This window comes from Triticum aestivum, chromosome 3A, assembly GCF_018294505.1.
Source record: "Triticum aestivum cultivar Chinese Spring chromosome 3A, IWGSC CS RefSeq v2.1, whole genome shotgun sequence".
Lineage (NCBI taxonomy): Eukaryota > Viridiplantae > Streptophyta > Magnoliopsida > Poales > Poaceae > Triticum > Triticum aestivum.
The window spans coordinates 664,857,653-664,929,741 of record NC_057800.1 but is presented as its reverse complement, the minus strand read 5'-3'; the positions used below and the strand labels follow the sequence as shown (position 1 = coordinate 664,929,741).

Below are 72,089 nucleotides of genomic sequence, written 5' to 3'. Positions count from 1 at the left end.
TGTACCCTCGTAGACCGAAAGCGGAAGTGTTAGCACAACGCGGTTGATGTAGTCGCACGTCTTCACGATCCGACCAATCAAGTACCGAACGCACGGCACCTCCAAGTTCTGCACACGTTCAACTCGATGACGTCCCTCGAACTCCGATCCAGCCAAGCTTTGAGGGAGAGTTCCATCAGCACGACGGCGTGGTGACAATGTTGATGTTCTACCATCGCAGGGCTTCGCCTAAGCACCGCTATGATATTATCGAGGTGGACTATGGTGGAGAGGGGCACCGCACATGGCTAAAAGATCCAAGAGATCAATTGGTATGTCTCCAAGGGGTGCCTCCCTCCCCGTATATAAAGGAGTGAGGAGTAGGAGGGGGCCGGCCACCCTAGGCGTGCCCCATGAGGAGTCCTACTCCCACCGGGAGTAGGACTCCCCCTTTCCATGTGGGAGTAGGAGACGAGAGGGAAGGAGAGATAGGGGAAAGGAAAGGGGGGTGTCGCCCCCTCCCCCTCCTTGTCCAATTCAGACTTGGGGGAGGCGGCACACGGCAGCCCTTTGGCAGCCCCTCCTCTTCTCCATTAGGGCCCAAAAAGGCCCATTAGTCTCCCCGGGGGGTTCCGGTAACCCCCCGGAACTCCGGTATATGCCTGAAACTCTCTGAAACCATTCTTGTGTCCGAACATAGTCATCCAATATATCGATCTTTATGTCTCGACCATTTTGAGACTCCTCGTCATGTCTGTGATCACATCTGGGACTCCAAACTACCTTCGGTACATCAAAAACCATAAACCCATAATATAAACGTCATCAAACTTTAAGCGTGCGGACCCTACAGGTTCGAGAACTATGTAGACATCACCGAGACACGTCTCTGGTCAATAACCAATAGCGGAACCTGGATGCTCATATTGGCTCCTACATATTCTACGAAGATCTTTATCGGTCAACCCACATAACAACATACGTTGTTCCCTTTGTCATCGGTATGTTACTTGCCCGAGATTCGATCGTCGGTATCTCAATACCTGGTTCAATCTCGTTACCGGTAAGTCTCTTTTACTCGTTCCATAACACATCATCCCGCAACTAACTCATTAGTTGCAATGCTTGCAAGGCTTAAGTGATGTGTATTACTGAGTGGGCCCAGAAATACCTCTCCGACAATCGGAGTGACAAATCCTAATCTCGAAATACGCCAACCCAACAAGTACCTTCGGAGACACCTGTAGTGTTGGAAAAATGCCCTAGAGGCAATAATAAAATGGTTATTATTGTATTTCCTTGTTCATGATATTTGTCTATTGTTCATGCTATAATTGTATTAACTGGAAACCATAATACATGTGTGAATACCTAGACCACAACATGTCCCTTGTAAGCCTCTAGTTGAGTAGCTCGTTGATCAATAGATGGTTATGGTTTCCTGACCATGGACATTGGATGTCATTGATAACGGGATCACATCATTAGGAGAATGATGTGATGGACAAGACCCAATCCTAAGCATAGCACAAGATCTTGTAGTTCGTTTGCTAAGAGCTTTTCTAATGTCAAGTATCATTTCCTTAGACCATGAGATTGTGCAACTCCTGGATACTGTAGGAATGCTTTGGGTGTACCAAACGTCACAACGTAACTGGGTGGCTATAAAGGTGCACTATAGGTATCTCCGAAAGTGTCTGTTGGGTTGGCACGAATCGAGACTGGGATTTGTCACTCCGTATGACGGAGAGGTATCTCTGGGCCCACTCGGTAATGCATCATCATAATGAGCTCAATGTGACTAAGGAGTTAGCCACGGGATCATGCGTTACGAAACGAGTAAAGAGACTTGCCGGTAACGAGATTGAACGAGGTATGGGGATACCGACGATCGAATCTCGGGCAAGTAACATACCGATAGACAAAGGGAATTGTATACGGGATTGATTGAATTCCCAACATCGTGGTTCATCCGATGAGATCATCGTGGAACATGTGGGAGCCAATATGGGTATCCAGATCCCGCTATTGGTTATTGGACGGAGAGATGTCTCAGTCATGTCTGCATGGTTCCCGAACCCGTAAGGTCTACACACTTAAGGTTCAGTGACGCTAGAGTTGTAATGGGAAATAGTATGTGGTTACAGAAGGTTTTTCGGAGTCCCGGATGAGATCCCGGACATGACGAGGAACTTCGGAATGGTCCGGAGGTGAAGATCGATATATTGGACGAAGGGTATTGGAGTCCGGAATTGTTCCGGGGGTACCGGGTGACGACCAGCGTGTCCGAAAGGGGTTTCGGAGGGCCCGGCAAGCGTTGGGGGGGCCTTATGGGCCAAGGGGAGGGGCGCATCAGCGAACTAAGGGGCTGAGCGCCCCTCCCACCCCATCTCACGTAACTTGGAGAGGTGGGGGCGCCTCCCCTAGGGCAGCCACCCCTCCCGGCTTGGGGGGCAAGTTTCCTATGGGTGGGGGCGCCCAAACCCATCTAGGGTTTCCCCTATGGCCGCCGCCCCTCCCCTAGGGAACCCTAGGGCGCCTCCTCCACCCCCCCCCCCTTCCCCCAATATATAGTGAGGGAGAGAGAGGGCAGCCGCACCCCTTCCCTGGCGCAGCCCCTCCCTCCTCCAACTCTTCCTTCTCCTTCGTAGACCTTGGTGAAGCCCTGTAGGAATACCACGAGCTCCACCACCACGTCGTCGTGCTGCCGGAGTTCTCCATCAACTTCTCCTCTCCCCTTGCTGAATCAAGAAGGAGGAGACGTCCACGGGCTGTACGTGTGTTGAACACGGAGGCGACGTTGTTCGGCGCTTAGATCGGAATCGACCGCGATCTGAATCGCTGCGTGTACGACTCCACCAACTGTGTTCTTGTAACGCTTCCGCTTAGCGATCTTCAAGGGTATGAAGATGCACTCCCTCTCTCTCTCTCGTTGCTAGCATCTCCTAGATTGATCTTGGTGACACGTAGGAAAATTTTGAATTATTGCTACTTTCCCCAACAGTGGCATCATGAGCTAGGTCTATGCATAGATTCTATGCTCGAGTAGAACACAAATGAGTTGTGGGCGATGATTTGTTCAATTTTCTTACCGTTACTAGTATTATCTTGATCCGGCGGCATTGTGGGATGAAGCGGCCCAGACCGACTTTACACGTACTCTTACGTGCGACTGGTTGCACCGACTGACATGCACTTGATGCATAAGGTGGCTGGTGGGTGTCTGTCTCTCCCACTTTAGTCAGATCAGATTTGATGAAAAGGGTCCTTATGAAGGGTAAATAGCAATTGGCATATCACCGTTATGGCTTTTGCGTAGGTAAGAAACGTTCTTGCTAGAAACCCATAGCAGCCACGAAAAACATGTAACAACAATTAGAGGACGTCTAACTTGTTTTTGCAGGGTATGCTATGTGATGTGATATGGCCAAAAGGATGTGACGAATTATATATATGTGATGTATGAGATTCATCATGTTCTTGTAATAGGAATCACGACTTTCATGTTGATCAGTATGACAACCGGCAGGAGCCATAGGAGTTGTCTTAATTTATTGTATGACCTGCGTGTCAATGAAAAACGCCATAGTAGTAGAAGTAATAGTTGGCGAGACAACTTCATGAAGACACGATGATGGAGATCATGGTGTCATGCCGGTGATGAAGGTGATCATGCCGTGCCTCGAAGATGGAGATCAAAAGGCACAAGATGATATTGGCCATACCATGTCACTTTATGATTTGCATGTGATGTTTGTCATGTTTACATCTTATTTGCTTAGAACGACGGTAGCATAAATAAGATGATCCCTTGCTAAAATTTCAAGAAAGTGTTCCCCCTAACTGTGCACCATTGCGAAGGTTCGTTGTTTCGAAGCACCACGTGATGATCGGGTGTGATAGATTCTAACGTTCGCATACAACGGGTGTAAGCCAGATTTACACATGAGAAACACTTAGGTTGACTTGACGAGCCTAGCATGTATAGACATGGCCTCGGAACACAAGAGACCGAAAGGTCGAACATGAGTCGTATAGTAGATACGATCAACAGGAAGATGTTCACCGATGATGACTAGTCCGTCTCACGTGATGATCGGACACGGCCTAGTTGACTCGGATCATGTATCACTTAGATGACTAGAGGGATGTCTATCTAAGTGGGAGTTCATTAAATAATCAGATGAACTTAATTATCATGAACATGGTCAAAAGGTCTTTGCAAATTATGTCGTAGCTTACGCTTTAGTTCTACTGTTTAAGATATGTTCCTAGAGAAAATTTAGTTGAAAGTTGATAGTAGAAATTATGCGGACTGGGTCCGTAAACTGAGGATTATCCTCATTGCTGCGCAGAAGACTTATGTCCTTAATGCACCGCTCGGTGTGCTGAACCTCGAGCGTCGTCTGTAGATGTTGCAAAACATCTGACATACACGTTTTGATGACTACGTGATAGTTCAGTGTGTAATGCTAACGGTTTAGAATTGTGGCACCAAAGACGGTTTTGAAACATCGCAGAACATATGAGATGTTCCAAAGACTGAAATTGGGATTTCAGACTAGTGCCCACGTCAAGAGGTATGAGACCTCTGACAAGTTTCTTAAGCCTGCAAACTAAGGGAGAAAAGCTCAATTGTTGAGCATGTGCTCAGATTATCTGAGTAGTACAATCGCTTGAATCGAGTGGGAGTTAATCTTGCAGATGAGATAGTGATGGTTCTCCATAGTCACTGCCACCAAGCTATTAGAGCTTCGTGATGAACTATAACATATCAGGGATAGACATGATGATCCTTGAGCAACTCGCGATGTTTGACACCGCAAAAGTAGAAATCAAGTAGGAGCATCAATTGTTGATGGTTAAACCACTAGTTTCAAGAAGGGCAAGGGAAAGAAGGGATACTTCATGAAATGGCAAATCAGTTGCTGCTCTAGTGAAGAAACCCAAGGTTGAACCCAAACCCGAGACTAAGTGCTTCTGTAATGAGGGGAACGTTCACTGAAGCAGAACTACCCTAGATACTTGGTAGATGAGAAGGCTGGCAAGGTCGACAGAAGTATTTTGAATATACGTTATATTATTGTGTACTTTACTAGTACTCCTAGTAGCACCAGGGTAATAAATACCGGTTCGGTTGCTAGGTGTTAGTAACTCGAAATAAAAGGTTGTGGAGACTAGCTAAAGGTGAGATGACGATATGTGTTGGAAGTGTTTCCAAGGTTGATGTGATCAAACATCGCACGCTCCCTCTACCATCGGGATTGGTGTTAAACCTAAATAATTGTTATTTGGTGTTTGCGTTGAGCATAGACATGATTGGATTATGTTTATCGCAATACGGTTATTCATTAAAGGAGAATAATGGTTACTCTGTTTATTTGAATAATACCTTCAATGGTCTTGCACCTAAAATGAATGGTTTATTGAATCTCGATCGTAGTGATACACATGTTCATGCCAAAAGATATAAGATAGTAATGATAGTACCACGTACTTCTGGCACTGCCATTTGAGTCATGTTGGTATAAAACGCATGAAGAAGCTCCATGTTGATGGATCTTTGCACTCACTCATTTTTGAAAATATTGAGACATGTGAACCATGTCCATTGGTATATATGCATGAGGAAAATCCATACAGATGGATCGTTTGGACTCACTTGATTTTGAATCACTATGAGACATGCAAATCATACCACATGGGCAAGATGACTAAAAGGCCTCGTTCTCAATGAGATGGAACAAGAAAGCAACTTGTTGGAAGTAATACATTTCGATGTGTGCAGTCCAATGAGTGCTGAGGCACGCAGTGGATATCATTCTGTTCTTACTTCACATATGATTTGAAGTAGATGTTGAGTATATTTACTTGATGAAACACAAGTCTGAATTATTGAAAGGTTTAAGTAATTTCAGAGTGAAGTTGAAGATCGTTGTGACAAGAGGATAAAATGTCTATGATATGATCATAGAGATGAATATCTGAGTTCAAGTTTGGCACACAATTAAGACATTGTGGAAATTGTTTCGCAACTAATACCGCCTGGAACACCATAGTGTGATGGTGTGTCCGAACATCATAACTGCACCTTATTGGATATGGTGCATACCATGATGTCTCTTATCGAATTACCACTATCGTTTATGGGTTAGGAATTAGAGACAACCGCATTCACTTTAAATAGGGCACCACGCAATTCCGTTGAGATGACACCGTATGAACTATGGTTTAGAAAAACCTAAGCTGTCATTTCTTAAAAGTTTGGGCCTGCGACGCTTATGTGAAAAAGTTTCAGGCTGATAAGCTCGAACCCAGAGCGGATAAATGCATCTTCATAGAATACCCAAAGCAGTTGGGTATACCTCCTATTTCAGATCCAGAAGCAAAAGTGATTGTTTCTAGAAATGGGACCTTTCTCGAGGAAAAGTTTCTCTTGAAAGAATTGAGTGGGAGGATGATGGAGACTTGATGAGGTTATTGAACCATCACTTCAACTAGTGTGTAGCAGGGCACATGAAGTTGTTCCTGTGGCACCTACACCAATTGAAGTGGAAGCTTATGATAGTGATCATGAAACTTCGCATCAAGTCACTACCAAACCTCATAGGTCGACAAGGATGCGTACTACTTCAGAGCGGTACGTAATCCTGTCTTGGAAGTCATGTTGCTAGACAACAATGAACCTACGAGCTATGGAGAAGCGATGGTGGGCCCGGATTCCGATGAATGGCTCGAGGCCATAAAATCCGAGAGAGGATCCATGTATATAAAAAAACAAAGTATAGACTTTGGAAGAACTACTTGATGGTCGTAAGGCTGTTGGGTGTAGATGGATTTTAAAAGGAAGACGGACAATGATGGTAAGTGTCATCATTAAGAAAGCTCGACTTGTCATTAAGATGTTTTCCGACAAGTTCAAGGAGTTGACTACGATGAGACTTTCTCACTCGTAGCGATGCTAAGTGTCTGTTGGACTTATGTTAGCAGTTACTGCATTATTTATGAAATCTTGCAGATAGGATGTCAAAACATTGTTTCCTCGACATTTTTCTTGAGGAAAGGTTGTATGTGATACAACCAGAAGGTTTTGTCAATCCTAAAAGATGCTAACAAGTATGCAAAGCTCCAGCAATCCTTCTAAGGACTGGAGTAAGCATCTCGGAGTTGGAATGTACGCTTTGATGAGATGATCAAAGATTTTTGGTCTATACAAAGTTTATGAGAAACTTGTATTTCCAAAGAAGTGAGTGGGAGCACTATAGAATTTTTGATGAGTATATGTTGTTAGCATATTGTTGATCAGAAATGATGTAGAATTTCTGGAAAGCATACAGGGTTATTTGAAAAGTGTTTTCAATGGAAAACCTGGATTAAGCTACTTGAACATTGAGCATCAAGATCTATAAGGATAGATCAAAAAACGCTTAATAGTACTTTCAAATGAATACATACCGTGACAAGATTTTGAAGGAGTTCAAAATAGATCAGCAAAGGAGTTCTTGGTTGTGTTACAAGGTGTGAGTATTGAGTAAGACTCAAGACCTGACCGCGGCAGAAGAGAGAGAAAGGACGAAGGTCGTCCCCTATGCTTTAGACGTAGGCTCTACAGTATGCTATGCTGTGTACCGCACCTGAAGTGTGCTTGCCATGAGTAAGTCAAGGGGTACAAGAGTGATCCAGGAATAGATCACATGACAGCGGTTGAACTTATCCTAAGTAACTAGTGGACTAAAGAATTTTCTCTATTATGGAGGTGGTAATAGAGTTCGTCGTAAAGGGTTACGTCGATGCAAACTTTGACACTAATCCGGATGACTCTGAGTGGTAAACCAGATTCGTATAGTAGAGCAGTTGTTTGGAATAGCTCCAAGTAGCGTGTGGTAGCTGCATCTACAAGATGACATAGAGATTTGTAAAGCACACATGGATCTGAAAGGTTTGGACCCATTGACTAATAAACCTCTCTCACAAGCGAGATATGAACAAACCCCATGGGTGTTGGATTCATTACAATCACATAGTGATGTGAACTAGATTATTGACTCTAGTGCAAGCGGGAGACTGTTGGAAATATGCCCTAGAGGCAATAATAAAATGGTTATTATTGTATTTCCTTGTTCATGATATTTGTCTATTGTTCATGCTATAATTCTATTGACTGGAAACCGTAATACATGTGTGAATACCTAGACCACAACATGTCCCTAGTAAGACTCTAGTTGACTAGCTCGTTGATCAATAGATGTTTATGGTTTCCTGACCATGGACATTGGATGTCATTGATAACAGGATCACATCATTAGGAGAATGACTAGTCGTCAACCCGTGCATTCGCCCGGGCTAGGTTTTTAAATTTTTATTATTACTTGTGATCTTCCTTTAAATAATGGATATTGTAGTACATGTATAGAAATTATTGCTCTAACAACTATACCACCATCTATTACCAACTATAAATTATCAAGACAATATCACTTATTTCAATAATTTTCAAGTGAGATTGCATACTTTAAAAATTAATGGGAAGGAAAATTTGAACAATGGACGCCCACATGCAATCGAGATAAAATGAAATAATAACTTAATTAAGAACTCAATTAAGCAGATAGCAATGGTAGAATTGAACTACTTAATGAACCGGAAGGAAGACCATGCATCAAGATTATGTGGCAACCATATGCATGCTCATAAGTATTCCTTTTCGTAACTTCTCCTTGATTCTATCAACACTAAGGCTCCATGGAGAGATTGTTCACTGTTACACATACCTGAAAATGCATGTGCATACGGCACACCAAGTTATAAATCATTATCTATGTGAAATTAAGAGACGTTATAGCTGAAAAGTAGTCCGGCAGCACATTATAGCTAAACAATAAGGAAATGATAATTGCAATGAATGGGGTACAAACTACGATTTGACTCCTCGCACCGTCATGATGATACCACACAGTTAAAATACTAAAGACACTTTGATAGACAAAACAATCCAAGACACCAATGCGATACAAAGCTCCGCAAACAATGGTTAGAAGTCAAAATAACTGGAACAAAATGTACAAGCAACCAAAATACACTCACTCAGTGTCAGAAAGAACAAACAAATATCTTACCTCATTTCTGATATATAATTTGCATAAAATAGTGAAAAATATATACAAAAAATAGTTCTAAGATCAGTTTTTGTAAAAGCATTAGCACATTCACCCAATATGTTGGTACTTCTGCCAATAAAGAAATCTAGTACATATGGTCAATGCCATTAGTCCATTCGGCCCACAATAATGCTCGGAAGAAAAAATTTATTTAGAAAAAAGAAAATTATAGAAAAATTATCAAAAAGATTAGGGTTAACTTAGAAATTTTGGAAATATATTGATCCATGATCTCATATACAAATATTCATTCTAAATTAATCAAGTGGAATTGTTGGAGATTGTACACTCTGAACATCACAAACATAATGAATTTATTTTCACAAAATACATTATAAAAATATATTATACCAAATATAAACTTTGACAAATTTGGTAGCAGTACACTCCAGTATCATATCTTCCCTGTAACAAATTAAAGAAAAACAATTTCCTATACCTAGTAAAAAAAGATATTCTCTAAATCCACCAGTAGGAGCCACTTACTTATTTGTCCAATCTCATAAATCAAGTGCAAGTGCTATCAAATATTCAAATGTCTATACAGATGAGATGCATCTGTGTGGATCACTGATGACATGTGACGTACACCACTGTATTAGTACAAAATATAAAATATAAAAAGAACTGGACTGTGTATTAGCAAGAAAGAGAAATACGATGGCCTAAGATTAATATATTTAGTTTTGGGAAAGACATATATATATATTTGAACCGACAACCTAATTGGGAAAAAATGTTATTACCAACATGTACCAAAATTACATGTTGTTTTTAATTAGAAGGAGAAATAAAAATATTGCTTGTATGAAAAATATTCATATAAATATAAATGTGACATTTCTTTGTAACTGCAAGGAATAACAATCTACTGAGTTGAAGAACAGAGTCCTACTTCAAAAAAAGCCATATTAGGCACCTGCAAATGAGTCCGCGTTTTTTGCTGTGTCTTTCATCAATCACAGATGGTAAAAATAAGTGTTATTGGACAGCCAAAAGCATATCTTAAAATATATATATGACTATACCGAAGGTGAAATTGGTATCACGCATCTAATCTAGAGTTCTTCCAGTACAAAAGAATTACAATTGTCTTGACGAAAGCAAATGTATTTTCAACGACTAATTTTCTTTATGCTAAGGTGCAACAGAAGTTATGTCTGCTTTGCAGTATTTTTTGGGTCACAGACAATAGTACTATAATCTGGAGATGCTACAAAACATCGATTGAACTATCAGCATGCTTGTAGAAGTATGAAGCAGAAATTTCACCCAGAACTGGCACTTTTGGCGACATGGGATGAAGCCAGACTGCAAGATAGCCCCCGCAGTTTTTTCTGAGGGAAGATCCAGTTGATGTTAGCATGTATGAACGAACTTGTAAGTCTGCTGATCATGTTGTACACCTGTTGTGACCTATACTGACATTCAACTACCCCAGCCCTCCAACACCTTTTCCTGCAAGTAGTGAACATCTGACATTGAAGATAACAGTTTCGTAACAATTTGTACAGTATTCATGTTCAAGACTTGAGCAGTTGCCTAATTCAGAACAAACAAACAAAACCAAATGGTTGCAACAACCTGTGGCGGCATGAGCTACAACTATATTTAAACAAATTGCACTACTTAACTCGAACCATATATTACAGGGAGCTCACCGGAAATCATGAAAATCTGTGTGATGTCTGATTCGGAGATTAGAGACACGTGAAGGCATGTGTGGCTTCATTCGTTCGGTGGGCTGGGCACAATATATCATTTATCTCTGTATTCATACTTGAGAATCCAACCATCTATGTATGCATCTATTCTCTGTATTCATACTTGAGAATCCAACCATATATGTATGCATCTATTTTCTTCATCTATTCATCAGCAAGATATGACTATGCATCAATTAAGACTGCATACCCATGAACTCCATATATGTATCACCAATTACCTCTGAGATAAAGCATGGCACATTGAGAAGAGATCAGACCAAAATCCATATATGTATCGAGTGCCATCGAGATAAAGTATGAAACATTGAGAAGATATCAAACCGGCGATTTAAGGAGCTGGAGGATGACCACACATATATTCCAGTTCATAGGCATCAATCGTGCCGGTGAGGTGTGAAGTGGTCTGAAAGGTGACTGCATCTGGCCACCGGCGCATAAAGTGGCTTGATGCCTGATGGCGTGGGCGCTCAGAAAGGATTGGTGCAGCGGTACAACAAAGCAAGAGAAAGATGCGAGATGCTAGGGCTTTGGAACCTGGAGATCTTGTGCGGCTCGACAATACTCGACGGACGCAGCTATGAAGGAGCGAAGGCATGTGCGTAAAATAAAGAGAAACCACGTAAGATAAGGCATCCAACAACTTGGGATGGTTAGAAGGAGGAGACCACGCTCAAATTCTCTATCCTTTTTTCTTCCAGGGGAAGAGGCCAAGGTGAGTACGGCTCACACTGTCATAATGACTCCGTCACCATAAAAGATCAATTATTGCGTCACCATGGGTGGTCTCACCGGGTGACCCATCAATTAATAGTGGTTTAGTAACTCTTGAATCTGACATGAAAGAGAATAGCACATTGCTTACCAAGTGCCATCCAATTTTTCAACGGTTGTCCCGGATGGCCTGAAACTTTGGCCGTTGTCCAATGGTGTAGATCGAGGAGGTAGACGGCCTGCATGATACGTAGATGCCATAGGGAGCCACATCCAATTCTTTCGACTTGCAGTCTTGACAAGAATCAATCAGAGACGTAGTTCACTGATGGCATGATTGCAGAAAATCGTAGGTAAATAATCCTATGAGACCGGGTCTTTTTCTCCTTCTAATTAATTAGACTCTTCCCAGAATAAGAGTCCTCCCAAATCTTAAAGCGCTTCTTCCCTGTTCAGTTATATCCTCCCAATTTATCTACTCATGGCTGCTCTATCCGCAGGCTGTGTTGAGCTCGTCACACAGCACATGGTCTTCAACTCTTCGTCAAAATCAGCCGGACCAATTTAGCATGCACGTACACCTCACAGATCTGAATCGATTGTCACGGCCATTGCCCAGAGTGAGTATAATTGTATCACCCAGTACGTGTTGTTCTCTCCGTCGGCTGGCTGCAAGAAACACACAATTAGCAATAATACTTTCATGATCACGTAAACAGGTCTGCCAGCAGTCTGCTATAGTTATTTGGCCCGGCAGTCTCGTCCGCCGTCAGGGCCGTCTAGTCTGCCTCAAACTTCCATTGGTACAAATCCGCTGCATCAACTATGTTGGGACAAATTCATGTGCTAAACTGAAAATATATTCTAGATTACTCCATGGCATGAAATTGAAAACTGATTAGAATCAAGATTTCTAGGTTGGAGAGGAACATGATCACAGGCTGCAGGAGAGGATGGATCTGATCATACCCAATTCTTTAATAGCAACTCAAACTTGGATGGAGCACCAACGTCATTGACATCCCAAAGAAAAGATGCGGCGAGACGGAGGGTGAGGAAGAGAGGCAGTAGGAATCCGCTGAATCAACTATGCCGGGACAAATTCATGTGCTGAACTGAAAATATATGCTAGGTTACTCCGTGGCAAGAAATTGAAAACTAATTAGAATCGAGATTTCTAGGTTGGAGAGGAACATGATCACAGGCTGCAGGAGAGGACGGATCTGATCGTACCCAATTCTTTAAAAAAACTCAATCTTGGATGGAGCACCAACGTCATTGACATCCCAAAGAAAAGGTGCGGCGAGACGGAGGGTGAGGAAGACAGGCAGTAGGAGACGCATGATAATTCTCCTGGAGGGGTTGCAAACGGAACAACCTATGGGCATGATGGGGACGTAAAACTAAGTAGGAGAGTCTGGGCTGGAAACGTGTGGATGGGAGAACAATGGAGGGTTCTATTCATCCAACTAATATGCATAGATATTGAGATCTCAATGATGGGTTTTTTTCAGATATTGAGATCTCATTGACGTTTTTTTCTCTCTAATAGTCTATTAACATGCAGATTTCATGGACCGATCTACACCGTAATAACCTGGCCCCACCAGATTAACGGCCAGTAATTTCTGATTGACGTGGGAATTATTAGGGAATCTGTGATTAGTATAGGCATAGATAGATGTGCTGGACAAGACCCAATCCTAAGCATAGCACAAGATCATGTAGTTCATTTGCTAAGAGCTTTTCTAATGTCAAGTATCATTTCCTTAGACCATGAGATTGTGCAACTCCCGGATACCGTAGGAATGCTTTGGGTGTACCAAACGTCACAACATAATTGGGTGGCTATAAAGGTGCACTACAGGTATCTCCGAAAGTGTCTGTTGGGTTGGCACGAATCGAGACTGGGATTTGTCACTCCGTATGACGGAGAGGTATCTCTAGGCCCACTCGGTAATGCATCATCATAATGAGCTCAATGTGACTAAGGAGTTAGCCACGGGATCATGCGTTACGGAACGAGTAAAGAGACTTGCCGGTAATGAGATTGAACGAGGTATGGGGATACCGACGATCGAATCTCGGGCAAGTAACATAACGATAGACAAAGGGAATTGTATACGGGATTGATTGAATTACCGACATCGTGGTTCATCCGATGAGATCATCGTGGAACATGTGGGAGCCAATATGGGTATCCAGATCCCGCTATTGGTTATTGGACGGAGAGATGTCTCGGTCATGTCTGCATGGTTCCCGAACCCGTAGGCTCTACACACTTAAGGTTCAGTGACGCTAGAGTTGTAATGGGAAATAGTATGTGGTTACCGAAGGTTATTCGGAGTCCCGGATGAGATCCCGGACGTGACGAGGAACTCCGGAATGGTCTGGAGGTGAAGATCGATATATTGGACGAAGGGTATTGGAGTCCGGAATTGTTCTGGGGGTACCGGGTGATGACCAGCGTGTCCGAAAGGGGTTTCGGAGGCCCTGGCAAGCGTTGGGGGCCTTATGGGCCAAGGGGAGGGGGCACATCAGCCCACTAAGGGGCTGAGCGCCCCTCCCACCCCATCTCACGTAACTTGGAGAGGTGGGGGCGCCTCCCCTAGGGCAGCCACCCCTCCCGGCTTGGGGGGCAAGTTTCCTAGGGGTGGGGGGCACCCAAACCCATCCAGGGTTTCCCCTATGGCCGCCGCCCTCCCCTAGGGAACGATAGGGCGCCTCCTCCACCCCCCTTCCCCCTATATATAGTGAGGGAGAGAGAGGGAAGCCGCACCCCTTCCCTGGCGCAGCCCCTCCCTCATCCAACTCTTCCTTCTCCTTCGTAGAGCTTGGCGAAGCCCTGCAGGAATACCACGAGCTCCACCGCCACGTCGTCGTGCTGCCGGAGTTCTCCCTCAACTTCTCCTCTCCCCTTGCTCGATCAAGAAGGAGGAGACGTCCCCGGGCTGTACGTGTGTTGAACGCGGAGGCACCGTTGTTCGGCGCTTAGATCGGAATCGACCGCGATCTGAATCGCTGCGTGTACGACTCCACCAACCGCGTTCTTGTAATGCTTCCGCTTAACGATATTCAAGGGTATGAAGTTGCACTCCCTCTCTCTCGTTGCTAGCATCTCCTAGATTGATCTTGGTGACATGTAGGAAAATTTTGAATTATTGCTACGTTCCCCAACATGTAGAGCACCTTTATAATCACCCAGTTACGTTGTGATGTTTGGTAGCACACAAAGTGTTCCTACGGTAAACGGGAGTTGCATAATCTCATAGTCATAGGAACATGTATAAGTCATGAAGAAAGCAATAGTAACAAACTAAATGATCAAGTGCTAAGCTAACGGAATGGGTCAAGTCAATCACATCATTCTCCTAATGATGTGATCCCTTTAATCAAATGACAACTCTTTGTCTATGGCTAGGAAACATAACCATCTTTGATCAACGAGCTAGTCAAGTAGAGGCATACTAGTGACACTTTATTTGTCTATGTCTTCACACATGTATCATGTTTTCGGTTAATACAATTCTAGCATGAATAATAAATATTTATCATGATATAAGGAAATAAATAATAACTTTATTATTGCCTCTAGGGCATATTTCCTTCATGGCGCACCCCAGTTTTGCTCCTCCTTTGGGTGCGGCCCTCTTCCTCTTTCCACTGGCGGACCTGGATGGCGGCTCTGAATCGGAGACCTATCTCCCTCTCTTACTCCTCGTCTTGGCGATCAACGACGTGGGTACGGGAGCGAAGGGAACAAAGTGGCGGTGCAACAGAGGGCTTGGAATGAGCAAGGAGGTGAAATGGTCCAAAACAAGGTAGGGTTTTGGAACCCTCGGTTTCCCTCTCCTTATGAACATCTGGACCCGAGGCATCGGCCGCCCACAGTGGAATAGACAATTATTTTTGCCTTAGGAGAGTTTGTCTTTCCTTTTTTGTAGAAAATGAAGGTGGCGATCACGGTGACATCATCTCCTTAAAAACCCCGACATGGCTATCGTCCGCGTCGAGCCAGCATCCGAGCTAAAAACACTTGATTTTTTGGAAAAGCCGAACTCAGTAATTATCTGGACTCCGGGGAGGCAATTCTACAAAGGAGCCCACTGGTGGTCTCGCAGCCCGCTGCAACCTCCACCACACTCGGGGCTACTGATGGGGTCCTGTACCGGGGGTGGCTACTGCCAAGGAGCCTAGCCTCATCGACTACGAGGGGGCCAGCGGGCCCACGATGTGGCGCTGACCCTAGGAGGCCATACGACCTTCTTGACACCTAATACTAGAGGACGGTGACTCCCCAGATTGCATGTAGCATGTAAACTTTAGGCCTCTCCTGTCTATATAAAGGGAGGTCTAGGGTTCCTCCTGATCATCTATCTTCATATAGGAGAACTCACAGTAGCAACGCCATACACCATTATAACCTCTCACACGAGGTATCTCTCCACTATGAATAATCAAAACCAGCAGGACGTATCGTATTACTCTCCGGAGGCGCAAACCTGGATAAAACCCACATGTCGCCTCTGATCCATGACTTCCAGCTGCGCTCGAACCCCTACCGAGGGATCTAACGGGAATCTGCTCCGTTAGCCGCCCTCCGGTAGATCTTTTCACCAGTATTATATATATATATATATATATATATATATATATTTTACAAAAAAATCTCCGTAAAGTTTCATCCAATTACGAAAACTTTTATTTTTGCACAAAATAACACCAAGGTAGTTCTGCTGAAAATGGCACCAGCCCAGGTTAGTTTTATTCGAATCATACAAATTAGAGTCTAAAACAAGACCAAAAGTGTTTGGAAAAGTAGATATGTTGGAGACGTATCACTAGGGAATGTGAATTACCACAATAACTACTGCAACTAAACTAGAATTAATTCTAAAACTGAAGAACGATGCGCAAATGTGCATGCACACATATACACTACCTATATGACTGACTTTGAAACTAAGCCAATAGATCTTGGGATTGACAAAGTCACGACTGGCATCTTGTAGTTGATGGGCATGTTGTCTCTCACCCGCTGATGTAACAAGGCCGAAAAGTCATGTATAAACCCAGAACAAACGCCCGTGACAAGGTTAGAACTTGATTTGGGTATCTAGTTGAGTTATGCTTAGTTGGCACACTAATCCAAACTCAAATCAACGCAATCGCCTTTTGTTATCATGTCAGATAACACTTGTTTTATTGCATAAGGAGATGGGGTTCTCCCTTAGAACAAAATATGTGAGTGGAGTTTGGTTGGAGTGAACATTTGGGATATGTGGGACTATAAATAGGAGGGACTGAAAAATCTAGCCATTACTGACTTTATTATACATCTTGGAAGCTCCGAAGTGATCAAATCGGAAATTCTAACGCGAACAAAGGTAACAACTTTCAGACGCTTCAGACGGCCCCACCAGAAAGCATTTGGAAGCTTCAAGGTGTACAATTGGACAATGTCACACTCTATGTTGTTGCTTGATATGTCTCAAACATATTGACAATTTTTGTATGATTTGTGCTATACTACTATCAATTATAAACACTTTGGGTAAACTTTTATTGAATTTTATCAGACTAACATATTAATCCAGTGCCTAGTGCCAGTTCATGATGGATGGAACCCAGTTGTTGGTCATCCAAAAGACAGGATCAGTCGGATGACCTACTGTCGGCTGAGTCCCATGATACCCGACTGTTACTAGTGGTACTTATTGCATGTGTAAGGCTGGTCATAGTGGGAGTAACTTGGCAAGTAACATAACACACCCTAAGAAAACTTTGCTTACATGGCATGTATTTAATGAGGAGAGAGATCACTACTAGGGAAAAGCCTAGCAGTAGCACGGGTTTTAGGCCAATCAGTAGCGCGGGTGGGAGCGCTACTGGTACGGTGCTACAGCTAAAGGTTAGCAGTAGCGTGGGTCAACCCACGCTACTAATATATCGACTTAGTAGTAGCGCTTTCCCCAAGCAGTGCTACTGGTAATTAATAGTAGCACTTCTACCAGCCCGCGCTACTACTATTATTCCGTATTTTATTTCTTTTTTATTTCATGTTGTATTCATACACCTTTATACAAGTTTTCATACAACAATAATTTAGAGATTGCTTTTACATCATAATGAGTTATTACATCATGGGGTGAAAGAACCGTCCATCCACTTGAAACTAATCCGCGGTTCTTTCACCCAATGATATAATAAATATCATCATCATATCATTAACAACTTATCATCATAATACATCTTTGTCATATAACACCTCCTCATGATCATCGTTTTCATCAATGAGACATCACATAGCAAGTTGGTCACTAGTCATAATCACAACTACTCCTCATCATCAACTCTAACACATTGTACCACATAATAAACATTATACCTCATAGGACCTACTACATTCTCTTAAGACCTAATATATTCTCTTAGGTAAAATAGCATAAAACAAGATAGCCCCTGACAATAAGCACCTTTATAATCACCCAGTTACGTTGTGACGTTTGGTAGCATGCAAAGTGTTCCTCCGGTAATCGGGAGTTGCATAATCTCATAGTCATAGGAACATGTATAAGTCATGAAGAAAGCAATAGTAGTAAACTAAAATGATCAAGTGCTAAGTTAATGGAATGGGTCAAGTCAATCACATCATTCTCCTAATGATGTGATCTTGTTTATCAAATGAAAACTCATGTCTATGGTTAGGAAACATAACCATCTTTGATCAACGAGCTAGTCAAGTAGAGGCATACTAGTGACACTCCGTTTGTCTATGTATTCTCACATGTATTATGTTTCCGGTTAATACAATTCTAACATGAATAATAAACATTTATCATGAAATAAGGAAAAAATAATAACTTTGTTATTGCCTCTAGGGCATATTTCCTTCAGTCTCCCACTTACACTAGAGTCAATAATCTAGATTACACAGTAATGATTCTAACACCCATGGAGCCTTGGTGTTGATCATGTTTTGCTCGTGAGAGAGGCTTAGTCAACGGGTCTGCAACATTCAGATCCGTATGTATCTTGCAAATCTCTATGTCTCCCACCTGGACTTGATCGTGGATGGAATTGAAGCGTCTCTTGATGTGTTTGGTTCTCTTGTGAAATCTGGATTCCTTTGCCAAGGCAATTGCACCAGTATTGTCACAGAAAGATTTTCATTGGACCCGATGCACTAGGTATGACACCTAGATCGGATATGAACTCCTTCATCCAGACTCCATCATTTGCTGCTTCTGAAGGAGCTATGTACTCCGCTTCACACGTAGATCCCGCCACGACGCTTTGTTTAGAATTGCTCCAACTGACAGCTCCACCGTTCAATATAAACACGTATCCGGTTTGCGATTTAGAACCGTCCGGATCAGTGTCAAAGCTTGCATCGACGTAATCATTTACGACGAGCTCTTTGTCACCTCCATAAATGAGAAACATATCCTTAGTCCTTTTCAGGTATTTCAGGATGTTCTTGACCGTTGTCCAGTGATCCACTCCTGGATTACTTTGGTACCTCCCTGCTAACCTAATTGCAAGGCACACATCTAGTCTGGTACACAGCATTGCATACATGATAGAGCCTATGGCTGAAGCATAGGGAACATATTTCATTTTCTCTCTATCCTCTGCAGTGGTCAGGCATTGAGTCTTACTCAACTTCACACCTTGTAACACAGGCAAGAACCCTTTCTTAGCTTGATCCATTTTGAACTTCTTCAAAACTTTATCAAGGTATGTGCTTTGTGAAAGTCCAATTAAGCGTCTTGATATATCTCTATAGATCTTGATGCCCAATATATAAACAGCTTCACTGAGGTCTTTCATTGAAAAACTCTTATTCAATTGTCCTTTTATGCTATCCAAAAATTCTATATCATTTCCAATCAACAATATGTCATCCACATATAATATTAGAAATGCTACATAGCTCCCACTCACTTTCTTGTAAATACAGGCTTCTCCAAAAGTTTGTATAAAACCATATGCTTTGATCACCCTATCAAAATGTTTATTCCAACTCCGAGAGGCTTGCACCAGTCCATAAATGGATCGCTGGAGCTTGCACACTTTGTTAGCACCCTTTGGATCGATAAAACCTTTAGGTTGCATCATATACAACTCTTCTTCCAGAAATCCATTCAGGAATGCAGTCTTCACATCCATTTGCCAAATTTCATAATCATAAAATGCGGTAATTGCTAACATGATTCGGACGGACTTAAGCATCGCTACTGGTGAGAAGGTCTCACCGTAGTCAACTCCTTGAACTTGTCGAAAACCTTTCGCAACAAGTCGAGCTTTGTAGACAGTAACATTACCGTCAGCGTCAGTCTTCTTCTTGAAGATCCATTTATTCTCGATGGCTTGCTGATCATCGGGCAAGTCAACCAAAGTCCACACTTTGTTCTCATACATGGATCCCATCTCAGATTTCATGGCCTCAAGCCATTTTGCGGAATCTGGGCTCATCATCGCTTCCTCATAGTTCGTAGGTTCTTCATGGTCAAGTAACGTGACCTCCAGAACAGGATTACCGTACCACTCTGGTGCGGATCTTACTCTGGTTGACCTACGAGGTTCGGTAGTAACTTGACCTGAAGTTTCATGATCATCATCATTGGCTTCCTCACTAATTGGTGTAGGTGTCACACAAACCAGTTTCTGTGATGGACTACTTTCCAATAAGGGAGCAGGTACAGTTACCTCAAAAAGTTCTACTTTCCTCCCACTCACTTCTTTCGAGAGAAACTCCCTCTCTAGAAAGGATCCATTCATAGCAACAAATGTCTTGCCTTCGGATATGTGATAGAAGGTATACCCAACAGTCTCCTTTGGGTATCCTATGCAGACACATTTCTTCGATTTAGGTTCGAGCTTATCAGGTTGAAGCTTTTTCACATAAGCATCGCAGCCCCAAACTTTAAGAAACGACAACTTTGGTTTCTTGCCAAACCATAGTTCATAAGGCGTCATCTCAATGGATTTAGATGGTGCCCTATTTAACGTGAATGGAGTTGTCTCTAAAGCATAACCCCAAAACGATAGCGGTAAATCAGTAAGAGACATCATAGATCGCACCATATCTAATAAAGTACGATTATGACGTTCGGACACACCATTACGCTGTGGTGATCCGGGTGGCGTGAGTTGAGAAACTATTCCGCATTGTTTCAAATGAAGACCAAACTCGTAACTCAAATATTCTCCTCGATGATCAGATCATATAAACTTTATTTTCTTGCTACGATGATTTTCCACTTCACTCTGAAATCTTTGAACTTTTCAAATGTTTCAGACTTATGTTTCATCAAGTAGATATACCCATATCTGCTCAAATCATCTGTGAAGGTGAGAAAATAATGATACACGCTGCGAGCCTCAACATTCATTGGACCACATACATCAGTATGTATGATCTCCAACAAATCTGTTGCTCGCTCCATAGTTCCGGAGAACGGTGTTTTAGTCATCTTTCCCATGAAGCATGGTTCGCAAGTACCAAGTGATTCCAAAAGTCCATCAGAATGGATTTTCTTCATGCGCTTTACACCAATATGACCTAAACGTCAGTGCCACAAATAAGTTAAACTATCATTATCAACTCTGCATCTTTTGGCTTCAACATTATGAATATGTGTATCACTACTATCGAGATTCATTAAAAATAGACCACTCTTCTAGGGTGCATGACCATAAAAGATATTACTCATATAAATAGAACAACCATTATTCTCTGATTTAAATGAATAACCGTCTCGCATCAAACAAGATCCAGATATAATGTTCATGCTCAACGCTGGCACCAAATAACAATTATTCAGGTCTAAAACTAATCCCAAAGGTAGATGTAGAGGTAGCGCACCGACGGCGATCACATCGACTTTGGAACAATTTCCCACGCGCATTGTCACCTCGTCCTTAGCCAATCTTTGCTTAATCTGTAGTCCCTGTTTCGAGTTGCAAATATTAGCAACAGAACCAGTATCAAATACCTAGGTGCTACTGCGAGCTTTAGTAAGGTACACATCAATAACATGTATATCACATATACCTTTGTTCACCTTGCCATCCTTCTTATCCGCCAAATACTTGGGGCAGTTCCGCTTACAGTGACTAGTCCATTTGTAGTAGAAGCACTCAGTCTCAGGCTTAGGTCCAGACTTGGGTTTCTTCTCTTGAGCAGCAACTTGTTTGTCGTTCTTCTTGAAGTTCCCTTTCTTCTTCCCTTTACCCTTTTCTTTGAAACTGGTGGTCTTGTTGACCATCAACACTTGATGCTCCTTCTTGATTTCTACCTCCGTAGCCTTTACCATTGCGAAGAGCTCAGGAATTGTCTTATCCATCCCTTGCATGTTATAGTTCATCACGAAGCTCTTGTAGCTTGGTGGCAGTGATTGAAGAATTATGTCAATGACACTATCATCTGGAAGATTAACTCCCAGTTGAATCAAGTGATTGCAGTACCCAGACATTCTGAGTATATGTTCACTGACAGAACTATTCTCCTCCATTTTGCAGCTGTAGAACTTATTGGAGATCTCATATCTCTCAATCCGGGCATTTGCTTGAAATATTAACTTCAACTCCTGGAACATCTCATATGCTCCATGAAGTTCAAAATGCCGTTGAAGTCCCGGTTCTAAGCCGTAAAGCATGTCACACGGAACTATCGAGTAGTCATTAGCTTTGCTTTGCCAGACGTTCATAACATCTGGTTCAGCTCCTGCAGCAGGTTTGGCACCTAGTGGTGCTTCCATGATGTAATTCTTCTCTGCAGCAATGAGGATAATCCTCAAGTTACGAACTCAATCCGTGTAATTGCTACCATCATCTTTCAACTTTGCTTTCTCAAGGAACACATTAAAATTCAACGAAACAACAGCACGGGCCATCTATCTACAACAACATAGACAAGCAAAATACTATCAGGTACTAAGTTCATGATAAATTAAAGTTCAATTAATCATATTTCTTAAGAACTCCCACTTAGATAGACATCCCTCTAATCATCGAAGTGATCACGTGATCGAAATCTACTAAACCATGACCGATCATCACGTGAAAATGGAGTAGTTTTCAATGGTGAACATCACTATGTTGACCATATCTACTATATGATTCACGCTCGACCTTTCGGTCTCAATGTTCCGAGGCCATATCTGTATATGCTAGGCTCGTCAAGCTTAACCCGAGTATTTTTGCGTGTGCAAAACTGGCTTGCACCCGTTGTATGTGAACGTAGAGCTTATCACACCCGATCATCACGTGGTGTCTCGGCACGACGAACTTTGGCAATGGTGCATACTCAGGGAGAACACTTGTACCTTGAAATTTAGTGAGAGATCATCTTATAATGCTACCGTCAATCAAGCAGAATAAGATGCATAAAGGATAAACATCACATGCAATAATTATAAGTGATATGACATGGCCATCATCATCTTGTGCCTTTGATCTCCATCTCCAAAGCACTATCATGATCACATCGTCACCGGCGCGACACCTTGATCTCCGTCGTATCATCATTGTCGTCTCGCCACTATTGCTTCTACGACTATCGCTACCGCTTAGTGATAAAGTAAAGCAATTACAGGGCGATTGCATTGCATACAATAAAGCGACAACCATATGGCTCCTACCAGTTGCCGATAACTCCGTTACAAAACATGATCATCTCATACAATAAAATATAGCATCATGCCTTGATCATATCACATCACAACATGCCCTGCAAAAACAAGTTAGACGTCCTCTACTTTGTTGTTGCAAGTTTTACGTGGCTGCTACGGGCTGAGCAAGAACCGTTCTTACCTACGCATCAAAACCACAACGATATTTCGTCAAGTTAGTGTTGTTTTAACCTTCAACAAGGACCGGGCGTAGTCACACTCGGTTCAACTAAAGTTGGAGAACCTGACACCGCCAGCCACCTGTGTGCAAAGCACGTCGGTAGAACCAGTCTCGCATAAGCATACGCGTAATGTCGGTCCGGGCCTCTTCATCCAACAATACCGCCGAGCCAAAGTATAACATACTGGTAAGCAGTATGACTTGTATCGCCCACAACTCACTTGTGTTCTACTCATGCATATAACATCTACGCATAAACCTGGCTCGGATGCCACTGCTGGGGAACGTAGTAATTTCAAAAAAAATCCTACGCACACGCAAGATCATGGTGATGCATAGCAACGAGAGGGGAGAGTATCGTCTACGTACCCTCGTAGACTATAAGCGGAAGCGTTATGAGAACGCGGTTGATGTAGTCGTACGTCTTCATGATCCGACCGATCCAAGTACTGAACGTATGGCACCTCTGAGTTCAGCACACATTCAGCTCAATGACGTCCCACGAACTCCGATCCAGCAGAGCTTCACAGGAGAGTTCCGTCAGCACGACGGTGTGATGACGGTGATGATGTTGCTACCGACGCAGGGATTCGCCTAAGCACCGCTATGATATGATCGAGGTAGATTATGGTGGAGGGGGGCACCGCACACGGCTTGGAACAATCAACTTCTGTGTCCTAGGGTGCCCCCTGCCCCCATATATAAAGGAGCAAGGGGGGAGGCCGGCCGTGTTGGGGAACGTTGCAGAAAACAAAAAATTTCCTACGGTTTCACCAAGATCCATCTATGAGTTCATCTAGCAACGAGTGATCGGATTGCATCTACATACCTTTGTAGATCACGCACGGAAGCGTTCAAAGAACGGGGATGAGGAAGTCGTACTCGACGTGATCCAAATCACCGGAGATCCTAGCGCCGAAAGGATGGCACCTCCGCGTTAAACACACGTACGGTCAGCGTGACGTCTCCTCCTTCTTGATCCAGCAAGGGGGAGGAGAGGTTGATGAAGATCCAGCAGCACAACGGCGTGGTGGTGGATGCAGGGGTCACCGCAGCAGGGCTTCGCCGTTTTACTACGAGAGGGAGAGGTGTAGCAGGGGAGAGGGAGGCGCCAAGACTCAAGGGTGTCACTGCCCCCTCCCTCCCCCCCCCCCTTCATATAGGCCCCCTAGGGAGTGCGCCGGCCCTAGGAGATCCTAGGGGGCGGCGGCCAAGGGGTGGAGTGCCCCCCAAGCCAGGTGGGGCGCCCCCCACCCTAGGGTTCCCAACCCTAGGCGCATGGGGTGGGCCAAGGGGGGCGCACCAGCCCACTATGGGCTAGTTCCCCTCCCCACTTTGGCCCATGGGGCCCTCCGGAATGGGTGGCCCCACCCGATGGACCCCCAGGACCCTTCCGGTGCTCCCGGTACAATACCGGTGACCCCCGAAACTCTCCCGATGGCCGAAACTGCACTTCCTATATATAATTCTTCACCTCCGGACCATTCCAAAACTCCTCGTGACGTCTGGGATCTCATCCGGGACTCCGAACAACTTTCGGGTTACTGCATATTATATCTCTACAACCCTAGCGTCACCGAACCTTAAGTGTGTAGACCCTATGGGTTCGGGAGACATGTAGACATGACCGAGATGGCTCTCCGGTCAATAACCAACAGCGGGATCTGGATACCCATGTTGGCTCCCACATGCTCCTCGATGATCTCATCGGATGAACCACGATGTCGAGGATTCAAGCAACCCCGTATACAATTCCCTTTGTCAATCGGTACGTTACTTGCCCGAGATTCGATCGTCGGTATCCCAATACCTCGTTCAATCTCGTTACCGGCAAGTCACTTTACTCGTACCGTAATGCATGATCCCGTGACCATACACTTGGTCACTTTGAGCTCATTATGATGATGCATTACTGAGTGGGCCTAGAGATACCTCTCCGTTATACGGAGTGACAAATCCCAGTCTTGATCTGTGTCAACCCAACAGACACTTTCAGAGATACCCGTAGTATACCTTTATAGTCACCCAGTTACGTTGTGATGTTTGGTACACCCAAAGCACTCCTACGGCATCCGGGAGTTATACGATCTCATGGTCTAAGGAAAAGATACTTGACATTGGAAAAACTCTAGCAAACGAATACGATCTTGTGCTATGTTTAGGATTGGGTCTTGTCCATCACATCATTCTCCTAATGATGTGATCTCGTTATCAATGACATCCAATGTCCATAGTCAGGAAACCATGACTATCTGTTGATCAACGAGCTAGTCAACTAGAGGCTTACTAGGGACATGTTGGTGTCTATGTATTCACACATGTATTACGATTTCCGGATAACACAATTATAGCATGAATAAAAGACAATTATCATGAACAAGGAAATATAATAATAACCCTTTTATTATTGCCTCTAGGGCATATTTCCAACAGTCTCCCACTTGCACTAGAGTCAATAATCTAGTTACATTGTGATGAATCGAACACCCATGGAATTCTGGTGTTGATCATGTTTTGCTCTAGGGAGAGGTTTAGTCAATAGATCTGCTACATTCAGGTCCGTATGTACTTTACAAATATCTATGTCTCCATCTTGAACATTTTCACGAATGGAGTTGAAGCGACGCTTGATGTGCCTGGTCTTCTTGTGAAACCTGAGCTCCTTGGCAAGTGCAATAGCTCCAGTGTTGTCACAGAAGAGTTTGATCGGCCCCGACGCATTGGGTATGACTCCTAGGTCGGTGATGAACTCCTTCACCCAAATTGCTTCATGCGCTGCCTCCGAGGCTGCCATGTACTCCGCTTCACATGTAGATCCCGCCACGACGCTCTACTTGCAACTGCACCAGCTTACTGCCCCACCATTCAAAATATACACGTATCCGGTTTGTGACTTAGAGTCATCCAGATCTGTGTCGAAGCTAGCGTCGACGTAACCCTTTACGACGAGCTCTTCGTCACCTCCATAAACGAGAAACATTTCCTTAGTCCTTTTCAGGTACTTCAGGATATTCTTGACCGCTGTCCAGTGTTCCTTGCCGGGATTATTTTGGTACCTACCTACCAAACTTACGGCAAGGTTTACATTAGGTCTGGTACACAGCATGGCATACATAATAGAACCTATGGCTGAGGCATAGGGGATGACACTCATCTCTTCTATATCTTCTGTTGTGGTTGGACATTGAGCTGAGCTCAATTTCACACCTTGCAACACAGGCAAGAACCCCTTCTTAGACTGATCCATATTGAACTTCTTCAATATCTTATCAAGGTCTGTGCTTTGTGAAAGACCTATGAGGCGTCTTGATCTATGTCTATAGATCTTGATGCCTAATATATAAGCAGCTTCTCCAAGGTCCTTCATTGAAAAAACTCTTATTCAAGTAGGCCTTAATGCTGTCCAAAAGCTCTATATCATTTCCCATCAAAAGTATGTCATCTACATATAATATGAGAAATGCTACAGAGCTCCCACTCACTTTCTTGTAAACGCAGGCTTCTCCATAAGTCTGCATAAACCCAAACGCTTTGATCATCTCATCAAAGCGAATGTTCCAACTCCGAGATGCTTGCACCAGCCCATAAATCGAGCGTTGGAGCTTGCACACCTTGTCAGCATTCTTAGGATCGACAAAACCTTCCGGCTGCATCATATACAATTCTTCCTTAAGGAAACCATTAAGGAATGCCGTTTTGACGTCCATTTGCCATATCTCATAATCATAGAATGTGGCAATTGCTAACATGATTCGGACGGACTTCAGCTTCGCTACCGGTGAGAAAGCCTCATCATAGTCAACCCCTTAAACTTGTCGATAACCCTTAGCGACAAGCCGAGCTTTATAGATGGTCACATTACCATCCGCGTCTGTCTTCTTCTTAAAGATCCATTTATTTTCTATGGCTCGCCGCTCAACGGGCAAGTTAGTCAAAGTCCATACTTCGTTTTCATACATGGATCCTATCTCGGATTTCATGGCTTCAGCAATTTGTCGGAATCCGGGCCCGCCATCGCTTCTTCATAGTTTGAAGGTTCACCATCGTCTAACAACATGATTTCCAAGACAGGGTTGCCGTACCACTCTGGTGCGGAACGTGTCCTTGTGGACCTACGAAGTTCAGTAGCAACTTGATCTGAAGTTTCATGATCATCATCATTAACTTCCTCTCTCTAGTCGGTGCAGGCACCTCAGGAACATTTTCTTGAGTTGCGGTATTTTCCGGTTCAAGAGGTAATACTTCATCAAGTTCTACTTTCCTCCCACTTAATTCTTTCAAGAGAAACTCCTTCTCTAGAAAGGATCCATTCTTGGCAACAAAGATCTTGCCTTCGGATCTGAGGTAGAAGGTATACCCAATAGTTTCTTTAGGGTATCCTATGAAGACGCATTTTTCCGACTTGGGTTCGAGCTTTTCAGGTTGAAGTTTCTTGACATAAGCATCGCATCCCCAAACTTTTAGAAATGACAGCTTAGGTTTCTACCCAAACCATAATTCATACGGTGTCGTCTCAACGGATTTTGACGGAGCCCTATTTAAAGTGAATGCGGCAGTCTCTAAAGCATAGCCCCAAAAAGATAGCGGTAAATCGGTAAGAGACATCATAGATCGCACCATATCTAATAGAGTGCGATTACGATGTTCGGACACACCATTACGCTGAGGTGTTCCAGGCGGCGTGAGTTGTGAAACTATTCCACATTTTCTTAAGTGTGTGCCAAAATTGTGACTCAAGTATTCTCCTCCACTATCTGATCGCAGGAACTTGATTTTCCTGTCACGTTGATTCTCAACCTCACTCTGAAATTCCTTGAACCTTTCAAAGGTCTCAGACTTGTGTTTCATTAAGTAGACATACCCATATCTACTCAAGTCATCAGTGAGGGTGAGAACATAAAGATAACCACCGCGAGCCTCAACACTCATTGGACCGCACACATCAGTATGTATGATTTCCAATAAGTTGGTTGCTCGCTCCATTGTTCCTGAGAACGGAGTGTTGGTCATTTTACCCATGAGGCATGGTTCGCATGTGTCAAATGATTCGTAATCAAGAGACTCTAAAAGTCCATCTGCATGGAGCTTCTTCATGCGTTTGACACCTATGTGACCAAGGCGGCAGTGCCACAAGTATGTGGGACTATCATTATCAACCTTACATCTTTTGGTACTCACACTATGAATATGTGTAGCATTACGCTCGAGATTCATTAAGAATAAACCATTCACCATCGAAGCATGACCATAGAACATATCTCTCATATAAATAGAACAACCATTATTCTCGGATTTAAATGAGTAGCCATCTCGTATTAAACGAGATCCTGATACAATGTTCATGCTCAAACTTGGCACTAAATAACAATTATTGAGGTTCAAAACTAATCCCGTAGGTAAATGTAGAGGTAGCGTGCCGACGGCGATCACATCGACCTTGGAACCATTCCCGACGCGCATCGTCACCTCGTCCTTCGCCAGTCTCCGCTTATTCCGCAACTCCTGCTTTGAGTTACAAATGTGATCAACTGCACCCGTATCAAATACCCAGGAGCTACTACGAGTACTGGTAAGGTACACATCAATTACATGTATATCACATATACCTTTCGTGATGCCGGCCTTCTTGTCCGCTAAGTATTTAGGGCAATTCCGCTTCCAGTGACCACTTCCCTTGCAATAAAAGCACTCAGTCTCGGGCTTGGGTCCATTCTTTGGCTTCTTCCCGGCAGCTTGCTTACCGGGCGCGGCAACTCCCTTGCCGTCCTTCTTGAAGTTCTTCTTACCCTTGCCCTTTTTGAACTTAGTGGTTTTATTCACCATCAACACTTGATGTTCCTTTTTGACTTCTACCTCTGCTTATTTCAGCATTGCAAATACTTCAGGAATGGTCTTTTCCATCCCCTGCATATTGAAGTTCATCACAAAGCTCTTGTAGCTCGGTGGAAGCGACTGAAGGATTCTGTCAATGACTGCATCATCCGGGAGGTTAACTCCCAGCTGAGTCAAGCGGTTATGTAACCCAGACATAGTGAGTATGTGCTCACTGACAGAACTGTTTTCCTCCATCTTACAGCTAAAGAACTTGTCGGAGACTTCATATCTCTCGACCCGGGCATGAGCTTGAAAAACCATTTTCAGCTCTTCGAACATCTCATATGCTCTGTGTCTCTCAAAAAGCTTTTGGAGCCCCGGCTCTAAGCTGTAAAGCATGCCGCACTGAACGAGGGAGTAATCATCGGTACGTGTCTGCCAAGCGTTCATAATGTCTTGTTCTGCAGGGAGAACAGGTGCTTCACCTAGCGGTGCTTGTAGGACATAATCTTTCTTGGCAGCTATGAGGATGATCCTCAGGTTCCGGACCCAGTCCGTATAGTTGCTGCCATCGTCTTTCGGCTTGGTTTTCTCTAGGAACGCGTTGAAGTTGAGGACAACATTGGCCATTTGATCTACAATACATGTTGTAAAGATTTTAGACTAAGTTCATGATAATTAAGTTCATCTAAATCAAATTATTCAATGAACTCCCACTCAGATAGACATCCCTCCAGACATCTAAGTATAACATGATCCGAGTTAACTAGGCCGTGTCCGATCATCACGTGAGACGGACTAGTCAACATCGGTGAACATCTTCATGTTGATCGTATCTTCTATACGACTCATGCTCGACCTTTCGGTCTTCTGTGTTCCAAGGCCATGTCTGTACATGCTAGGCTCGTCAAGTCAACCTAAGTGTTTGCATGTGTAAATCTGTCTTACACCCGTTGTATGTGAATGTTGGAATCTATCACACCCGATCATCGCGTGGTGCTTCGAAACAACGAACTATTGCAACGGTGCACAGTTAGGGGGAACACTTTCTTGAAATTATTATGAGGGATCATCTTATTTACTACTGTCGTTCTAAGTAAACAAGATGCAAAAACATGATAAACATCACATGCAATCAAATAATAATAGTGACATGATATGGCCAATATCACATAGCTCCTTTGATCTCCATCTTGGGGCTCCATGATCATCTCGTCACCGGCATGACACCATGATTTCCATCATCATGGTCTCCATCATCATGTCTCCATGAAGTTGCTCGCCAACTATTACTTATACTACTATGGCTAACACGTTTAGCAATAAAGTAAAGTAATTTACATGGCGTTTCTCAATGGCACGCAGGTCATACAAAAAATAAAGACAACTCCTATGGCTCCTGCCGGTTGTCATACTCATCGACATGCAAGTCGTGATTCCTATTTAAATAGCATGAACATCTCATACATCACATATATATCATTCATCATTCGTCACAACTTTGGCCATATCACATCACAAAACACTTGCTGCAAAAACAAGTTAGACGTCCTCTAATTGTTGTTGCAAGTTTTTACGTGGCTGCAATAGGGTTCTAGAAAGAACATTTTCTTACCTATGTGAAAGCCACAACGTGATTTGTCAACTTCTATTTACCCTTCATAAGGACCCTTTTCATCGAATCCGCTCCAACTAAAGTGGGAGAGACAGACACCCGCCAGCCACCTTATGCAACTAGTGCATGTCAGTCGGTGGAACCGGTCTGACGTAAGCGTACGTGTAAGGTTGGTCCGGGCCGCTTCATCCCACAATACCGTTGAAGCAAAATAAGACTAGTAGCGGTAAGAAAGTTGACAACATCTACGCCCACAACACACTGTGTTCTACTCGTGCAAAAAGAACTACGCATAGACCTAGCTCATGATGCCACTGTTGGGGAATGTTGCAGAAAACAAAAAATTTCCTACGTTTTCACCAAGATCCATCTATGAGTTCATCTAGCAACGAGTGATTGGATTGCATCTACATACCTTTGTAGATCACGCGCGGAAGCGTTCAAAGAACGGGGATGAGGAAGTCGTACTCGACGTGATCCAAATCACCGGAGATCCTAGCGCCGAACGGACGGCACCTCCGCGTTCAACACACGTACGGTCAGCGTGACGTCTCCTCCTTCTTGATCCAGCAAGGGGGAAGGAGAGGTTGATGAAGATCCAGCAGCACAATGGCATGGTGGTGGATGCAGGGGTCACCGGAGCAGGGCTTCGCCGTTTTACTACGAGAGGGAGAGGTGTAGCAGGGGAGAGGGAGGCGCCAAGACTCAAGGGTGTCGCTGCCCCCTCCCTCCCCCCCCCCCTTTATATAGGCCCCCTAGGGGGTGCGCCGGCCCTAGGAGATGGGATCTCCTAGGGGAGGCGGCGGCCAAGGGGTGGAGTGCTCCCCAAGCCAGGTGGGGCGCCCCCCCCCACCCTAGGGTTCCCAACCCTAGGCGCATGGGGTGGGCCAAGGGGGGCGCACCAACCCACTATGGGCTGGTTCCCCTCCCCACTTTGGCCCATGGGGCCCTCCGGGATGGGTGGCCCCACCCGGTGGACCCCCGGGACCCTTCCGGTGGTCCCGGTACAATACTGGTGACCCCCGCACTACTAGGAAAAGGGCTATAGATAGGATTGATACTAATGGCGCACCAGGGAAGTAGTGCGTCACTACTATATACTAATGGCGCACCAGAAACAGGGTGCGCCACTAGTATTATTTTTTTTCCATTTTCCATACATACTAATGGCGCATCAGGTCGACAATGCGCCATTACTAGTTCTAACTAGTAATGGCGCACCAGGCAGAGAGTGCGCCATTACTGTAATTTTTTTCTTATTCTTTTTTTTTGCAAAACTACTAATGGCGCACCGTTTCACAATGCGCCATTACTAGTTTAAACTAGTAATGGCGCACTATTACACGGTGCGCCATTAGTATCCCCCTCCATCTCCATCTTGATCTCGATTCCCCCTCCATCTCGATCTCGATCCCCCTCCATCTCGATCCCACCCGCACCCTCCCCCGCTAGCTCCACCGCCGCCGCCGACCCACCGCAACCCTCCCCCGCTCCATCGCCGCCGACGAGCACCCAGCCCCCCGCACCCTCCCCCGTTCCACCGCCGCCAACGGGCACCCCCCGCACCCTCCCCCGCTCCATCGCCGCCGCCGATGATATTTTCAAGTAACAAATTTGAACATATTTTTTAAAAAATTATTACTGTTTTTATAAAAAAAATATTATTGTTATGATTTAAACAAGTTTGAACATGTTTAAACACAAATAAATATAAAAAACAGCATTTAAAATGCATAAAAAATATTGGGGAGCCTGGGAATCGAACCCAGGACCTCCTGGTGTGTGTGCTGCGTGTTGACCAATCAGGCTAGTGGGTGGGTTCTGTTGTAGATAGGGTTAGGTTGTAGATAGGGCTAGTGTGGGCTAGATTAAAAAAATTCTAATGGCGCACCGAGGGGTGGTGCGCCATTAGAATAGTCGTACTTATGGCGCACGAGGGTGTGGTGCGCCATTAGAAAGCTTTCCCCCACACTAAATCCCCAATCTCTCTAATCTCTCCCCTGCCTCATCGATCTCACCCGCCGCCCCCCGTGTTCGCCGTCCCTCTCGCCGCCCCCTCGCCTCCTTCGCCATCCCCGAGCCGAGCGCCGCCTCCCTCGCCGCCTCCCTCCGCCGCTCCGCCGTCGCCGTCATTCTCGTCCCCGCCCCCCGCCCACCCGCCGCGCCCAGCTGCTGCTCCCACGAGATCACCGCCCTCCCGACTCCGACCCCACCGCCGTCCACTGCGACGAGCTCACCGTCGCCCTCCCCCGAGTCCGCCGTCCCCGTGCGGCCCCTGGTCAGTCTCTCTCCCCCTCTCTCCCGCGCTCATCCCCATGCCCCCACAGGGCGGCGCCCTAGGGTTAGGAGCAGGAGCTCGCCGCCGCCGCCCCATCGTGCCGCTGCTGTTGCTTCGTGCCGACGCCGCTCCCGCGTGCTCGTGCGCTGACTCTATTAGAATGTTGGTCTTAGGTTCATAACAGTGTCAGAGCTTCAGACTATGATGCTTCTCTGATTATCCTGTTATGGCACTGCTTCTATGAAACTGCCCCTTTTATATTTGGCACCCTCATTGTTACGTCCTGTAGATGCTTTCCTTATCCTGTAGGCTTGTACATCATTGCGTGTCTCTTCAGTGGTTGCTCAGTGGCTAATTCTGTTTGCTCCATTGATGAGCTCTAGGTGGCTTGGCGGTGTTGTCATTGTCTTTGCATATCAATGCTGGCGAAATTGCTTGACTTAATGTTTAATGTGTTCCTACATAGCTGAATAGGATAAAACTCATATTGTTCAACCGTTGCCCCTTTTACATTTAGTGCACTCATTGTTATGTCCCGGAGATCCTTTCATTACCATATAGGCTTGTACATCATGTGTCTCTTAAATGGTTTCTATAAGCTGGATGTCATTAGTTGTGTCCAAGTTGTGTTAATGGGCTGCTGCTTTGTGATGTAACCACCAAACTCCCTGATTTTGCAGTTTGATTGCTACATTTATCTCAACTTCTAGTTGACATTTCTACTTGATTAGAATTTTACAAGGGACTTATGCTGAAATTTCAGAATCTGATTCTGACTATGATGCTTCTTTGATTATCCTGTTATGCCCTGTCAACGATTTGCTTCCCTCGACGCTGCGAGTTATTAGTTCTCATGCCCCAATGAATTCTCTTCACTATGCTCTAGGCAATCAACTGTGGTAGATGCTAGAGTATTGTAACTGCATTTCACATGCCAAAGTAAATGTAGCCTATTAGGACAATATGATTATTTTAGAATAGTTAGAGGAGCATCGGTTTATTGCATCAGATGTGATATGTCAGGAGATTTATTCCATGTGTTAATATTTTATTCCCAATAGTTCTGTTAAGATGAGATCTATCCATTGTCCATAATATATTGCTGAATAATAATATGTGTGGTGTCTTTGACATAAATAATAAATTGGAAGATGTTCAGAGATTTAGGCCAACTGGAACTTTAACAATATTGGTGATGATGACGAGTAGTTCTTATTATCTTCTGTGTTCACGTCTCTAGATTTTATCTCATGTGTTCACATCTGTCTTAATACCTTACCTTGCCTTGTTCGGTTCTAGTGCATAAAGGTCTGTTGGTCTATTGTAAGGGTACTAATTGGTCTCTTCTGCTGCTTATCAGAGATGGCGGGAAGCAGCCACCGCCGCTCTGCGACACCGCAGTATGAGTTGGATGCTTCCGAGTTCTTCACTATCATACTTGGGACTTCAGTATCATCCATGCCGCAGGTATATAAAACGAGAGATCTCCCCTTCACCCATCTTATTATGATATCTGTTGTTTGCCTACATCACTCATTGTCCCAAACTGCAGAGGCTGCCTGACAGTTTTAAGAACATGCTGATGGGTGAAGATCCGCCAAATAATGTGAAGGTGCGACAGGCCGGCAGCGGGTTTCGCAGGCTGTGGGATGTGGAGTTGGTGATCAAGGAGGGCCACATGTACTTGTCTCGTGGGTGGGAGAAGTTATACCGTGCCTACGACCTGCGGCTGGGGTACTTCCTTCTCTTCACGTACGACGACGACGCCACCATGCTCATCGTGAAGGTGTTCAACGCGACTATGTGTCACATGCGCTACGCTGAAGATTATGATGCCGGTACGTTCTACCTCTTCTTATTCCTCTACATTTGGCTTTGTCTCACATCGATTGTTAACGGTCATTGTTGCATTTGGACAGGTAATGGGAGCAGCAGCAGCGACAATGGCTACAGCCAAAGCAGCAGCGACCATGGCTATAGTGAAAGCAGCAGCGATTCTGGCTGTAGCGAAAGCAGCAGCAATTCTGGTAGCAGCATAGACAACAAGAAGGATGATCCGGACTGGAGTGCAGGAGAAGAGGAGCAGAGTGGGGATGAGGAGCTGCAGGATGACGATGGGCATCAGGCTGAGGATGACCTAGCGCTGTGGTGGCTGACCAAGGGCAAGAGATGGTGGTGGCTGACCAAGGGCAAGAGATGGTGGTGGCTGACCATGGGCAAGAGATGGAGGTGGCTGAGGATGACCTAGCGATGGTCGTGCCTGAAGGTGGCCTCGCGATGGTGGTGGTGCCTGACAATGACCACGCACCGGTGGTGGCGCCGACGATCCCACAGCTGGGCGACATGACCACGCCAATTGAGGTAGAAGACTACATCCCACTGCCTCCACCGCCTCCACCGCCTCGCTGCTCTTGGCGCATCAGGCTGAGGAAGGAGAAGGAGAAGAACAATGCATGAGAACTGAACTTTGTCAGGTATGTCAGATCTCCAAAATGATATATATATACTTAGTTACCTATGTTATCTCTAATATGCTTAGTTTCCTATAGGTTAGCTTCATTTTACCTAAGTTGGCTCTAATATGCTAACTTAGAGCTTATATGCTTAGTTTCCTATAGGTTAGCTCCAAAATAACTTATGTTAGCACAAAATGATCAAGTTTACATAATAAGCTTATAGTCTTTTTCTTATTCTTCTTCTTTTCCAAAATGACATAGGTTAGCTTCATTTTACCTAAGTTGGCTCTAATATGCTAACTTAGAGCTTATATGCTTAGTTTCCTATAGGTTAGCTCCAAAATAATTTATGTTAGCACAAAATGATCAAGTTTACATAATAAGCTTATAGTCTTTTTCTTATTCTTCTTCTTTTCCAAAATGACATAGGTTAGCTTCATTTTACCTAAGTTGGCTCTAATATGCTAACTTAGAGCTTATATGCTTAGTTTCCTATAGGTTAGCTCCAAAATAACTTATGTTAGCACAAAATGATCAAGTTTACATAATAAGCTTATAGTCTTTTTCGTATTCTTCTTCTTTTCCAAATGACATAGGTTAGCTTCATTTTACCTAAGTTGGCTCTAATATGCTAACTTAGAGCTTATATGCTTAGTTTCCTATAGGTTAGCTCCAAAATAACTTATGTTAGCACAAAATGATCAAGTTTACATAATAAGCTTATAGTCTTCTTCTTATTTCTTTTCCAAAATTCTTCTTATTCTTCTTCTAGTGTTCTTCTTCTTCTAGTATTCTTCTAGTCTTCTTCTTTTTCTTCTTCTAACTTCTTGTTTATCATTTTGCTGATTTAATTTAATTCACGGAAGCTTGCATGGATAGAGTGCTTCTTTTCCATTTATGTTTTTATTTTGTATCAATGTGAAACTTTTGTGAATTGATGGATAACGGTGTTGGATGAACAATGTGAAACTTTTGTAATATGTAATGATGGAACTATGTGTTGGCTATGTATGTATATATGATGGAACTTGTGTGTTGGCTATGTATGTATATATGATGGAACTTGTGTGTTGGCTATGATTGTTATATGGATGCTTGTTGTATATATATATGTGTTGGATATCTCATAGGTGAAATAGTGACATGAGATTAAGAAAAAAAATTAAAAAAAATTGTTACTAATGGTGCACTAACGTGTGGTGCACCATTAGTATAGCAGACACTAGTGGCACACTGTGGGCAAAACTAATGGCACACTGCCTGGTGCGCCATTAGTATACCAGATACTAATGGCGCACCTGTGGTGCGCCATTAGTAAGATATACTGGTGGCGTGCTACTAATGGCGCACTGGTAATGCGCCATTAGTAGGCGAAACCAGTGCGCCATTAGTAGGCCTTTTCCTAGTAGTGCCGAAACTCTCCCGATGGCCGAAACTGCACTTCCTATATATAATTCTTCACCTCCGGACCATTCTGGAACTCCTCGTGACGTCCGGGATCTCATCCGGGACTCCGAACAACTTTCGGGTTACTGCATATTATATCTCTACAACCCTAGCGTCACCGAACCTTAAGTGTGTAGACCCTACGGGTTCGGGAGACATGTAGACATGATCGAGATGGCTCTCCAGTCAATAACCAGCAGCGGGATCTGGATACCCATGTTGGCTCCCACATGCTCCTCGATGATCTCATCGGATGAACCACGATGTCGAGGATTCAAGCAACCCCGTATACAATTCCCTTTGTCAATCGGTACGTTACTTGCCCGAGATTTGATCGTCGGTATCCCAATACCTCGTTCAATCTCGTTACCAGCAAGTCACTTTACTCGTACCGTAATGCATGATCCCGTGACCAGACACTTGGTCACTTTGAGCTCATTATGATGATGCATTACCGAGTGGGCCCAGAGATACCTCTCCGTTATACGGAGTGACAAATCCCAGTCTTGATCCGTGTCAACCCAACAGACACTTTCGGAGATACCCGTAGTATACCTTTATAGTCACCCAGTTACGTTGTGACGTTTGGTACACCCAAAGCACTCCTACGACATCCGGGAGTTATACGATCTCATGGTCTAAAGAAAAGATACTTGACATTGGAAAAACTCTAGCAAACGAACTATACGATCTTGTGCTATGTTTAGGATTGGGTCTTGTCCATCACATCATTCTCCTAATGATGTGATCTCGTTATCAATGACATCCAATGTCCATAGTCAGGAAACCATGACTATCTGTTGATCAACGAGCTAGTCAACTAGAGGCTTACTAGGGACATGTTGGTGTCTATGTATTCACACATGTATTACGAATTCCGGATAACACAATTATAGCATGAATAAAAGACAATTATCATGAACAAGGAAATATAATAATAACCCTTTTATTATTGCCTCTAGGGCATATTTCCAACAGGCCGGCCCTTGCTGGGCGCGCCAGGAGGAGGAGTCCTCCTAGTAGGAGTAGGACTCCCCTTTCCTACTCCTACTAGGAGGGGGAAAGGAAGGACGAGAGGGAGAAGGAAAGGGGGCGCCTCCCCCCTTCCCTAGTCCAATTCGGACCAGAGGGGAGGGGGCGCACGGCCTGCCATGGCCGGCCCTATCTCTCTCCACTAAGTCCCATGTGGCCCATTATTTCTCCTGGGGGTTCCGGTAACCCTCCGGCACTCTGGTTTTCTCCGAAATCACCCAGGACACTTGCGGTGTCCGAATATAGTCATCCAATATATCAATCTTTATGTCTTGACCATTTCGAGACTCCTCGTCATGTCCGTGTCACATCCGAGACTCCAAACTACCTTCGGTACATCAAATCACATAAACTCATAATACCGATCGTCACCGAACGTTAAGCGTGCGGACCCTACGGGTTCGAGAACTATGTAGACATGACCGAGACACGTCTTCGGTCAATAACCAATAGCGGAACCTGGATGTTCATATTGGCTCCTACATATTCTACGAAGATCTTTATCGGTCAAACCGTATAACAACATACGTTGTTCCGTTTGTCATCGGTATGTTACTTGCCAGAGATTCGATCGTCGGTATCTCAATACCTAGCTCAATCTCGTTACCGGCAAGTCTCTTTACTTGTTCTGTAATGCATCATCCCGCTACTAACTCATTAGTTGCATTGCTTGCAAGGCTTATAGTGATGTGCATTACCGAGAGGGCCCAGAGATACCTCTCCTACAATCGAAGTGACAAATCCTAATCTTGATCTATGCCAACTCAACAAGTACCATCGGAGACACGTGTAGAGCACCTTTACAATCACCCAGTTATGTTGTGACGTTTGGTAGCACGCAAAGTGTTCCTCCGGTAATCGGGAGTTGCATAATCTCATAGTCATAGGAACATGTATAAGTCATGAAGAAAGCAATAGTAGTAAACTAAAATGATCAAGTGCTAAGCTAACGGAATGGGTCAAGTCAATCACATCATTCTCCTAATGATGTGATCCTGTTTATCAAATGACAACTCATGTCTATGGTTAGGAAACATAACCATCTTTGATCAATGAGCTAGTCAAGTAGAGGCATACTAGTGACACTCTGTTTGTCTATGTATTCACACATGTATTATGTTTTCGGTTAATACAATTCTAGCATGAATACTAAACATTTGTCATGAAATAAGAAAATAAATAATAACTTTATTATTGCCTCTAGGGCATATTTCCTTCAATTAGTACCTAGAAACTACTGCCCTAATTACCATCTAATTTGATGAACCCTAACTAATTTGATACAATCTAAAATTTGAAGAACCCTAGAAAATTTAGCTAGGCAGAGGTAGGGGAGGGGGAGGAGGAGGCGTGCTCACCTCGGGTGCCTGCGGCGAGGTCGGGGCAGGCGGCGTCGAGGTCGGGGTCGGGGCCTCAGGCGCGCGGCGGAGGGCGGTGTCGAGGTCGGGGTCGGGGCGGCGTCGAGGTCGGGGTCGGGGGCGGCGTCGAGGTCGGGGTTGGGGACGGCGTCGAGGGTGTGCAGAGAGCGATCGGAGAGCATGCGGCGGCGGACGGCGATGCAGAGCGGCGATAGCGGAGGAGTAGGGATTTGGGGGAAGTGGCCGTGGGGGAAGAACGAACCGCGCGGTTAAGTCAAAAGTAGCAGTAGCGCGTTCCAGGAAGTGTGCTACTGCTACGTTAGCTATAGCACGTTTCTGAACATGTGCTACTGCTATTCATTTCTCTTTTTTATTTGCTTTCCATTTAATTTAGTTTTCGTTAGCCGTAGCACCTTTTTTCATAAACGCGCTACTACAAAACAAGTAGCGGTAGTGCTGTTTCTATAAGATTGCTACTACTATGTGTAGCCTATTGGCTTAGCATTGGGAATTTTAGTAGTAGCGCTTTTATGGCTAGACACACTACTGCTATATATGTATCTGTAGCGCAGTTTTCGCCAACGCGCTACTGCTAGTTAGCACTAGCGTGCTTTTTTAACAAGTGCTACTGCTAAAGTTCTGTGTATAAGGTTTTCCCTAGTAGTGGATGGTTGAAGTATCATAATATGTTACTATAACATAACACATCCCAAGGCAAACTGAGTCTATATCTTAATAATGATGGCTTGCATGATACCACATATATGTTACTCCCCACTAGAAAGGTAGTAACATAGACTAGTAACATATGCAATGTTACTAGTCTAAGTTACTCACCACTATGACTAGCCTAATCATGTCTAGGGTAAATGTGTCGTGGGGCGTGCGGTAACGCCTGCTTTCAATGGTTTGCGTGTTGACCTACAGTTGGATTTGATTGAGGGAACAGATCCAACTGAAACCTCCCCACTGGCTGATCGTGACCTGTGGCATTGTTGTACTAGGTCGTGTCGCTTGTAGACCTAGGCCCTTAGCTGGCCGACTACCGCCTTGTGCCTACTCAGTGCCCCCCCCAGAGAGAGAGAGGGTGAGTTAGATTTAAGGCTGCTGCCAATGCATGGGTGCTTAGATGAGGTGCTAAGCACATTAAATAGCTTAGCAACTATATTCCCCAATGCATATGTGCTTAGCTTATGGTTGCTAAAGCTTGCTTCATTTAATGATTTAGCAACTAAAGCTCTTTATGTATTGGTGGGCTCCTTTTCTTTAAATGTTTTGCCTAGGTTCACGCGCTTAGCATTGGTTCTTCCTGAGGTCACCACACACTCATCTCTCTCCTCTTAAATAACTTGTCACATCAGATTTTTTACCTACGTGGAAGGCTTAGCACCTGTACAAGGTGAAGCATTGGGAGGGGCCTAACAGGGTGGTGTCTAACAAAGAATGAGACAAACAATTTACATTCTTCGTTTGCTTCAAAATGTGAGGCATTTCAGTCGATTTTAGAGACGACGCGTGGACCGAGCGCCAAGACAAGCACGACATGTTCGGCTGAAGGGCCGTTTGTAAAGAGGAGGTGCTAGTTGACGTTGCGCGTGCATCAATTTTCCGACGCCGAAAAACATGACCGAGGAAGGGAAATGTTTGGAGAGATGGACATGACAGCGGTGGTGCGGTGGAAGAAACTGGTTGGAGAGGACCGAATGGCGAGGTTGTGCGGCAATGAAACTAGGCACGAACGGCGAGAGACATTGACACGGCACAAGGGCGACAGGGGAGGATCGACGGCGGTGGGCGGAATCGCCCTGAGATTGAAATTTTCCGATCAACCAAGAAACAGAAGGCCCGAACACTCATAGCCCTGAGATTGAAATTTTCTTGGAAGTTCTTTATGCCACCTGAAGTTCTAATCCATAATTTAGGTAGAAGCAAACAAAAATGATAGGCATCAGTCCCATGTGAAGTAAAGTAAGTACAGAGATACTAGCATATCTTGGGCAAAAGAACTGATAGTCATTCAGTTAAAAGTGGTACAATCAAGAGTCAAGCTAGATTTTCTCACTCAAAACAAAAAAAGAAAAAGAGTCAAGCTAGATGCTACTACATGAGTACATGTCCAGACTGTCTGCACGCGGAAACACATGACATTTCAACAGCTCACACTTGACACCTCCATCCAGGGTATATGGTCCATTATCTTTTCCGTCGAACTTTTCTTTTCTTTTAACCTTTTATTTGTCCAAGTCATTCTGCACAAGCACACAACTCTAGAGAGAAGAAACACAACAAAGAGATCATCGGCTCGCTGACGAGCTTCCAGGAGAAAACAAGGGAGCAACAGACCTCCAAAATGGCCATGCCGACGCGGCGCCATCAGTTCATTTCCTCCTGTAAAACTAAATGGAGGAAACCTTCAGAACATCCATTTTGGAGAAGATTGGACGATGATCCGACGGGGCTTTGGGGCCTACTCAGTGCCCCCCCAGAGAGAGAGGGTGAGTTAGATTTAAGGCCGCTGCCAATGCATGGGTGCTTAGATGAGGTGCTAAGCACATTAAATAGCTTAGCAACTATATTCCCCAATGCATATGTGCTTAGCTTATGGTTGCTAAAGCTTGCTTCATTTAATGATTTAGCAACTAAAGCTCTTTATGTATTGGTGGGCTCCTTTCCTTTAAATGTTTTGCCTAGGTTCACGCGCTTAGCATTGGTTCTTCCTGAGGTCACCACACACTCATCTCTCTCCTCTTAAATAACTTGTCACATCAGATTTTTTACCTACGTGGAAGGCTTAGCACCTGTACAAGGTGAAGCATTGGGAGGGGCCTAACAGGGTGGTGTCTAACAAAGAATGAGACAAACAATTTACATTCTTCGTTTGCTTCAAAATGTGAGGCATTTCAGTCGATTTTAGAGACGACGCGTGGACCGAGCGCCAAGACAAGCACGACATGTTCGGCTGAAGGGCCGTTTGTAAAGAGGAGGTGCTAGTTGACGTTGCGCGTGCATCAATTTTCCGACGCCGAAAAACATGACCGAGGAAGGGAAATGTTTGGAGAGATGGACATGACAGCGGTGGTGCGGTGGAAGAAACTGGTTGGAGAGGACCGAATGGCGAGGTTGTGCGGCAATGAAACTAGGCACGAACGGCGAGAGACATTGACACGGCACAAGGGCGACAGGGGAGGATCGACGGCGGTGGGCGGAATCGCCCTGAGATTGAAATTTTCCGATCAACCAAGAAACAGAAGGACCGAACACTCATAGCCACGAACAGAGATATGGCCATATATACACGTGATGGGCCACACACACAAAGATACACCCGAAACCACATATGGTGATACATACCCATCAATCATACATACCATTTTCCTCTCTCCTTGGCGGCTGGAACCCTAGCCATCGCCAGGAGAGGCCATTCTTCCAGCGCAGTCCTCCGGCGGCTCCTCTCTGCCGGTGACCTCGGTCGTCAGTGGTGAAGGAGGGGGGAGAGGGGGTCGCCGGATTCACACGTGTGGATCATTTTTATTTCCTCATAGTCTAGGTTTTTAGTCTGTTCATCGTCTTGGCTTTCGCCCGTGAGGATGACAATGTTGAACAAAGATTCTTTGGATCCTTCCCTGACGAGGTCATCGGTCCTATGGTTGGGGGTGGATATGGAAATCGGTCTATTCAAGCAAGGATGGTGTGGCATGGCGGCAGCATCCTCGTGGTGGACCTGTGTCCTCCGGCTCCGCCGTTGCGGCTGCGTTTGCTCCAGCGTCAGCACAGAGTTTGGGAGGTAGTCTAGGAGCGGATGCAGATTGTGGTCTGCATCGACGACATCTGAAAGACGAAACATGTGCTCGGTTCGTGGTTCGTGGTTCATGGATGGCTAGTATGATTTCCTCCATCGGCGTCTTAGTTGTGGTGGAGTGCCAGATCTGAAGTTCGATGACGTCTCCGGGGTGTTACCCCCGTCCACTTCGTTCAACGGCAAGGGCTTCACTTTTGGTGAGCCACCTCGAAGGTCCGCAAAGCTGCATATCAGCGATGGAGCTGCGTCAAGCTCGGGTGAAAAGGTGATCCATCATTTTTTTTCTTCGGTGACTGTTGTAGTGGTGCCGAAGGCAGGTGATTAGCGTTAGTGTCAAGCTCAGAGATATTATGCTATCTTTTCAGTTTCATCATGTCGGTCCTTATGTGACTTGCACTTTAATCTTTAGGCCAACTCCACCGCGCGACCCCAAATGGACGTCAGTTTTGTCCGGATTCTGTCCGTTTGGGTAGGGATTTGGGTTCGTGTCCGGGCATGTCCTGGATGCGGTGGCCGTGCGCCCAGCGCGCGGACGCATCCCGGCCGCATCCTGTCCGCGTGCATTTTTCTTTGCAATCCTTAACTTTTTTTATCATTCATTTTTGGTACATAACAATACATCATCACATTTTGACTAGTAAAGTAAGGTCAAAGAAAATAAGAACAACAAGGATACATTTTAGAAGATACCCAACTTCCATAACTGCTCCCTTGAGTTGGGTTAGGGCCTTCTCGATGCACTCATTGTTGATCTGTGGAGGAGGCTTGATGTTGCACCCTCCTTTCTTCTTCAAGCCAGAAGTCGATGTTGCTTCCTCACACCTAGTCTCATGGCTAGCCTCCAATCTAGCAACAAGTGCACTTGTCTCATCTACAGCCTCTATGCTAGCTAAAAGTGCACGAACATGTACTAAATTTCGCTCTATCAATATATCGATGTACTCTTCTTCCCAATACCAAAACTTGTATCCATTCTACACAATAAAAATTGAAGTTAGCACAACTAGTCTAATCCGAAAGCACAAACCGAAGCTAAAAAGAGCACATACCCCATCGTTTAAGCACTTGATGAACACCCATCCGGGATGTTCCGGCGTTGTAGACACGCGGCGCACGACCATCCTTGGGCAGTGGTCGCACTTAATGAGTGGCAACGGTGCGCCGACGAGCTTTTGGGCAAGCACCGAGCCCAGCCGGCCGCCATTCGTGTATCTGCCGGCGGACCACCGACGGTGCAGATCCGAGCAACTAGAGGAGGAACCACTGCCTGCATGTGGCCTTGCGGCCCTGCCAGGGCCTTCCGGCGAGGTGCCCGGCCAGTCCATGGCGCGGCCCAGCCTCCCACAGCCGGGCGAGCTCAAGACCGACCGGATCCGCCTCAAATCCGGCCGGCGGGTGCGCAAACCAGGTGGCCATGGTTGGGTAGCTCGACGGCGCCGAGGGGAAGGGGCTGGGCGAGACGCGCATCCGAGCTGCACGGCTGCAATGGCAGCGGCGGCGGCGGCGGCGAGGAAAAGAGTGGGAAAGAGTGGAGTGGGGTGCGGCCGGAGGAAGGGAGGGGGGGAGGGGGCGGATAAAAAATGCCCGCCCTGTGCCACCGATGGGCGGGCCAGGGGAGGACACGCGTAGACGGCCAGCACGTCCGCGTGGTGTCCGTTTCACCCCAAAAGCGGCGCAAACTTGGGCCGGAGATGGGTTGAAAGCGGACACAAAACGGACAAAAGTCCGTTTGCTCCCGCGCGCTGGGCCGCCCGATTTATCCCTTTTACCCCAAACGGACAGGGCCGGACAGGATAGGGTCACGCAGTGGAGATGACCTTATGATATGAATGAACACGTGTTATCCTGAAAAAAAAACCATATTCCGATCGCGCCCACCCCCACCCCCACCATCTCTACAGAATACGGAATCGGCATGGCATCCCATCAACTTTTTTTTTTTTGAGTGCTGGCATCCCATCAACTAGGCGAGGCCGTAGCGTAGCATAGGCCCCGTCCGTGGTGACCACCACGCACGCACAACACAGCATAACGCAACGCACCGCCGCTGCTGCATCACCCGTGTCCGCCTCGGGAAACCCAGCCCCCCACCGCCCCGTCCCTCCACTCCACTGCTCGCTTCAGCGCCAAGCCGGAGGAGGAGGATCCGTCCCCGGCCCCCGAGGCAAGGCCAGAGGCCGGACTCCCAAAGTCGCCGCCCGGACCGAATCGCAGTACGCCGGGAAAACACAGGTGGTCGGTGAGCAGCAGCACAGCAACCGAACGGAACGGAACGAAGCGAAAAAACAAAATAAAAGAAGCGATACGCATCGAACGGGAGACCGCGAAAGCGACGCGACGCGACCGTGGAGGAGCCCCCCGGGAGACAAAAGGCTGGCGAAGAAAGAAAGAAGTATTTTCTGCGAGGGAGAAAAAGGCCCCCCGCGAATGGGAAATGGAGGAAAAGGGCAGCAAAAAACGAAAAGGAAAGAGAAAATGGGAGGAGAAAAGGGGGTGGGGGAACGACTGGATGAGGTCACTCCACTCCCGCGGTGGCGCTCCTCTCCTCACAATTCACACCCGAACAAAAAGAAGGAGGGAGGGAGGGAGGGACGCGTAAAAGGAGCGGAGCGTCAGGTCAGGGGAAGGGAGGAAAAAAATGGACGGGGAAAAACACCCGAGGCGGGCGCCCCGGGCACACTGGCACCATGCACAGTGCGGGCGGAATTGTTACGCGCACCACCGCCGCGGATGATGCTCCCCTCCCGTCCACTTGTCGTCAACACGCACACACGCAAGCGCACTCTTTTCCCTTTCCCATTTGATGATTTGCCTACCAAGACTACTAGACCGGGTCTCCGTTTCGGAGAGTGAAATGAAATGAAATTCTAAAAATAGCGTTGCTCTTACCTGCTCCCTCCGTGATCCATCACCCCTATCTAGATAAATATCCGTATCGACGGAGGGAATACGGCATAGTGTTGGTGTATACAGTTTTATTTTTGTACAACAATTGACATCCACCGTTAATTTTATCATGACTAACTACGAGTGGGGTGGAGATTCATCGTCGTATCGATTTTATCGGACACACTCTACCGTAGTTGTTCGGTCCTAAAAACACAAGGAAGAAGAAGGAAAATTATTACAGAGTCGGGACGTCACGAGTCTTTTGATCTCATGACGAGGTTTTACAAAACATTGTTCTTTGAAGGCTTCACGGAAATTGTAAAAGATACAAGATGCATGTAATAAAGAAAAGAGATAATGGAAATAGTAGTCCGGATCAGGCATGCCACTATCAAAACTGAGGTGTAAAAATAGCTATACGTAGCTTTTTTTGACCTGTCTCAACGTTTTTTATCGCCTTGCTTCTACTAAAACAGTGCATTTGACTTCTGATCATGAAAGATAGTCGCGGACATCACTTCATCTATACACGCCATAAACAACGAGATATGGCAGCGAAACGTATATCTCATTTAGTGCACTTTTCATTGCCTCATCTCTTTACTTTCTGGCATTTATCGCCTTGCATCCCGCGCCTTCTTTCGGTGCCTTATCTCTTCGCTTTTCTGGCATCCATCGCCCTGCGTATCGCGCCCCTCTTTCGGCGCCTCATCTCTTTGCCTTCTGGCATCCATCGCCCGCCGTTTCGTGCCCCCTTTCGACGCCTCATCCCTTCACCTACCGGCATCCATCGCCCCGCGTTTCACGCCCCCCTTTCAGCGCCTCATCCCTTCGCCTTCTGGCATCCATCGCCCCGCGTTTCGCGCCCTCCTTTAGGCACCTCATCTCTCCGCCTTCTGGCATCCATCGCCCTGCGGCCCCCCTTTCGACGCTTCATCTCTTCGCCTTCTGGCATCCATCGCCCCGCGTTTCGCGCCCCCATTTCGGGCCTCATCTCTTCGCCTTCTGGCATTCATCGCCCCGCATCCCGCGCCTCCTTTTCGGTGCCTCATCCCTTCGCTTTCTGGCATCCATCGCCCCACGCCCCTTTCGGCGCCTCATCTTTTTTGCATGTTATCCTCTATCTCATCGCAGCCCACGCCACCGGTCACACGCAAATCTCCAGCTCACCATTCTTGTCGACATCCTTCTCGGTTTCTCCGCCAGATGTAACGTTCGCTAGCCCCACACCCTACCTACCCCCTTTTTCTTCAATACCGCCATTGACCATTGCCTTTCCCACCACCGACACCCCCGTCATCTCTATCTACACGCATAAATGGCAGATGAAGGATAAAACCCAGCCGAGCGGCGCCGTGTCCGCCACCCCTCGTCAAAGCTCTTTCCATCGGGCATGGTTATAAATACCGGGGGTCCGTGGGCAAACTCATCATCAGAAGATTCAAGACATGAAAGTCGGTGAGTAAACTACCTTCCCTCTCCCAGCTGCAAAATTAGAGTGCTCCATCCTTTTCAAGTTGATGAAACCAACGCAACATAGTAAAACACACAGTTGCAAAGATGGCCCTGATTTTTCTTTTGCCCTTGCCGTGATCATAATTTTTTAAAGCAAAGCGCTGCAATTTCGCCGGGTAGAAAAAGGGAATAATCGCGCGAGAGCGGGCAGCGCGCGTGCAACGCGCGGGTGCACGTAGCAGGCCGCGCACCGAAAAAGAGAGCGAGAGAAAGGGGGAGAAATAAATACAAGGGGCAGCGGCAGGCAGGGCGCCTCCCCTCTCTCCCTCTGTATCCTGCACACACCGCCACCGATCACTCGCCGGAGCCCCTCCCCCAATGGCCGCCGCCGCCGCCGCGATCGCGTGATGGCCGACCCAGCCGCTCGCCGAAGATGGACGAAGCCGGAAGGGCCTCCGCTCCCGCGGTGGTGACGGTCACGGCCTCCGCCGCCGCCCCCTCGCCTCCTCCTCCGCCGCCCCCCGCCACGGCCACCGCCGCGGCCGCCGACCCGCCATCGCCCGACCCTGACGCTCTCTATGAAGGTTAGGGTTTCCGTGGCTCCTCTCCCCGCCACGCCCGAGCGCCCGGGCCGTTTTGGGGAATTGGGGTTATAATCGGAAGCTAAATTCCGCGCCGTAGGTTTAGCTCGGATGCTCGGCTTTACCTTTTTTGTCTCCGCAATTTCCTGCGGAATCAGTGGGCGTTCTCACGGTATCCTGCCATGGATCGGGGAGTGGTAACCCCAGCGGATTTTGACGGTGGCTAAAGCTATCGTTTTGCGTATATCCCTGTCGGCGTGGAATTGGGGTTTTTGAGGGTGATTGATCGTGTCAGGCCGCGATGCTGTTACTTTCCATGTTTGCATGCTGTTACTTGTAGAATGTGGATACTCTGTTGGCGCTTAATAATCAATCTGCAAACTTGTTGATCTCGATTTTAATCAGTTTTGTGTGTGTGCGCAATGCAGAGGGAATGTGGCAGCAGATGGCCATGAGCAGCGGCGCCACTATGCAATCTGGGCCATATCCTGTGCGGCCAGGGGAACCGGACTGCACCTACTACCTCAGGACTGGATTGTGCAGGTTCGGCATGAGCTGCAGGTTCAATCACCCTCAGGACAGGAATACGGTAAGGAAACTACCTCTCTCCCAGCTGTTATTTCCATACTGCTTTGTGTCACATGTTCACAATCGTCAGGGTTACGTTTTGTACATTTTCCAATATGTTATATCCTCATGTAGTACATAAGCAGGACTGTAAGATGAATACACAATTAGTACAAGAGAAACATCTTGTGTCGGTTTGTTCCTATTGCACCATGGAGTCAAATGTAGTAATTTTGACCGAATTTAATGCAAATAATTAATGCGCAAAATGCTCAGTAACATGATTCATATGACCACCTTTAGATAGTCAAGTGCTTTCTCATTCGAAGGCACATAAATATCCTAGCATCAGTAAGTATGTTTTGATAAAAAGTTTTTAGCCTGGTGAGGGTCTACTAGTCTATGATTCCCTGTACTTTTCCATTTGCATTGGATAAAGTTTGCTATATGTTACTCATGTGTAATAGTAGATAGAATCCACTTTTCTTTTGGATAATTGTCACCAGTATGCCACTTTCTTTTGGATTATTCATGATTGCCACCGGCGAGCTGGATATCATTCCTGTTCCTTAGAGTCATTACAGTACTAACTGCCAATTTTCTGTGAAACCTCTTTATATACTTATTGTTGTTGCTTCATCTCACATTTTTCTTCTCAACTAACCTGCTTATTGTCAGGCTATTGCCTCTGCCAGAATGAAAGGAGAATATCCTGAGAGGGTGGGACAACCTGAATGTCAGGTAATTATATTTAGGAGCCATTTGTTCTTCCAGAAGCTGTTGTTGTGCCATAGATTTTACTTGGATTCACGCCATGCTGCCTTGATTAACAATATCAGCAGTGTCGTATACTCATGTGTGGCTTGTTTTCTGCTTATGCAATGCGTTGGAGCAATTATTTATCTTGTTAAAAATGCTTAGCGAAAACATGTGGAGAAAAGGGGGTCTTAAATTTGGTTGATGCTTTTATATAGGTCAAGGAAAAAAAGTTGTGGTTCATATGAGGACTTCGTAATTCTCCTAGTGCTTTCTTCAGTGCTTATTTGTAAGGACTGATTGTCATGTGACAACCAAGTCATTCAAGATAACTGTTACAAGAATTTGTAGAAGTACTCGTACATCAAGAAAATAACCGCTAGGTGATTTAGGTTCAGTTTTGTCAGGATGATAACCACAATTTCAGAGTGCCTTTGTAAAAGTACAGGGTATTACTATTTGTTTCCATGGCATGTTTGTAGAGTCTATCTTGCAATCTACTCCCTCCGTTCCAAATTACTCGTCGCAGAAATGGATGTATCTAGAACTAAAATACATCTAGATACATCCATACCTGCGACAAGTAATTCGGAATGGAGGGAGTACAAGCAGTATAATTTTAGCATTTTGATGCTTTGCTGGAGTGTTGAACTGATAGAATTTCTCAATGTTTTCATGCAGTACTACCTGAAGACTGGAACATGCAAGTTTGGGCCTACGTGCAAATTCCATCACCCTAGAGAAAAGGCTGGAATCGCAGGAATGGTGCAGCTAAACACATTGGGATATCCACTTCGACCGGTTAGTTGTGTACTGTTAGTAGAATAATTTATTTGTCCATCCTTTTATATATTTTTCTGCTTGTTGTACTGAGCTGAAATCTATTTTGCTGCTGTAGAATGAAAGGGAGTGTGCATACTACTTAAAAACGGGACAGTGTAAATATGGGAATACATGTAAATTTAACCATCCAGAAATTTTCAATGCGGTGGCTTCTTCACGTGGTTCCCCTATTTATCCTCCTGTACATAACTCTGGAAGCACTGGTCCACATTCCTATACTGGAACAATGGCAAGCTGGACTTATCCAAGAGGTTCTTTCATTCCAAGCCCTAGATGGCAAAGTCCTTCAAACTATACACCGATGATTGTACCACAGGGTCTTGTTCAAGTACCAAGCTGGAACTCATATCCTGTAAGATCATCTCATTTCATAGTAATGCAGTATAATGAATTTTCTCTTAGTCATGATGTGTTTGTCTGTTCATTTCCTAGACCCACAGAGGGAAAACATAAGAAATACATCAGTCTCAAGTCTCAACTTTTAACTTATCCTTTTCCCTTTGTTTGGATTTCTGCAAGTCTAACCTTTGATCCTTGTTTTGTGTCATGGCTCTGTTAATATTGCCTGTCTATACTTGCATTATTTTGCTATTTGAATTACTATTGCCATGTTGATGTTTCCTGAGAGACAAATGTTCAAACTAGGTAATAATGATTTGCTCAAAGAAAAGAATTAAGTTCAGTAACAAATGAGTTTATTCTATATGCATCTTGGAAAGCTCTGTCATGCAGCTTGGTCTATAATCTTACTTAGCTTTAGCTATTTAGCTCTAATTTTGTGAAAGAAAAACATGTTGGAGTCTGTTATTTAGGGTTGATATTTTTTTATTTTTCTTATCTTTCAAGGGCCAAATGGTACCTGTTTCATCTCCTGAGAGTCGACTACAGTCTCCAGGGGCTCAACAATACTATGGAACTTCTCGACAAGGTGAAGCCAGTGCAGGAAATCAGGGAATGCAATCATCCTACAGATCCAGTTCGTTTCCTGCACCTCAGTATGCACTGCAGAGAGAGAATGTATTTCCTGAGAGACCTGATCAGCCAGAATGCATATACTACATAAAGACTGGAGATTGTAAATTTGGTGCAGTTTGCAAATTCCATCATCCCCGGGTGCGCTCACAGCCTCCCCCAGACTGTATCTTGAGCCCAATGGGTCTTCCATTACGCCCAGTAAGTACATGGAACCCCTTCACTGTTTTTGCTTATCCTTAACTCATTGTCCATGGTAGTTTTTGCCCATGTTTTGAGCGTTGTACCTCCTTCAGCATCCGTCTGGGAGAGAGACCCTTGTACTCCCTCAGATCCTTTTTAGTCTGCATATAAGTTTTGTCCGAAGTCAAAGTATCTCTAGTTTGACCAAACTTGCAGAAAAAGGTAACAACATTCATAATGCTAAATCAACATTGTTAGATTCACTACGAAATGTAGTTCCATAGTATATATATTTGATATTTTAGATGTTGATATTTTTTAATATAAATTTGGTCAAACTTTGTAAAGTTTGACTTGACACAAATCTAATATGCGAAGTAAAAAGGAACGGAGGGAGTACTATTTTAGTTAAGTAGTTGATTTACATTATATTTCTCTGAGTATAGATTTGGGATGAATTGTAGAACCCAAGATGCTTGATAAATTATCATGTTTATTGGTTACACAATTGATTCTGCAATAATATATAGTTCCTGATATTGATGAGCAATTCTACAAACAAGAAATTCAGCATATTTACTGATGCTAAATCCTGCATGTTCGAGGACTATTATTAAACCGTACTTCTCTTGGTTACATAGTGTTTTATCATTAAATTCAGCATTTTATCAACCTGAACATTGTAATAAGATGCCAGTCTGACAGGGAAGTGATAAGTAGACTACCTCTGCTTAGTTATTACTTCCTCCATTCCGAAATAAGTGTCTCAAGCTTAGTAGAGTTAGTACAAAGTTGAGACACTTATTTTGGGACGGAGGGAGTATTTGGTTAACACGCTGTACTTATTTAGCTATTGATGACTGGATCATATGTAGTTTGAGATTTTCTAGTTCCTCACAAATTGAAATGGCTGAGGCCTGCTAATTAAGAAAAGGCCTATTATGCTTAGCTAATGATTTTGTTGCAGCTTCTCAAATACTAGTTCATCTTTGCTGTTCCCAGCGCACCTGTTTTTGGATCATGACAAGCCATTTTTGTTTGAGATTTTCAGGGGGAAGAGCTCTGCAAGTTCTACTCTCGCTATGGCATCTGCAAGTTCGGCGTAAACTGCAAGTTCGACCATCCGATGGCGGCTCCGATGGGGGTCTACGCGTACGGCTACTCTGCCTCGGCGTCGCCCAACGCGCCCATGGCTCGGCGTCTCCTGGAGTCCCCCTCCGGGTCTGCGTACGCCTCCTAAGGCAAGGCTCCCTGGCATTTGACCCTACCTTGATTGATCTCGATGATGTATAAAAGCCATCGCGCGCCGTCCTTCCCAGGGCTTGCGCCGCGAATGTTCTCCCCCCTAACTCCCCGGAATCAAGTTCTGTAAAAATCGAGTTTGCTACCAGAGATGTACAGTTGTTATTTTTGTTAATGCGGGTCAGTCAGTCTTTGGATGGATGGATGGAGAAGCCATTTGCTACCGAATGAAATAATGCTTGAATGCAGTGTGAAAAATGTTGGCATTGCTTCATCGATGGTTTCCTGACAGAGGTCGGCCTGCGTTGCATCAACTGTTTTTTTTTGAATCTCTTTTCTGCAGGCCACGTTGCATCAACTGTTTTGCGCCCGGCATTTGTGTGATCTATAAGCTGGGTGCTGGTTGGGTTTTCTTGACCACAGGGCGTAAGGGTAGAACGAGGCAGAACTTGGCGCGGAATTCGGTTGTGGCATCGCCATCATGATCTTGTTGCCGAGAAAGTTTTGTGAGGCAACCGGGCGTCCTCCCAACGACCCCGAGTTTAATGTGGGGGCCGATGATGATGATAAGGCGCCGAACATGGTCCAACCACTTTTCTTGTTGCGGGGGTGTCGCATAAATGCCTGCCCCAAATTGTGGTGGCAACCGAATTGCCCTCCATCTCACGATCGTCGCCTCATCCACCTTCTCTCTCTTTGGTAGTAACAGTGCGGAATCGTCCTAACCATAGGGCGCTTCCTCCCAAAGCTGCCGCACAAATTTTATCATTCTTCTTGACACCTGTGATGATGATCTAGACAGTACTACAGTACCACCAAACGGAAGAGGCTTGATTTTTAATTACTGATTGATGATCCGGTGTCCGTCCGTCCAGGTTTGACAACAGTGTCAGTTTGTCCTAGGCTCCTGCAAGATCTCCCTGTAACAAACAGGATTGGAAACAGAATCATGATCTGCCGACGACGCGAGCACCGCCATCCCAATGACCCATCCATCAGCCTCGTCCACATCGAGATCCTAGTCCTAGGCAGGCGGATCAGGAGCAATTATCATAGGCATGGGCATAGGCTGATCTCGAGTGCGCGAGTATGAACGCGCCAAAGCCGATGGGGGGGGGGGGGGGGGGGGGGGGGGGGGGCGGTTTCGACACGGGCCGGCACATCATGTGCGTACTATTATTTACTGCCACTCCTGTTTTCTACCAGCGGCGGCGCCCACCCGGCGGGCGAGGGGGTGACGACGGGCGTGACGGCAGCCAGCCGGTGAGCGAGCGTACCGTAGCCTCTGCCTTTCTACGAGCGAAGACGAGATCTCGCCCTCCGGTTCCATCCCAAGTCGTCCGTCCGTCGTCGGCTACTGCCACTCCCCCCGAAAAGGACCTCACTCCCCACCCCAGCCCTCCCCGCCCGCTGCACAGTCCAAATCCCCGCTCCGGCCGCCGACCGACCGAGGATGCCCGCCTCCATGCCCAAGCTGCTCTTCCTCCTGCTCCTCCTCCTCGCCTCGGCCGCCCACTCCTCGCCGGTAAGCCTTCCTCTTCCTCTTCTCCCGCCCAATTCCGCGAATCTTGGCCCTCACATTGCCTGCCCCCTCTACGCGCGCGCAGGTCGTCCCGGCTGCGTCCGACCAGGCGGAGCAGTCGGCGGTGCGCATGGTGCCGATGGCCCCGGCGGGCGGGGACGGGGCGGGGTTCAGCGGGGTGGTGCTGAACGAGACGCGGCGGCGGCTGGGGAGCTTCCAGCTCTGCGCGCCCTGCACCTGCTGCGGCGGGCCCAGGGGCGTCTGCGTCCTCTCCCCGTGCTGCTACGCCATCAACTGCAACATCCCCAACCGCCCCTTCGGGTTCTGCTCCTTCACGCCCAGGTCCTGCGACTGCCTCCACTGCAACGTCTGAGCTCTGCTTCTGCTCTGCTCTGCTCTCGAGTGTCACGAGGAGGGCAATGTTGAGGGCGATAGTAAGTACTACGTATTTTAGAGTGGTGAGGGTGGGGGAAAAAAGGACATGACAGCATGAGTTCCCCCAGCCCGAATGCTTGCCGATTTGTTATTTGTTTTAGCCCTATAGCCATTTTGCTACCGAATTGTTATTAAGTATATGGTGTAGCTGCTACCTCTCGATGGATGGAATTGGTTGGTTATTAGCAAAGAGTGGGTGATTTGGAGACATTGCTCTGTTTCCTCTCATGGATGCGTGATTCGTCGCGTGCTTTCTACTGATAGATTAGTTAATAGTGCGGAGATTCGGTACCTTTCCTTTGAATGCTGGTATCTCTTGTGCCTCCATCTCTTTCCACTGATTCAGTAAAACTGAACTGCACAGGACATTTAGAAGGCTGTGTTCTTCATAGTTGAACCATTTAGACATGCCTGCAGATATTATTATTTACAGTATTAGTGTGCGTTGTGTTGGATCGATCCACTCTATGCAACTCCTCTTAGCACCTTCTGAAGATTTATTGCTTCACAATTTTGTTACGCAAAGTGTCATGGGTTCAGTACTATGTACATCTGTCACCGTAGCCTTGATTTATTTTGTGGCAATTTTAGAACTGTAGAAGTTGACCTGTTTTTTTTCTTTCTTTTTGGTAGTTTAACACATTGTCTGCTCCTTTACTAACCTTTAAGGAAGCCTAGTTGGGCTCCAGCTTTTGTGAATTCAGTAGGCAGCATCCTTTATTTAGGCTAAAAAAAGCCTTGCAGTCGTTTTAATGGAACATAAAGTTTTTTTTATCACAAACACTGGTTTTCATTATCAAGCATTCATTCTACTACACACAAGTCAGTTATGTCTAAAGAACACACCATTCAATTAACTTATAGTTTATCTTTTACTAGATTTGTAGCTTCAAACCTGGACAAGTAGCTTCTACTTTTGAACAAATTAAAAGGCAATGCACATGCACATGCATCATACTAGTAGGCAGTACTTGTTTCTAAGTTAACGAAGCACATTCTGTTGTTTAATCCAAATTGTGTTATCAAAAGTTGCGCAGAATGTGTTGCTTTTGATTGTTATCTGTTCAAGGACATTCAGCTGCGTTGCGATGCTATAATCCTACTCCTAAGCATACTGCTCCTAAGGCAAACACTTTATATGATGTTACTCCGAGTTTGCTACATTTACGCATTTTTTTGTGAACTATGTTGTTATTCTGGGTTTGCTGTCTTTTCATATTTACACAAACAAAAGGTATGGTTAGGGACATGCCAAGGGCCTACTTTACTGCTTGTGCTGTACATAGGTGATGTTGAGTTACACACCAAAAGGTAGCTCACGTGCTAATCTCCCAGTAGTCATCAACAGGCAGCTTTACTTCCCCATCTGGGATTATTGAGTAGGAGTGTATCAACCATCATCAGGCCATCACTTGTTCTCCTTGTTGTGTGTGTCTCCTACTCTCCTGCATGTTCTCTTGTTCTGAAGAGAGTGACTATGATTGATTGACTGTGAAGTGACTTTTGACTACCTAAGGCTGAAAAGGTAGCATGCAAAAGTGATTTTATAGAGGGGAAAAAGTGAGTTTTGTCTTAGATCAGATCTTGAATTCCTCCTTTTTCATCCTTTCTTATGCCTCAATCAAGGTTGAATCCACCATTTTCATATCCTCCAACGCTCAGTGCATTTTTGCTGTTGTTACTTGGCTGCTGTACTGTAACTCAATTGCCAGAAAGGAAAGCTTCATTTTTTGTTGCCGCCTTCAGTTGCATTCTGTTCAGACAGTCAGCTGCTTCGAGATGATTCGCCCTAGGACAAACGCTAACACCGACTAGATGCTGTTAAAAAGCCGTTCCACGCACGGGTTTGCGTCTTTCCACATTTTTTTGTGCTTGTTTTCAGTAGTTTGATGGGGCATTCGAGTTATGCCATGAAAGGTAGGGTTGGGACTTGGGAACATGCCAATAACCCACTTTACAGATTGTGCTGTTCATGAGTGATGATGTTGAGTTGCATCTGCATGCCAAAGATTGCGCCCACGTGCCAATCTATGAGTTTGGCCATCCACACCCTTTGTCGAAAAAATAAACATGCAGCTTTTCTCCCCAATTTTTTCAGTGGTAGAAGTGTATCGACTCGCAAAGTTTTCGTTACATCCATCATCAGACCATCACCTCCGCTTGTTGCGTAGTTGCTGTTCTCCGTGTGAAATGAAATAATAGCAGAGATGTATGGCTGCGCCGGGGCGCATAGTTTCAGAGATGAACGTGGGGAAACCCCTCCCATCCGGCACCCTTGGCTGGAGATGGAGCTGGACACGTATATAAATGATGATCGGTCGGTCGGCCCTGCGAATTATTGGGCGACGTTTATTACGCCAGCCCCATGTTGCTTCCTTGCGGGACGGACAGATAGGGCGCCGACCTCTCCATCTCCATCTCCATGTGCGGCAAGGCATGAGTGATTGCCAGTGGCAAAACCTCATAGCAATGCGGACGCATGTGTTTAGTGCGGTGGATTCGCCACTCAAGTCTTGACTCCGACCCAAGCATTCCAGCATGTTCCGGCCGTCGAAACAGACAAAGATGGTCGTGTGCATCTCAGTTACGCAGAGGCATGATCAACCCCCCTTTTCGGGAGACAAAAATTGTTCGAGCCGTCCCGTTAACCATGTGGCTTATTAGCTTCTCTGGCTATAAGTTCAAGGGGACTAATTTCAGTTATTGGATAGACAGACTAGGGGATGCTATGCTGCCTGTCATGATTCATGAACAGAGCATAGGATAGGGCAGCTGCAACGTTTGCCTCCCTTTCGTCTTCACAACTGGAAGCCGCAATCGTCGCCACTCGCCAGCCAGTGGTGCGTGATAAGCCCCATAGCCTCTTTCGGCCAGGCATTTCTCAGCCATGATCCCGGAGAAATCTGTGAACGGAAAGAAAAACACCCAAATGCTATGCGCACACAAGCATGCTCTCTTTTTTGAGTGCTCGGCTACTTTGGCTGATCCCGAGCGCTGTGAACAGTTGGGTGCTGTTTTTCTTGCCTCATTTGCAATAAAATGGGACAGGGGAAAACTCCTTTTGATCAAAAAAAAAACAAACTCTGTTTTTACACATAGACATGTGCATTGTAATTTTTTCTCAAGAAAGCATGAAAGTTTTGTGTCCCCATGCATTGATAGAAAGCACAAACATATCATAGCAGCAACGCGAATCAGTTGTACGGGGAATTCAGCCTGTAAAAAAAATTGGCGCCCGAAAACCTGACAGGAAGCATATTCTTCAGCCTCAGCAAACTGTATTATTCAGACCCGCGGAAGCACCTGCTTCAGACGGGTGAAAGAATCTCACTTGGAAGTTCTTTATGCCACCTGAAGTTCTAATCCATAATTTAGGTAGAAGCAAACAAAAATGATAGGCATCAGTCCCATGTGAAGTAAAGTAAGTACAGAGATACTAGCATATCTTGGGCAAAAGAACTGATAGTCATTCAGTTAAAAGTGGTACAATCAAGAGTCAAGCTAGATTTTCTCACTCAAAACAAAAAAAGAAAAAGAGTCAAGCTAGATGCTACTACATGAGTACATGTCCAGACTGTCTGCACGCGGAAACACATGACATTTCAACAGCTCACACTTGACACCTCCATCCAGGGTATATGGTCCATTATCTTTTCCGTCGAACTTTTCTTTTCTTTTAACCTTTTATTTGTCCAAGTCATTCTGCACAAGCACACAACTCTAGAGAGAAGAAACACAACAAAGAGATCATCGGCTCGCTGACGAGCTTCCAGGAGAAAACAAGGGAGCAACAGACCTCCAAAATGGCCATGCCGACGCGGCGCCATCAGTTCATTTCCTCCTGTAAAACTAAATGGAGGAAACCTTCAGAACATCCATTTTGGAGAAGATTGGACGATGATCCGACGGGGCTTTGGGGGCTGTTGCAGCTCCATGGAGTTCCTCTTCTTCATGGCCGAGGAGACCGTCGGGCTCAAGTAGTCATGACTCCTCTGCGGCAGGGACGTGCTCTGCGAGTGCGTCTTCCGCATGGGGATCAGCGTGTGCTGCTTCCTCAAGGTCCCGGTTTGAATCATCGACGGTTTCCTCGGAGAGCTCCACCTGCTGTAGTTGACGCAGCTCTGGCTCCTCCCGACGTGCTTCTCCCTGGAGCTCGGAACGTTCGTGCTCTCCATGGTTTCGGCCGAGTACATTGTCTCCTCCTCGCTGCTGAACTGGTCTTGATGTCTGTACCGCGACCGCTCAGCAGGTGACGAGCTGGACTGCCCCTCACTGCTACAATCCTCCATAAGAGCAACCGGAGGATCCCTGGAATCTGCCTCGCCATTGCGGTGCCATATCAGGCCTGCTGGAAAGTGATTCTCTCTGGATGGATTCCTGGGTTTCGCCTTCGACGTGTCCCCATTGTTCTCCTCAGAAAGCATTTGTTTCAAGGGCAGTGGTAGAAATATGGTCTTGGGAACCTTAGCTGGGAAGTTGATGTCCAAGAGTTGTACTGGTGCAGGATCCTGGCGACCCTGACAAGAACTACCCCTCGGCGATTCGTATATTTCTGGAGTTGAAATCCCCTGCTCATTGTTGGTCCGTAGATCAACCAGAGGATTTGCATCATGAGAAATCCTTGCATTGGCTGAGCTACCTGACCCCTGCTGGTATTTAGGCTTTGAAGTCATCTTTGAAGTAACCGATGCATCATCATTATCGTCATCTGCAGGCTTGAACACATTGCGACGAGTGAAGGAGGAGCTTGAGCGATCGCTTCTGCTGGACATCAGTCTAACAAGAGGTAACTTTGGCTTGGTAACCTCATCCAGGTTGCCCTGCCAATGCTGATACAACCAATCGCAGACCACCGATATGGGGATCCCGAACTGCATTTGCTGATCCTTCTTCGATGAATGTGATGAGGATGAGGATGCTGAAGATGACCTTGCAGTGGGGGAGGAGGCCAGCTTCATGGGGTCACAGATCATGAAAGCTAAGTTCCCCTGGGCGTCGAAACCGGCAGAGCCAGGACACCATGTCACCCCATCTGTCGAGAGCTTTATGAGGTTATCCGTGCCAATCACTACTTTCCCGTCGCCGATCACCAGTTCCTTCTTCCCGGTATGCCCCAGCAGGTAAACAACACTCCCATGATCTAGGCTTAGTTTGCAGCATGTTTTCAGATAGTGAGGTTGCTGAGCCTGCAAAGTCAAGTCATTCTCGGCAGAATCAACACCGACTATCGTAAGGTCAAGAATCGAGCTGGTGATGAAGAATCTGCAAACATGAACATTACAAAAAGAAGAATGTAAGTAGGGATAGAGTTACTTGTAAACAACAAAATACTACAGCAAAAAAGCACACATCTTAACAACCAATCATGAAGCTCTGTCCAGAAAAACCCTTTGTTTACTGAGCAGCAAAGCTGATCTGACTTGACATTAAAATAATTAACACTATGAACTTTTCATGACTCCAACCTTGCTGCCTTTTATCATCAACCACTTACTACTATTGCTTGCCTGTGACACAACTTTTCTTGAATGTCATGTCCCTAAAGAAAAACCTTTCCAGAGAAGAAAATAAACACATTGGAAACAACTCTAACAACCGCGCAAAATCACATTAATTCTATGTTCTTCCAACTAGTACGGAAAAAGAGAACTTCTATGTTCCTCTCGTCCTTGCTTGGATCCAACCAATGGCACTTGCCCCCACTGTTTGTAGAGCAGCACGAAGTACTTTCCAACTCCACCTTGTGATCACCATGATTACAACAAGATAATAGCGCATACTCTCAACCACCTGCTAACAGAAACCGCACTAGCGGTTGAATTTGGCTTCTAATCAGCCGCATTACGGGCTAATCATCACCGGCAGCAACAGCTATCCCACCACCACCGAGCAAATCGGCCGCGTGGGCCGGGCCCGCCCAGCTGCTGCTGCCGGAGACGCGGATCTTGGCCTAATCAGTCCGCAATAATCGCCGGGAGAGCCGAACAAATCCACAGGGACGACGCACCCGCAGGCAGAAATGGAATTTAAAATGCAGCGATTTGGTTCAGTGGGGCGGCGGCTAGGCTGGTAGGCTAGCACTAGGAAGTGGGCGGGAGAAGGCGCACGAACCTGTGGGGCACGAGGCGGGCGGCGAGGCGGGCGTGGCCGAGAAGCGCGTCGGCGGCGTCCTCGGCGGCGGCGGCGGAGGGCAGGTTGCCGTGCGTGGTGAGCAGCAGGTTCCGGTGGATCAGGAGGCCCGTGCCGTGGCCGCCGCAGACGGCGGCGAGCGCGGCGGCCTTGGCCGAGAAGATGGCCGCCTTGACCCGCTCGGACCGCCCCCCGCCGCCGGAGCAGAAGCACCACCCCGCCCCCTCCCTCCACACCCCCATCAATGCAGCAGCGTGCACGCTCCCTGCGTACCACCCCCCTCTCTCCCCTCTGATCCCAGCAGTTAAAAGCTCACGGACGGCTCCCCTGCTCCCCGCCGCATTCCCCGGAGGCAAGGCAGACGGCGGGCGTCGGTCTCCGCGCCTGCACGCCGCCTTCTTGCTTCTTCCACTGGCTCCTCTGCTTTGTTTTTTCCCTTGGGGATTCCCTTCTCTTCTCTCTCTCGCTCACTCGGCTCGAGACAGGGCAGCAAAGACACCCGGGAAGTGAGGTGGGGTTCGTATTAAAGCTGACCACGCTGCCACCTTCTGCCGCGGGCTCCTCCCCTGGCCCGCCCGCCCCGGCCGACCGGTGGGGCCGTTTACCACTGGCCCCACAGGTAATAGACACGGTGCCACGGGGTAGTTTAGCTTGGGGTAAAGCGTGCGCTGTGGTTTTGGTTCGGGTGGGGAAGAGAGAGAGGATGCGAGGGCTTTGGCTGCGCGCACCGACACGCTTAACTGCCCTTGACATTGGCAGGTGGGGCCAGCGCATCCACGTTCCCGTGTTCGCTCGCCGGTGGGGCCGGCCGTCGGCGAGCGCGCGGCTTTACTGCTATTTTTTTAATTAATACATTTTAAAATTAATTTTCAAAAATAATACGTCAAAATTTTATTTTCTATATGGCCTCGTCTCTTCGGAGGACGAGTGGGGCCCGTCGGCCTATAGGAGGACGACAGGTGTCCGGTCCTCCACGTGGCGCCCGACGATTGGCCCGCCCACGTCGCATCGCTCTCCCTCGTCCCGGCATGGGCCGTCGGTGGCTGGGCCCCAGACGACACAGGCCTGTCGTCCAGCCCTAGGACAATCGTCCACCTTTTGGACGACAGGGTCCCAGCCCCGCCCGGTCGCCAGCTTCTTCCACCTCCCACGAGAGCTTATCCCCTTGCCTCCGTTCTTTCTGCCGTTCTTCGTTTATTCTCTTTTCCACCTAAAAAGTAACCCATTTGTACACCAAAGTGAGCCATTTTCTTCCCGATTTGCCACGATAGATACGTTGTAGATAGTTGGGGGAGGCAAGGGAGACCTCTGGGGTAGCTCGTGGTGGTCGTGGTAAGCATTTTGGTGGAGGTGGTGGTGAGCATATTGGTGGAGGTGGTGGAGGTGAACTGGTGCAGCTGCGGCAGTGTGGTCGTTCGTCGTCGTTGCTTCGCACGCTTCAAGGGTATAATTTAGCAGACATTTTCTCCGATAGTAACCGATATATTTTCAGATGTCTAATATTTAGTTGTGTGAATATATTCAGTTTCTTCGGTAATATTTCGTATTATATGTGGATGTCAAATATTTAGGTTTGTTAGTTTTTTTAGTTGTTGCGGTACTATCCGTAATATATTTAGATGTCAAATATGTAGTTCTATCAATATTTGAAGCCGTTCCGGTAATATCCGTAATATATTTAGTTTAGTAAATATTTTTAGTTGCTCCGTCAATATTCCGTAATATATGTACTTGTCAAATATTTAGGAGTGCGAATATTTCTAGTTTTTCATGCTGTTTAAAAGTTGTCTGTCCATGTTAAATAATTTTATAGGTGAGTTGAGATGTCCGATGTAGTGATGTTCTGATGGAAATATGCCCTAGAGGCAATAATAAAATAATTATTATTGTATTTCCTAAATCATGATAAATGTTTATTATTCATACTAGAATTGTATTGATCGAGAACTTAAATACATGTGTGAATACATAAACAAACACCGTGTCCGTAGTATATGTGTGAATACATGCTAGAAGCAATATCATGATAAAGTTGTTATTTATATTTCCTTATATCACGATAAATATTTATTATTCATGCTAGAATTGTATTAACCGGAACCTTAGTATATGTGTGAATACATAGACAAACAGAGTGTCCCTAGTATGCTTCTACTAGACTAGCTCGTTGATCAAAGGTGATTAAGGTTTCTTAACCATGGACATGCATTGTCATTTGATAACAGGGTCACATCATTAGGAGAATGATGTGATGGACAAGACACATCCGTTAGCTTAGCATAATGATCGTTCAGTTTGTTGATATTTCTTTCTTCATGTCAAATACATATTCCTTCGACTATGAGATTATGCAACTCCCGAATACCGGAGGAATACCTTGTGTGCTATCAAACGTCACAACGTAACAGGATGATCATAAAGATGCTCTACAGGTATCTTTGAAGGTGTTTGTTGAGTTGGCATAGATTGAGATTAGGATTTGTCACTCTGAGTATCGGAGAGGTATCTCTGGGCCCTCTCGGTAATACACATCATAAGCTTGCAAGCAAATGACTAAGGAGTTAGTCGCGAGGTGATGTATTACGGAACGAGTAAAGAGACTTGCCGGTAACGAGATTGAACTAGGTATAAAGATACCGACGATCGTATCTCGGGCAAGTAACATATCGATAGACAAAGGGAATTACGTATGTTGTCATAACAGTTCGATCGATAAAGATCTTCATAGAATATGTAGGAGCCAATATGGGCATCTAGGTTCCGCTATTGTTTATTGACCGAAGAGGTGTCTCGGTCATGTTTACATAGTTCTCGAACCCGTAGGGTCCGCACGCTTAATGTTTGTTGACGATATAGTGTTATATGAGTTATATGATTTGGTGACCGAATGTTGTTTGGAGTCCCGGATGAGATCACAGACATGACGAGGAGTCTCGAAATGGTTGAGAGGTAAATATCGATATATAGGATGATGATATTTGGACACCGGAAGTGTTTCAGGACGTACCGGAAAGGAATCGGGTCATCGGAAGGGGTTCCGGGCACCCGAGGGAGTCCTGGACTAAGGGGTCCTCGGGCGTCCAGCCTGTTAGCCATGGGCCGGACTGATGGGCTGTGAAGATACGAAGACCGAAGACTACACCCGAGTCCGAATGGGACTCTCCTTGGCGTGGAAGGCAAGCTTGACGACCGGATATGTATATTCCCTTCTTTGTAACTGACCTTGTGTAACCCTAGATCCTCCCGGTGTCTATATAAACCGGAGGACTTAGTCCGAATAGGACACTCATTATCATAGCCATACAAGCTAGACCTCTAGGGTTCAGCCATTACAATCTCGAGGTAGATCAACTCTTGTAATACTCATACTCATCAATATCAATCAAGCAGGACGTAGGGTATTATCTCCATAGAGAGGGCCCGAACCTGGGTAAACATCGTGTCCCTTGTCTCCTGTTACCATCGACCTTAGACACACAGTTCGGGACCCCCTACCAGAGATCCGCCAGTTTTGACACCGACATTGGTGCTTTCATTGAGAGTTCCATTGTGCTGTCGCTAAGAGGTTTGATGGCCCCTTCAATCGTCAATAATGATGCTGTCCAAGGAGAAACCTTTCTCCTCAGACAGATCTTTGTGTTCGGCGGCTTCGTATCGTGGGCCAATTCGCTTGGCCATCTAGAGCAGATCGAAAGCCACGCCCCTGCCCATCAGGTCAGATTTGGGAGCTTGAACTACGTTGCGGACACCGTGGAGACTTGATCTTTGCTGGATTTGAGACCGCGGTAGCCGCTCCCGGTCACCCCGATGATCATGACCTAAATCTGTCATCAGGCTGCATCCAGAAGATCACTCCTGTAACCGCTCTGGCCCGAGATCCGGAGCAAGCTGCGCCACCCAAGGACAGGAGGATCAACCCTACCACGGAGGCCACAGATTCCACGGCGTTGGAGCCGCATATAGACTTAACCTCTCACGACGTCTCTGTCAGCGGAACTCCGGACTCGTATCCGATCGTAAGTTCTGAACCACGTGAGCCCGCGGACGCCGAGCTTGATCGTCTATCAATCTTCGAATTCGGCACCGCGGACATCTTCCAGCACTCGCCTTTGGGCGATATGCTAAACTCATTAAAGAACCTGTCGTTGATAGAGGACTCACAGCCGAACTATATCCGGCTCGAACCAGGGACTGGCGGCGGAGAATTTTGCTTCCCACCCACCACCCACTTCATAGCCACAGTCGAGGATTCGACCGATACACTTGATTATGACCCCGAGAACATTGACGGTATGGACGATGATGCCGAAGACAGCGAAGACCCCGTTGATACAACTAATGACCAAGATGAACGGGAAGATGCGCAGGTTAGCCCTGGTAAGTAGGCCAAGTACGAAGATTCAGAGGACGACAATTACCTTCCGCTCTCTAAGGATGAGGTGAGCCTCGGCATCGAGGATTTTATCATGCCTGAGGAACCTCTTGAGCAGGAGCGCTTCAAGCGCCAACTAATAGCCACTGCAAGGAGCCTGAAAAAGAAGCAGCAGCAACTTCAAGTTGGCCAAGATCTTCTCAATAATAGATGGACCAAAGTCCTAGCCGCCGAAGAATACGACCTTAGTGGCCCAGCCAAAAGCTACCCGAAGAGTAGATTGCTACCCCAGGTTGACGACAGGGCGCTCGAGCCCACGCCATTATCGCACAGGACGTCAGGTCAACCACAACTTGGTTCGGGTAAAGCGGCAACTCAAGCCGAACACCAGACCGCCCCACCTCGCCGTAAAGGCAAGACCAAAACAGCTTGGGATTGTGCACACGACCGTCACCAGGCCCCGGGTAGCAGAGCAGGACACCCAAGAGCGACCTACGGATCGCGAGGACATACCTCGACACGCGACGATGGCCACCTATCCGGACGTGCCAAACCTAGCCATGCCCGGGCCGAAAACCGCAAATGGACTCCATCGGAGGTACGTCACAGTATGGCCCAACATAGAGGCGCCGCGCACCCTATTTGCTTCACATACGAAGTAATGGAGCATCAATTCCCAGACGGGTTCGAACCTATGAATATTGAATCATACGATGGAACAACATACCCCACAGTATGGATCTAGGACTTCCTCCTCTATATCCACATGGCCCATGGGGACGACCTTCGTGCCATCAAATACCTACCACTAAAACTCAAAGGACTAGCTCGGTACTGGTTAAACAGTCTGCCCGAAAATTCTATTGGCAGCTGGGAAGATTTGGAGGACGCCTTTCGCGAAACCTTCCAAGGAACATATGTCCGGCCACCGGACACTGATGACTTAGGTCACATTGTCCAACAGCCCGGAGAGTCAGCCAGGCAGCCCTAGACTAGGTTCTTAGTTAAAAAGAACCAAATCGTCGACTGTACGGACGCGGAGGCCCTTGTGGCCTTTAAACACAGCGTCCGAGATGTATGGCTTGCACGCCACCTCGGTCAAGAAAGACATAGATCCATGACAACCCTTACCGCTCTAATGACCCGCTTTTGCGCGGGAGAAGATAGCTGGCTCACTCGTAGAAGCAATAGCGCCAGCGACCCGAGCACTTCCAAAATCCGAGACGGCAACGGCAAGCCACGACAAAGTAAACACAACAGTCGCAATGATAATGAAAGATCACATGACACAGCGGTCAACGCCAAATTCAGCAATCCTAAGCCTGGTCAACGGAAAAAGGCATTCAAGGCGAACAGAGACAGACCATCCAACCCAGACAGGGTACTGGACCGACCCTACCAGATTCATGGCCACCCCAATAAACCAGCTAACCATACCAACAGAAACTGTTGGGTCCTCAAGCAGGCCGGCAAGCTCAACGCCGAACACAAGGGAAGGGGGCCGCTAGGCAATAGGGACGACGAAACGGTTCACCAGCCAAGTGCCGAAGGCCAGAAGCAATTTCCCCTGAAGATTGATCAAATCCGGAGCAGAAATAGCAATTCGGCTTCCGTTGCCCATCTCATATACCCGTTAAAACTATACCATGCATACATAACTACACGCTTAAGCTACCATGGGCATTGGCGGAAGCATAATACGGACAAGTCTGCAGGCACTCCGGTAACATTTTTAATCTACTTTCCCTTTTTCTTTCTTTCTTCATTACCTCTTAAAAACAGGTGGCACAAAGGAGAAACATCTAAAACCGACTCTATCGGAGTTTGGATCCGTACACTCACCTACGGGGCTACTTCCTTCAAGGATTCCCCTCGCCGAGGACAGGCAGCGCAGACGTGCGACAGGAGGTCCAAAATAACTTTTTGTAGACCGCACTCTTTTTCAAATAGCCGGGGTCGTGGCCTTTATATATATCAAGTAATCTTTGGCATATTGCTCAGGTCCCAGTTCACATTACCAGTATTATTTATCCGCGTCTTTCCGCAATTGAACACACCTCCTATGGTTGTTTCACAGATATACCCTGGCTTAAACTTGCCAGGGGCTCGGTACGGGAACAATTGAGTTGCCAACAAAGTCCGAACAGCTTTTGCAGCGTACTTCGGCGTCGTGAGTTTGGCCTTATATGCATCAGCTCCGAATCATGTCTTGGGTCAATAGTTGGGTTGCCCGGCTCCTGTGCTTGCTATCCTACGTTTCGCTCTATTAGCTAGGGTAGTAAAGGGAGAACTACTGCGATTGTGCTTCCGGTTCACCTGGCTCAGCACCTCAGTAGAGAAAGCCGAAAACCGACTGTCATGATGTAGCGAGAGCTGGTCAACCACTCAATGACTTATCGGAATCTCTAGCGATTCCTCCGTTTCACACGAAGGACCTCTTTTCGGTCAAATATGTACACGCATCGTATGAATATGCCGCATACATACCAGGGCTATGTCGTAGACCCACCATAAAACTCCTATGGCTAAGTGAAAGTGTTAACGCCCTATAGTCTGGTTGCCTGGTTTGCCGCATTGGCACCTCCTTCACGGACCAAGACGTTGCGTCAAGAGTGATCAAATGCTTTTCCGAACACCCCCATACTTCCCATGAGGGGGCTGAAGCCGACAACTGGAAAACTTTCAGATTATATTAAAACGGCCGCACAGGAGGAACACAAACTTTCAAGCAACATATAAAACAGATTAACTATAAAATTGTCTCGTACAATTTTCATACACCTCACTCAAACATTATGTCTTTCGAGCACTGACCCTCTATCAAGCAGGCAGCCACTAGGACATTTTCAAAATAATGCTTCGGTTCTTGGTGGTCCTTGCCCTTGGGTGGACTCTTCACTGCAACATCGATGGCCTTCATCTTCCCCCAGAATGTCTTGACTCGGGCAAGGGCCATCTGTGCACCCTCGATGCACACCGACCGCTTCACAGCGTCGATTCGTGGCACCGTGTCAACAAGCCATTGCACCAAGCCGAAGTAACTATTTGGAACAGGCTTAGTTGGCCATAACCGGGTTATGACATTCTTCATGGCAGCGCCGGATATCCTATGAAGCTCGGCCCACTGGGACATCTGCTCATTTAGCAACAGGGGCGCTTCGAAGCGCTGAATTGCGACCAGAAAAGCTTCTCTATTTCATACCCCTCTCACGCCTGGTAAAACTGCGCCGCATCGGAAGAACTCTTCGGCAAGTCTAAAAACTCGTTCGGAGAACTCCATAATTGGTTAAGCTGAGCATAGTTCGGATCGCCGAACTTAGTCTGTAGCAAAAATGGCTCACCAGCCGTAATCTCCCTAGCTTACCGGATCTCCTCACGGGCAGCTCTGGATTCAAACTGCGCTTCCCTCGCCTCTCGTAAGGCCTTGTTAACTTCAGCCGTTTTGGCTTCATTCTCCTTCTCAAGGAGTTTACAGCGGCTAGCAACATTTTTTAGTTCGAGCGCCATCGTGGATATCTTCTCCTCGTCTTGACGCTGAGCAGCTCGTTCGGCCTTTAAATCAGCCAATGCCTTTTCGGCAGCCACATTACTACACCGGGCCTTCTCCTTGGCCCGGGCCAGCTCCGCCCGAAGAATTTCAACGGCGCCAGCACCATCTGCAGCCATGCATATTACAGTATATAAATTTCAGCATTATGCTTATATCACAAACATGTATGTGAAGGGACTGCCCCGAACACATACCTTGTGATTCGTCAAGATGCAGATTGATTAACGCAATGTCATCCCCGACCATATCAAGCTTCCGTTGTAGCTCGGCAATTTCCGTAGTCTGGGAAGTAGCCAGGGGGAATCATCCTGTGTTCAAGTCAATCGGATTAGTCCTTGAATGTTTCTTCTTGATCCTTCATTCACCTCCCATGGGAAGCCAACCTGAGTCTCAGGGGCTACTATCTATACACAGGTGTATTTTGCGAATAAAACACAATTGCACATATTACAGTACAAACCTCGAAGCCTCTTAGTAGGCTCGCAAAGGCCTCATCCAATCCGCTCTTCATGGACTGGACCTTTTCAACCACCGTTCCCATTAAGGTACGATGTTCTTCTGAGACGGACGCCTGCTGCAGCATGTTCTTCAAGATATCCGGCGCCTCTGGGTCTCCGGAGGCTGCCGTAAGAGTATGACCAGCCTTTGAAGGGATCCGTTCATTCATATCCGATTGTATATCAGACTGTCCGGGGTCTTCACTGTTGTCCCCTGGACCCTGGGCCACTGAAGTATTACCTTCGGGCAATGTCTTCATCATCCCTTGCACCACTTGTTGGTCGGGGTAGACCCTCCACGACGACACCTCCAAGTCGTCTGCCCTATTGGATGGGGAATCTGGTGGGGGCGTCTCGCTTTCCATCATCTCTGGGAGAAGGTTCCCCGAGGAAAAGGATTGTTGAGGAAGACTGCGTGCTGACCTACAAAAACAAATAATATACATTCCGGGCATTATAAGAAAGGAACGAGACATGTTTAAAACAACTTTGATTCACTTACAATTTGGCCTGAGGCTTGTCCTCATCATGAGACCGCGCTTCGACATCCTCCAAGCCCGAGCCGGCCTCCTGAGGCATCTTGCCTTGCTTAGAAGGCTGCTTCTCCCCATCTTCGGAGGCGGCCCTTCTCTTCCTAGGAGGAATGGAGACAATGCCCCCCTTCACTTTTGTCTTCGGATAGGGGGACTTTGATTCCTCCAGACACAATGTTCGATGCACCCTTGGCATAGGGGCCATCTTTGGTCCTCTCACTCTCCACCTCGCCCTCCTTCACATGCTTTTGGCATGGTGCCAGGGCCAGCATTCTTGTTAGAACAGGATTCACTGGGCCCTCGGGCAGAGGGGACGAACACATAATTAGCTCCGCCTTCTTTGTCCAGCCCTGGAAGAAGATAGATTGCTTAGTACCATATTACGGTATGCATAATTATAAAGTGTTCGGGAGCCAAGTGCTTACCGGGTATCCGGATGGTTGTAGTTAAGGCCAGCATCTTCGGTGATGTTCGGCCAGTGTTTCTGCTTCCCGAAAAATAACTTCCACATCCCTTTGTGTGTGGTGCTGAAGAAGTATTGAAGGGTTTGTGGTCCTCCTGGATTAAACTCCCACATGCGGCGAGACCTGCGCTGGCACAGCAGGATTCGGCGAACTAACATCACTTGGATCACGTTGACAAGATCGATGTCTCTCTCGAGGAGGGTTCAGATGCGGCTCTGTAAAGTCGCACTTCATCAACTGATCCCCAGTGCAGCCCCTTGTTGACCCATGATACAAACTGTAACGGTGGGCCAGGATGGAATATGGGTGCAGCTACCCACTTGGTGCTGCGGGGCTCTGTAATGTAAAACCACTCCCGATGCCAGTGATTGGAAGTTTCAGTAAAAGAACCATTCGGCCAAGGAGTGCTGGTGAACTGGCTGATCATAGCACCGCCGCACTCCACTTGTTCCCCGTCGACTACCTTCGGCTTCACACAGAAGGTCTTGAGCCATAAGCCAAAGTGTGGGGGGATTCGGAGGAAGGCCTCGCATGTAATGATAAACACTGAGATGTGGAGGATAGAGTCCGGGGCTAGGTCATGAAAATCTAGCCCATAATAAAACATTAGCCCCCGGACGAAGGGGTGAAGAGCAAACCCTAGCCCCCGGAGGAAGTGGGAGATGAATACGACCCTCTCGCCAGATCTGTGGGTCGGAATAACCTGTCCTTGAGCAGGAAGCCGGTGGTGCACCTCCATGGTCACATATCTGGCCACCCGAAGCTTTGCGATATCCTCCTCTGTGACGGAGGAAGCCGCCCATCGGCCTTGGGAGCTGGGTCCAGACATGATGGGAGGCTTGAAACGATGAAGTCGAACCTTGGGTGCTAGAACTCGAGGTCGAGAAGGCTGAGGAAAGGTTTGGCATAAAAGACGGCCCTTGGTTCCTTTATAAAGGCAGCGGGTATTGGACGCCTCCTCCCGAGCCTAAGAACCTGCCTATTCCTAAGGAATCTTTCCCGAAGGATGGTTGGGTTACCCACGCTTGTATTGATGAAAATCCCGCAATTGGGGGACACGATCTCTGCTTCGACAAGACGTGTCAAGGACAGCCACGCCCTAAAAAGTGGGACAACGGGACGGGAAACGGTTCGAAATAATGACTGAGAAGCATGACGTCACATTGCTAAAAGTTGCCAGCAGGTTGGATTCGTAGAATACTATACGCTCTACGACTGTATGTTACAGGTCCGGACACAATCAATTCGCCCGAAGACTATTTTGGAGTTCAGAAGGAGGAACCTGCCTTGCAATGCCGAAGAAAGCACTACGCGCCGGATACCTTGTCATTGAAGCCAGGTTCAGGGGCTACTAAGGGAGTCCTGGACTAAGGGGTCCTTAAGCGTCCGACCTGTTAGCCATGGGCCGGAATGATGGGCTGTGAAGATACGAAGACCGAAGACTGCACCCGAGTCCGGATGGGACTCTCCTTGGCGTGGAAGGCAAGCTTGATGACCGGATATGTATATTCCCTTCTTTGTAACCGACCTTGTGTAACCCTAGATCCTCCCAGTGTCTATATAAACCGGAGGACTTAGTCCGGATAGGACACTCATTATCATAGCCATACAAGCTAGACCTCTAGGGTTCAGCCATTACGATCTCGAGGTAGATCAACTCTTGTAATACTCATACTCATCAATATCAATCAAGCAGTACATAGGGTATTACCTCCATAGAGAGGGCCCAAACCTGGGTAAACATCGTGTCCCTTGTCTCCTATTACCGTCGACCTTAGACGCACAGTTCGGGACCCCCTACCCGAGATCCGCCGGTTTTGACCCCGACAGCACCCCCCGACAAGTCATAATGGGCCAAAGGGAGGGA

The 72,089-nt window shown here is 46.3% G+C and overlaps 3 protein-coding genes and 1 long non-coding RNA gene across 6 annotated transcripts; 2 read left to right on the top strand and 2 right to left on the bottom strand.

Moving 5' to 3' along the window:
* Window positions 1–9,986: 9,986 nt before the first annotated feature.
* LOC123059007 (uncharacterized) lies at window positions 9,987–13,021 on the bottom strand. 2 transcript variants are annotated; one of them, XR_006427341.1, is made up of 5 exons: window positions 12,809–13,021; window positions 12,545–12,690; window positions 11,727–12,244; window positions 10,799–11,439; window positions 9,987–10,595 (listed from the first exon to the last, which is right to left on the bottom strand). It is a non-coding gene; the product is annotated as an uncharacterized lncRNA (long non-coding RNA). The 2 variants fall into 2 exon arrangements; XR_006427340.1 differs by having other exon boundaries at window positions 9,991–10,595; window positions 10,799–12,244.
* A 28,403-nt stretch (window positions 13,022–41,424) lies between these two features.
* On the bottom strand, window positions 41,425–61,300 carry LOC123063069 (uncharacterized). Of its 2 annotated transcripts, XM_044486803.1 has the most exons (3): window positions 60,789–61,300; window positions 58,557–59,939; window positions 41,425–41,859 (listed from the first exon to the last, which is right to left on the bottom strand). In XM_044486803.1, exons 1-3 carry the CDS (start codon window positions 61,046–61,048, stop codon window positions 41,847–41,849), a joined length of 1,656 nt encoding a protein of 551 aa, XP_044342738.1. In that variant the 5' UTR covers window positions 61,049–61,300; the 3' UTR covers window positions 41,425–41,846. The 2 variants fall into 2 exon arrangements, with proteins under 2 accessions (XP_044342738.1, XP_044342737.1); XM_044486802.1 differs by lacking the exon at window positions 41,425–41,859 and having other exon boundaries at window positions 58,122–59,939.
* LOC123063070 (zinc finger CCCH domain-containing protein 12) lies at window positions 47,852–52,994 on the top strand. The gene is made up of 7 exons (XM_044486804.1): window positions 47,852–48,160; window positions 48,586–48,746; window positions 49,403–49,465; window positions 50,162–50,281; window positions 50,379–50,675; window positions 51,170–51,496; window positions 52,530–52,994. Exons 1-7 carry the CDS (start codon window positions 48,010–48,012, stop codon window positions 52,716–52,718), a joined length of 1,308 nt encoding a protein of 435 aa, XP_044342739.1. The 5' UTR covers window positions 47,852–48,009; the 3' UTR covers window positions 52,719–52,994.
* LOC123063071 (uncharacterized) lies at window positions 53,919–54,887 on the top strand. The gene is made up of 2 exons (XM_044486805.1): window positions 53,919–54,245; window positions 54,328–54,887. The coding sequence occupies exons 1-2, from the start codon at window positions 54,174–54,176 to the stop codon at window positions 54,613–54,615; spliced, it is 360 nt and encodes a 119-aa protein (XP_044342740.1). The 5' UTR covers window positions 53,919–54,173; the 3' UTR covers window positions 54,616–54,887.
* Window positions 61,301–72,089: the final 10,789 nt, after the last annotated feature.

Excerpts from the sequence above, each read along its gene's own strand:
- LOC123063070 (XM_044486804.1), top strand. The coding sequence starts at position 48,010 with ATGGACGAAGCCGGAAGGGCCTCCGCTCCCGCGGTGGTGACGGTCACG. Across the intron at positions 50,282-50,378 it reads TGGGATATCCACTTCGACCG|AATGAAAGGGAGTGTGCATA; the intron begins GTTAGTTGTGTA and ends TTGCTGCTGTAG. Across the intron at positions 50,676-51,169 it reads CAAGCTGGAACTCATATCCT|GGCCAAATGGTACCTGTTTC; the intron begins GTAAGATCATCT and ends TTATCTTTCAAG.
- LOC123063071 (XM_044486805.1), top strand. The coding sequence starts at position 54,174 with ATGCCCGCCTCCATGCCCAAGCTGCTCTTCCTCCTGCTCCTCCTCCTC. Across the intron at positions 54,246-54,327 it reads CGGCCGCCCACTCCTCGCCG|GTCGTCCCGGCTGCGTCCGA; the intron begins GTAAGCCTTCCT and ends ACGCGCGCGCAG.
- LOC123063069 (XM_044486803.1), bottom strand. The coding sequence starts at position 61,048 with ATGGGGGTGTGGAGGGAGGGGGCGGGGTGGTGCTTCTGCTCCGGCGGC. Across the intron at positions 59,940-60,788 it reads GCCCGCCTCGTGCCCCACAG|ATTCTTCATCACCAGCTCGA; the intron begins GTTCGTGCGCCT and ends TCATGTTTGCAG.